The following is a 72,089-nucleotide window of genomic DNA, read 5'->3' on the forward strand; positions in this document are numbered from 1 at the left end:
TATTGCCTGCCTGAATATTGTGTCAGCGTGTCTCAGGGCCAACTCACGGTAGCACGATACTGCTACACGGTGAATTACCTGTATGTAAGATTTTGCTATGTTTACGTTTAGCTCAATACTTGACACGGACTCAAGTACTGTACTTAAGTACACTTCTGAGGTACTTGTACTTCACTGGAGTATTTTAATTTTATGCTACTTTCTACTTAAACTTCACTACATTTATCTGAGAGCTTTAGTTAGTCTACAGATGGAGATTTTAAAAACCTATAATAATCATAAAATACACGGTATTGTTATATCAGAATCAGAAATACTTTATTGAAACTCTTTCGTTACAGCTGCTCAGTGTCACGTCACTGCACACAGGAATAGAAGTACTAAGCAAATCAAAATATAATACACTATAATACAGCTAAGATAAAATGAGTACAAAGTGGATATAAGTATAAGTATGTACGGTATAATACAATGTAATAATATAATAGTGCAATAATGAGTACTGTCAAGTTAAGTGTAGCTTAATAAGATTATTATGAGACGCTGGATATTGCACAGCAGTAATAGAAGTATGAATAAATATCAATAAATAGGGAATATTAAACTGAAAACAGAGTATATTGCACAGTAGGTTCTGACCTGCCTACAGTTTGGAGTGGCCTAGTGAGGCTGTGTTACTGGTTGCTGTGGTTTTCGCTTGGTGTGCTGTGGGTTGTTGGGTCGCTGGGTGGCCACCTGTGCCCATTTGGACCTTTAGTGGAGGCTTTTTGTGTCTTGTGGTTTTTAATTAATGTGTATTTTCAATAAAGGCTATATATATATATATATATATATATATATATATATATATATATATATATATAGTGTTGTACCATGCAGTGGTGTGCAGAAGTGTTTGCCCTTTCCTGAGTTCTTATTTTTCTGCATGTCTGTAAATCCTATTGAGATGCTGTGGCATGACCTTAAAAAGGCAGTTCATGCTCGAAAACCCTCCAATGTGGCTGAATTACAACAATTCTGCAAAGATGAGTGGGCCAAACTTCCTCCACAGCGCTGTAAAAGACTCATTGCAAGTTATCGCAAACGCTTGATTGCAGTTGTTGCTGCTAAGGGTGGAGCAACCAGTTATTAGGTTTAGGGGGCAATCACTTTTTCACACAGGGCCATGTAGGTTTGGATTTTGTTTACTTGTGTTATCTTTGACTAATATTTAAATTTATTTGATGATCTAAAACATTTAAGTGTGACAAAATGAGAAATCAGGAAGGGGGCAAACACCGCTGAATATCTGTGTGGTGAATATTGTCTTGCCTCTGACACCGGGTTAACAAAGGTGGTGGCAGTTTTACGATACCTTTAAATCTTTAACAACCAACGTTTATTACAGTACACTACTTGAGTCGGTTTAATTTGTTACATTGCACCACTTTTTAGCAATATATCCACTTGCATTTACTCCGGCCGCCACAGGGTGGCGCTCAGGGGCGTAAATATAGACAGTGCAAGCAGTGTGGTTGCACTGGGGCCCGTGGGGTGGGGGTGGTTGGGGGGGCCCATAGAGAGAGCAGGACCCCCAACAACGTGTTGGGCGGAAGCAGAGAACAGACCTTTGCGAGCGATTCAGATTGCCACCTTGGAAATACACCGGAGTTTATTTATAGTTTTTACAGTGTATGTAGAATAAGCATATAATTATGTTTTAGATGAGATGGGTTAGCCTTTTCGAGGGCATACATAGCACATGGCGCCAATTTTAATTTAACGTGAGTTCTTCATTGAACACAGGCAGATTTCTGAGGTGGCAATCTGAATCGCTCGCAAAGGCCTGTTCTCTGCTTCCGCCCAACACATTGTTGGGGGGTCCTGCTCTCTCTATGGGCCCCCCCAACCACCCCATGGGCTGGGCATGAAAACGAACAAATTGCGCTTTTGAACAGAGCAGAAATATTTTTTTTGTTTCATATTATATCATACAAATTAAATTTAAATATACTGTATGTCATAGAGTCGTGTAGTTATGTATTACCCATACTATTTCTTTAGTAGTGTTATTTTTGTTATGCAACTAGGATAGTTATTCGTCATCAGTATGACAGAATATTTCAATGTATTGCGGTTGAAGAATCGTGCATATTTATTTATTGCAACATATTTATTTCCGGCTCCCTTCAAAGAGCCGTCACTACAGTCCAGTAGGTGGCGATAATGCGCACGTAAACTGGTTTGCCAATAGAACGCGAAGAAGAAGAAAAAAAAAAAGAAAAAAAGAAGAAAAAGAAGAAAAAAAGAAGAAGAAGAAGAAGAAAAAAGAAAAGTTGGCGGGCTAAATGAACTGAAGTTTCTGGAAACAGAAAACAGATTTGACATATTATTCACGAGCAAATGAATTAACGGACAACTGCTACGGTAACACTCGAGGTAAACACGAAGAGTTTAAGGACAAGTCCTAACGGGACTCTGGAGCTGATTTTTGACGCTAACGGCGGCCCCAATCAACTCACCTGTCGTACCTGTTAGCTTAACTGACGTTACAACGAGCTAGCTGGGAGGTGGAGACCTGGGTCAGACCTGCTCGACGCGCTGGATGATTCAAAACACCTGGCTTAAGGTAAGACGTTAATGTTTCCTGTTGGTTTAATATGCAGTTTGTCCATTTTATGATCAATTTCTTTGCTGATCCATAAGCACGAGGGGACTGACAGTGGTGGAAAGTAACCAAGCACATTTACTCGAGCAGTTAATGTTACTGTACTAAAGTACCGATTTATGTAACTTTTATACTTCTGTTACTGTATTTCAGAGCGAAATATTGTACATTTAACACATGCTCATGATTAAATATGCTGCATTGTAATAGATTAAAGGCCCCAACATACCCATACTGAAAACACAGGTGTTCCTACTCAGGTTGGAGTTGTGGGAAATATATAATTAAATAACTATGTTTTGATCACTATAACATATATACGTGTGTACAAATTATCTTGTATGCAAAAAAAAAAAAATCATCTTTCAGGACCTTGAAGGCTCCATAATTTAACACTTTGAAAGGGGCCATTTTGTACTTTTCATTCTCTTTATACATCCACACTTTACTGTTTTGACACTTGAAGTACATCTTGCTCGTAATACTCAAGTAGAATTTCAAATGCAGGACTTTTAGAGTATTTTTACACTGCGGTATTGTTACTTTTACTTAAGTAAAAGATCTGAGTACTTCCTCCACCAGTGGAAATGGATGTGTATAGTCAGTGTGTTCATGTTTGATAGAGGGGGGGGGGGCAGTGTGGATGGAAAACAGCATCTGGAGTTATCAGATGAAAATATAAACTAGAGTGATGAATTTTTACAAATTATTTTAAACTGAATTAATCAGAAACTTCTGTATTGATCTATACAGGTGCTTAGGAGTAAAACTTTGTCTGTGTGTTTTATATGTGGGGTGTTCGTTGTTGTTTTTGGCAAACAGTATTAATTAAATATAAGTTTATTGGTGATGAGGTCGGCTCGCAGGCTTGTGTTTTTAATCTGCAGTTGATGACAGCTTCAGCTTATATATAGTTTTTGGTCACAGTTTCGATCATTGATTACTTGTTTAAGACGTTTATCTCCCATAAAAACACATAACATTCTCTGATTCCAGCTTCTCAAATGTGACTCTTTTCGGCTTTTCTCTGTTTTTATATCACTGCAAACTGAACTTAGTGTGTTCGACTGCTGGTCGGACAAAACGAGACATTTGAAGACGTCCCCTTAGGCTCTGGGGAAATTATGATGGGCGGTTTTTCACTATGTTCAGACATTTTTATAGTCTAAACCATTAATCAACTAATAAAAAAAAACAACAACAACATGACTAATAGATAATTAAATCATTGTTTCTTGCAATCCTGTGATTTATGAGATTAAATAGGCAGGCACATTGTCAAGAAATGAATTATAGTATTTAATATCAGTGTTATAAATCCAGATGACTCATTTGAATTACTGTTGACATGAGTTCTTTTTAAAGACTGTGATTTTGAGGCAAGCTTTTGAGAGACGGTGTTAAAGTACACTGTTGTTTTTGTTATACTTGTGTTATAAGTTTTTATATTAATTAGATCTCAAGGTGACTGCTGTGTTATACAGTGTGCTTCTGAAAAAGATTAGTTTGTTTTAGAGGTACAGACTTGAATCTTGGAGCGTGTTAAATCTGGGGTTATATCTCTGCATGATGTGTCCAGACAGTAAGGACGTCCCGATCAAGTTTTTTGGCCTTGGTCCTGATCCGAGCCCTTTAACACTGAGTATCTGCCAAAATGTATGAACTAAATTATTGATCTGATATGAAAGAAAGATTAACTCCTGAAATGTTTTTATTACAAAATGTACTACATCATATTCTTATATTAATACAGACAAACACTAAGTATTATTAATCATTTTATATATTATTCTGGTGTTTGCTGTTAAAGTAGATGGTATTATATTACTCTTATGTACTTTATTTTGCTGCTACTAATTACATCACTGTCACTACACTTGAGACAGTACTGCAGTATTAGTTTAAATACTGGTTGTGAGTACTGTGTGTATGTGTACTGTTTGCCTTGTAATTTTGAGTTTACTTGCTCTTGTATAGTTTCTAGTTTTATTTCTATTCTTATTTTACACACAATTTATTTTTCTCTGTGCTCATTTTTGTCTTTGTGCTGCTGCAACACGTGAATTTCCCCTCTGGAGATCAATAAAGGCTCATCTTAGGGTATAAAGACATACTAATCTTAGTTTCACGCTTGCAAAACTCACATTCTGCCCATCAACGTTGTCTTTTAATGAGTGAGTCTAACATCACAGTTGTGATTTCTCGCCACCGTTATCCAGGTGGCGAGCTTTAGTTGCTGTAATATTCAGCAGATCTGCATGAGCAGGTCGAGCTGCCATTTTTGTTTTTGAAGTTGCTTCTGCAGAGTAAAAAGTAATTTTGAGTTTGTGAGACGGAGCGACGAGGATTATTAAACACGAGGGGAGGAATCGGTATCAGGCTGAAGAAAGACATCAGTGTCTGGTTTGTCTGTATTCTACCTTCCTTCAATAACACCTCCTGCTGTCTCTGCCTCAGACGATCACTCTCGATGACTTGTGGTGATATTTAAAGCAACTTCTGTGCGTCTATAAATGGAAAAATATGAGACGGATGATTATTTTTCTCTCTTGGCTCCAAAGTTCAAGCTGTCTGGAGCGTCACTGTGAGCGACAGGTAATCAAAGTGAGCGGTGGCCATTAGTAAGCTGATAATGGAGGATAATAGCAGTAATCATGGTGCTTATTTTAAAGGGATACTAATCCTACGTTACATCAGGGCTGGATGATGATGCGCCGGGTCGGACCGAGGCTACATGCTCTGATTACAGTCTGCAGCTATAAAGTTCTAAAAATAACAAATCATATAGTTGTCTTTATAGTTTTTAACCAATTTACAGCAAATTATGACCAGAGTTTGGCCCCCGAGTGGCAACTACAGGGTCAACTATGGTCCCAGGTAGATGATAACTATTGATTTTGTTGAACCCTAACGTTTCCTCTAGCACCACCATCAGACCAAAATTCCCTTTTACCAATCATTTCGTCCATGCTAAGATATCGCCAACACTATTGGTCGTAATGTCATAATTTGCCGCAGTTTGCTTTGTTGGAACAATTTCTTTACAAACAACATTTTATTCATCTGCACAGTGCCTCTGTGCAGTGACGGGTTCCCAGTCTTTAAAATACTGAGATTGATTAAGCTCAGACGCTAACGAATCTCTTATCAAATTTTTTTCTCTCCTCACTCTATTAATTATTTATTTATTTATTTATTAGCAAATAACAATGGAAAACATAAAGGAAGCAGCTTCTCATTTGTGGCCTGCTGTCGCTGGCTAAAATAACAGATTAGATCAGCTGTAGCTAATTAACATTAATTCTGTAACGGCTAAAATAAAAAATTTGCAACAATTTCATCGATTTTGAAAGACGATCGGCAACAATTTTTGTAATCGATTAATCGTTTAGGTAATTTTTCTGGCGAAAACGCCAACATGCAGGTTTTCAAATGTGAGAATTTGCTGCTTTTCTTGGTCTTGCATTATAGTAAATTAATATGTTGGGATTTGGACTGTTGGTCAGACAAAACGCGACATTTGATGATGTCACCCTGCGCTCTAGGAAACCGCGATATGCGTTTATCACTGTTTACGATTAGCGGATAAATTGAGAAAATATTCGGCATATTAATCGATAACAAACATCATTCTGTAACACCACTGTACAGCTGCAAGTCGACTGTGTTTTTGTAGTTCAACGGGGTCCAACTCTTTTACTCCTGACGAAGGCTTGATGCCAAAACGCGTCAGAGTTTGTTTTAAGGTCTAACGTGACGGTGCCGTGACAATAAAGGCATTTTAATTGTTTGCAAAGAGAGTGCCTTGGAGTTTTCTTGTGATTTTATTTATTTATTTATTTTTAAGGGACCAACAGAGGGGTGACTCTGAAATGATCAGCTCATCGCCTCACGTTAATCGTGATTAATTTCATATCAACATTTTTAATCTGATCAGTTTCATAGTTCATAGAATCAGGAGCTTCAGTATTTGGAGTCAGTAGCTGGTGACGCTCCGGAGGCTTCAGCTGAACGCATTTAATGAACATATCATATATTCTGCTGCTCATCTCATTTTCAGGTTGTAGCTGCAGGTAGGCCTGTCATGATAATTACTTTATCGACTCATCGAGGTCAGCAGAAACGATCGAGGATCGAGGTTTTGTCCATATATTGTACGATATTCACCATGGGCAGGGCTCAGGCAGCTTAAAAGTTCATTGCGCTTTGAAAGGGTATACTTGCATTATTACGCTTTTTTTTTTTTTTTTAAATGATCATTATATCAGAGGCATAAAATTGTCTTAAAATGACAACGTCGTTTATCGCAATTTTTTTCTGGGACAATATTATCGTCCAACAAAAGTAGTTATCGTGACAGGCCTGTGAACGTGAATCAGGCTGCCACTAAAAACTGCGTCTGCCGTCTCAGCCAACAAACGGTGATTAGACATATTTGAGTTGGAGTTACTTTAGCGTTTAGTTACTTGCAGATAAACTAATAAGATTCGGTAAGGGATTGAAGAGGATTCACATTCAGTACTGGATTTGAATTTGATAAAAATGCTGTCGAACACCATCCCTATCTCCAGCTATAGCACATGTTGCCAGATAAGGTCGGTCAGCGTGATTTACAAGACTTCAGGAAGCTGCACACAGTCACTGTCGCTCGACAACAAATAGTTCCAGTAACTCCCCCCTAAAACCACAATCGGTGAGCTTTAGAGGTGGTTGTACTGTAGTTTTGAACTTTGGACAGAGCCAGGCTAGCTGTTTCCCCCTGCTTCCAGTCTTTATGCTAGGCTAGGCTAACCATGTCATGACTAGCAAATTTAAGCTCTCAGAACTAGGGTTGTGCAATCTGACATTGCTCATGATATGATAATATCGGTATGTATATATATATATATATATGATTATTTATTGGAATTGTTGCCTTTTTTTATTTGACAGTGACGGTTGAGACACTGCAGTGACCACAGTCTGTCGAATGTAATTCTGTAAATAGCTTCCATAAATGTTCACGTTTTCTTCGCTTGAGCGTTCCTGGCATAACTGTAAGACGGTGCGGTGCTTTCTGTTCCTCCAACATTAACAACGGGGTGACTGTTGTGTCGACAGTGATTGGCCAGTGAGAAGAGATAATTTTGATGTTTCAGGGAAAATGGCAGCGTGATTACAGTGTTTCAATTCAAATGTATTTATATAGCGCCAATACATAACAAAAGTTCTCATTGCACTTTTCGAATGAGAGAGAGAGAATAGTAAAATGTGGTGGTAATAAGAATAATAATGACAATAATAGTGATAAGACTAATAATAACTGTAGCAGCAGCTGTTGAGCAGGAACACAGGGGCAGCAGGTGACCCACAACCACAGATCCAGACTCTGCAGCTCCGGAGGCAGAAATACCTGCTGAAAGTGTTTTTTAAATACGTCTAAGAAATGATTTTAAATCTAAAATTATTTGTTATAGGCAGACATGTTGTTCCCTGAGCTGTACAGACGAACCCGTCTCTGGTACAAGGTCTTAACTTTCACAGGCGTCCAATAAATGATTTTTTACTGAATGTTGTCGCAGTAGGTGAAATTGAAAACTGGAGCTGCCCCTTTAAATGGAAAAGTCAGTCAAAGAAAAAGAGGGAAATTACAGTTTCCTGCAAAGAGAATAAATCAGTTTTATAAGTGCAGCGTACAATTTTAGCTCAAAATGGGAGAATAAAAAATGCCCTTCTCACTTCTGATGAATACATGAGTGATGGGCTGCTGCTGCACTGAGTCTTCACCACAAAGACAACAGAGAGAGTTTTAATTGAACTGTATTTCTACTGTGTGTCTGTGTGTATTTTTCCAATACTGTGAAAAATCAGAGGAAACTGAATATCTTTGGCTTTTGGACTGTTGGTCAGACAAAACGAGACATTTAAAGACGTCCTGTTGGGCTCCGAGAAGTTGTGATTGGCATTTATTTCACTATTTTTTATTTTTTTTATTTCATGCCATAACCTAAAAACACATGTTATCGTAGAACATGTCATTTAGGGCTGCAACTAACCGATTATTTTAAATTTATCAATTCATCTGCTGATTATTATATTCTCAATTTAATCATGTAAAAAAAAAAAAAAAAAATAAAAAATAGTGAAAACAATGTCCATCACAATTTCTCAGAGCATGAATTGATCGGCATCAAATTTCTTATTTTGTCCAAACCCCAAATATATTCAGTTTGCAATGACAAACAGGGAGAAGCAGAAAACGATAACAATGGAAGAGCAGGAACTAGTGAATATTTGGTATTTTTGCTTGGAAAAAACCCCACCAAAACCACGGGCACCAATACGTCTGGCGAGGGCTCCCAGACGGGGGTGTCCACATACTTTTAGCCATATAGTGCGTTTTGTTATGCAGTTTCATCAGACACTTGTCATGATGTTCGTTTCACATATCTCCTGTCTCACTCCTGTTTGCGGCCGTGACAGCTAGAGGAGATTAACTGTAATTATAATTTAGAGCAGGCAGGAAGTGGAGATACAATCCGAATAAGTAAATAACTGACTCACTGCTCCGAACGTGAAGCCGCAGCTGCTGAATGTTAATTCACAAACCTGACGGGTAAAACTACGAGCAGAGTGGGATCAGTATTCTGTCAAAATATCGACGTTACAGCAGGAGAAATTTGTACTCGTGTAAAGCTGCTGAATGCATCTTCTGCAAAAATGTTTTGCTTTTCACATCCAATTTTTTCTAAGTGACTCACACTAGGCCTGAACGAATTATAACAAATATCTAAATGTGATCTTTCTTACTAATATTGTGATCATGTACGATAAACTCCAGGAGCCAGATGTGTAAACTATATATGTACACAGAAACAATGCATACACCATTTTCCCGCACATAAACTGGTATTTATAAAAGACTAGATTTCCTAGAGATCTGCCAGTTATATGATAAAGAGATAAAATATAAGGTGAGAGACGTAACCTTATAATTAAACATTTACGTTTAAACTTAATTTTAAAATATTGTGAGTGCTGCATTTTATTCTTTTTTTATTTACATTATTTCTGCATCAATTATCTTTTAACTATATCCTCAATTGTGAAGCACTTTGTAACGTCTGTTTCAATATGAGCTCTATAAATTAGACAAGTCAGTTTTATTTATAAAACGACACCCTCTGTCGTTAGACCCTCGATTCGGATAAGGAGAAACTCTGTATTATGTTTAATAATGATGATATCACAGCCAATCAAACTGCACTCCTCACTGATAGAGTGGTGTTTCGTTCTTGACTCTTGGATTTAACATTAAATAGCTGCAGATGATTTAATTTAACCAGTGACCAGTTATTATAGGGGGCGACATCAACAGTCACCAACTAAACCTTTTACACATTGTTAATAATGTAGTTTAAAGCGAAGACTATGTGACGTATGAAAGATGAAATCACACATTCTTCCTCTTTATAAATTAAAAATACATCCTTTTTCAGTTGAACACACTTTCACACCTGGATTTAACTGACATTACTGTTACAGTTTGTGACTGTGACCCTTCTCTACTTCTGTTACTGTTACACTACACTTTACTATTAAGTCATCGCGTAAATGTGGCCACAGTGGCTGTTATTTAGCAAAAGTCACCCCGTTTCGCTTTAATGTTTATATGGTAAAAAGCTAATGTCAGCAAACAAGGGACAGTTCATCATAAAAATACATATTTTTCCTCTTACCTGTAGTGCTGTTTATCCATCTAGATTGTTTTGGTGTGAGTTGCCGAGTTTTGGAGATATCGGCCGTAGAGATGTCTGCGGTTTTTCAAAATATAATGGGACTACATGGCGCTCGGCTTGAGGAGCTCAAAGCGCCAAAAAATACTTAAAAAAAAAACTAAACAGCAACATCTCTTTCCAGAAATCATGACCCGGTTACTCAAGATAATCCACAGACCTTGTTGTGAGCAGTTTCATGTAGGAACTATTTTAGTTAGCAGTCAGAAAATCTCTGGAAAGAGACGTTGCTGTTGAGTTTTGTTTTTTTTAAGTATTTTTTTGGCACTTTGAGCTCCACAAGCTGAGCGCCATGTAGTCCCATTATATTCAAAAAAACGCAGACATCTCTAAGGCCGATATCTCCAAAACTCTGCAACTCACACCAAAACAATCTAGATAGATAAATAGCGCTACAGGTGAGAGGAAAAATATGTATTTTTGATTTTTGGGGTGAACTGTCCCTTTTTCAAGCTAGATTTAGCAGCGTAACCGACATTACTGAAGTCAGTTTGTGACGTTTTTCTACTGTGGTCACACCGGCCGTTGTTCAGAAAAAAGTTGTGTAGCTTAGTTTTACGTTGTAGCCTAATTTATATCACAGCTGAAAATTGTGTTTTTGCTTTCAAAGTGCGATTTCAATATCAAAACACTTGTTTTGGTTTGAACTCTTTCCGTAGCTGCACACAAAAAACCAAAGTCATCACATTTCAGTGTGATAGTTTTCTGGGGCAGCAAAAGTAGATTACACATGTAACTTGTAGATATTAGTAATTGTACACGTATACTAGTACAGTATGTACTATATATATATATATATATATATACACACACACACACACACACACACACACACACACACACACACACACACACACACACACAAACAATGTAGGCTGTGGACTATGTGAAGCTGGGAAACAGTTTAAACAAAACTGAACAAAACTAAAAGACTGCGGTTTTAAACTTCAACCTTTTATTATTCCTCATTGAACAATCAGAAAGCAGAAAACAGTGTAATTTAAACAGACACAATATATTCATATATATTGTGTCTGCAAAATAATTGCGGACAGTAAGTTTTTAAAATACCTCCATTTTAAATGTCTCTCTCTAAATTTGAGATAATCCCGGTCGGGGCAGCGAGGCTGACGGGTGAACAATGAGTCGTTACCGTGGCGGGAGCAAACGGTGAACTCTGAGGAGCTCACGGAGCGATTTCTCAGACAACATCTTCGTGTTTTAAAGCAAGGGTGAAATTACTCGTTGTGTAAAAGCTGCATGATAACCAGTTATTACCCACGCAGCTTAGCTCCGCTTCGCACTCTGCAGAATGGAGTCTAATCAGGAGCTCATTCAGAGACGGGCCGGACACACACCGACACACACCGACGTTTTTGTTGCATTAGTCACTTTCTCTGTTTCCATGGCAGACCGAGCGGTCGGGACACACTTTCGTTAAAAGGCTGACAGCACTTCATTTTTTTTTCCAGCAAGTCCACTTTTCTCAGTTTGACCCCAATTCAGTTAATAAGCAGCCTCTTCACCAGGCAACTTCTGCACACCTCAACTTTTTTACGCAGGAAGTATTTTGTTCTTGCAAGTTTTGTTTATTTGGATCCGCAGCAGTTGTTACTGTGGCAAGAACTACTTCTCCTGGTGTCCATATTAAAAGAAAATGCAGTATAATCAAACACAAAGAATACATTATATAATATTATCATTGCACCACAACACAAAGAAATTATATCAAAACCAAACCTGACGTACAAAACATGAAATAGGACAATTTATCAGTAAATAATCGGTCCATTTGATCATCCATACTGTGTAATGTTGCAAATGTGTGCACCAACACATCTGATACTGTAGTTTAGGGTTCATTTGCAGGGTTGTTAGCTGCAGTCAGACACCCAAAAGATGCATGTATGGTGTCCAAGTGGGGCCAGAAAACGTTAAAAGCTGAAGAAGAAACTCAAAAATTAAACTGCACAAAAAATGAGATCCAAAAAAATGTTAATCGTTTCTTCAGATTACTTGTTTGTCTGTAAAACTGTCTGCTCAGAGTAATTTGCTCTCATTACTTTTTCTTTTTTTGTGTTTATTTGTAGGGATGAAGAACACTGTTTTACCTCCACTGAGATACATGGATATATTTAAGGTTCTGGCTGGTAAAAGCAGCATTTTAAAGGAGCTACATGAATAAAAATTGACTGCTAATTGAATTATCAACACGTTTATTTATCCCAGAAATATACTTACTTACTTACAGTCTGCAGACAGATATTGGTGTTTCGGTTCAGCGATCATATTTATGAGAGTTGAGCTGCAGACAGCATTAGGGCTTGGTATCAAACATCAGTACCTAATTTCATTCAAATTTTTGCAAGTTTTAGACTATTTTATTTAGACATAGTTCTTGTACGTCTGTTTGTGTTTAGACAACATTTAACATTTGAGAAATTTGGCTTCTTCTGTTAAATTAAAGTGTTTTTATAAACAATATATCCCTTTTTAAAGTGTAATTTTCATATCATACAGGCATAAATTTCAGGCAATACCCAGCCCTAGCGAGAATTAAACTAATGACCTACTGTGTTGTCAGAAAATGAAACACACACTAAACAAACATTGGTGTCAAGGACATGATCACATGATTTTGGCTACAGAAAGGAGTCCCTGCTAGTATCTGTTATCACACAATACAACGTTAACTGTGGTTTAATAAATAATGACTGTGATGGATTACCTATCTGCATAGAAATGAAGTCTAAGTTTAAACAGGAATAAACTGAAATCAGTGCCTCCCTGGAAAGAAGAATCAGTCTAAAAACCGCTGGGATGGTTTTGGAAAATGGTTAGCAGTGATGTGACGTGTAAGTGTTTGTAGTTAATAGGGGGGGGAAACCCCGGGGGTGCAGCGTTGTGGTCTGTTCAATCGTAACTGTCAGTTGTCAGTCACTCTGCCTCCTCGGGGAGCCACGAGTCGCCTCTTGAAAGCAGGCGTCAGATTTCCATTTAAACTCGTGTTCACAAACAGTCGCTGTGGTGTTTTCAGAGGCAGAGCAGAGAATAGTTCTGACTCATTCAGATCGCTCGGTGAGGATCCGGTATAATGGCTCCGGCGCCATTAGGTCGAGAGAGAGAGTTCAGGCTCACAGCTCGGTGTTCTGTCAGTCATTATAATAACTGTCTCTTGTGTCCTTTTCAAACGCCTCTTTACTTTGTCCCTTTGCGGTTTAGCCCTCGCAGCTTCTCAAAACACACGCGTACTTCTATCTTTGTGAGGACCGGCCAAAATGTCCGGCCAACGTGTTCCATACATACATACATACATACGTACACACACACACACACAGTCGAGAGTTTCTGAAGTTTTCATCATACCTTATTTTGTTTGGTTTCCGTCCTCTGTTTCCCCAAAAACTGGGCACCAAACCGGTTTGAGGTGTACAGTGGGCTTATCGGAGCTCGTTGGATTGGAAACGCTGAACCAGACATTGAAGTTAAAACCAGAAAACCAAAACAAAGAGCTGAAAGACTCTGAAACCGGGAACCACAGAGTCGGGCAATAATTCTGTGGTTTTGGTCTCTACAAGTGGCCCCTTCCACATTACATATAGTCAGTCATTTGATCCAATGTTAATATAAAATATTGATTACAGCGGCTTTAACCAGGTGATGTCTGAATCTTTTTGATAGAGCTCTTGATAAAGGAAAACCTTCCTGGTTTTCTGAGTTTGACTTAATAAAACTTAACTTTAAAAAACAAAACTTTTAAGACTTGTTTTCGGTGAGTTTCATAAACTTTGGGCCCGTGAAATGTTTCATACACAAGCCTCCAGTATTTTTAGAGCAAGTGCGTTGTGTCTGACAACATAATGAAGAGAAGCTTTCAGCGGGCGGCCGCCACACAAACAGCTGCTGAGGTTTAATTAAATGGTTAAACCGCCTCTGCTCAGTCCCACAGCTACTCTGCGTCGGCTTTACTGGAATAATTTAACAGATAAACATCCCAACTGGTTGCATATGTTTATTTGTCAGCTTGGATTTGTCTGAAAGACAAAAGAGTCGTGAGAAAATAGATTCATGGTAGATTTGAATATTTACAGCACTAATTTAGTTGTCACAGCTTGTCATCAAGCTGGCAGCGTGACATTGTGAATGTTTGGAAACAGTTAACCTCCTTTTTTTTTTTTTTTTTTTTTTTATATATATATATTTTATAATAAATTGATTAATTGTTTAGTCTGTGACATCTCAGGAAAAAAAGGCCCATTGCAGGTTCCCAGAGGCCAAAGTGACATCTTCAGATGTCTTGTTTTGTCTGACTAACAGTCCAAAACCCAAAGATATTCAGTTTACAATGATATAAAACGGAGAAATAATTCACATTTGAGAAGCTGGAATCAGCAAGTGCAGCATTTTTGCTTGACAAATGACGATTTATAGATTTTCAGCACTGTCAGCCTTTTTGAGTGGAAGCTGTGAAGGGAAAATGAACAAAAAAGCATAAAATTGAATATCATCCACTGCAGCTGCTGTTTTTCTCTGTATCTCCAGCCTGTTGCCTTCTGACGCCCCGCTGTTAATCGTCATTCTTCACACTAGAGCCTGAGATGATGTTATTAGAAGAGAAAAGTGATAGATTTTGGGGGTGGCGGGGGTGTCCCAGCATGCCTTTTGTTCCAGTGGTTTATGAAACTGTGATGAGAGCAGGAGCTGCCGGGAAAAGTATTAAAGGGAATTTGGACGTCTAGCAGCGGCGACGGACCGTAAAACCCGACACTGGCGGGCACTTTAGTTTCCTCACGGGGAGAAATCCAAACTTGTGAAATGAAAGCTTCACGGGAACATCAAACATCCAGAATAGACGGGTGTTACGTATGCCTCTGGAGGCAGAAAGTGAATGCTGAATAGGAAAGAAATGTTCATCTAGCTGGTCTCTGGTTTATTTCTCGTCTTTGTGTCTCGAGGGAGCGTTTCCTCTGTCGGGAGAGATGGCAGCAGCATGGAGACAAAGTTTCTGGAGTACAAGGAAAAAGTAGTCGGACGAGGAAAAGAGCTCCAGTGCAGAGAAATAAACTGATGTTTAACGCTGAAGAGTGCAGTCGAAGGTTTTCTGGTTGCAGCACTGTGTGCAGCAGTGTGTGTGAATGAAGGGCGTTAGCTCAGCTAAACGACACACTGATGGGAAACACTGAGGGATGTTGGTGTTCGAGGGGAGCCCGTCAGGTTCACGAGGCAGCAAAGTATGAAATTACGTTTTGCCTGATTTCGTATTTTCATTTCTTTGGTTACTCCGTTAAATTAAAGTGCTGGTCGCTGCCTGTCCAGGAGGAAAGAAGCACAATGCTGCATTTGTCTAGTTATTGCCTGTTGGACAGTATCAGGGGACTCTGTACGTTCAATTTGTGTTTATTTTTTTTGCATGTCGCACTATATTAACACGCTACGTTGAAGGAACTAATGGAAGAGTCTGCAGCCATGCTAGCTGCTCTATGAGTCTGTACTCAGGCTCAGCGGTGCTTTGAGCTAAATGCTAACATGCTGATGTTTAGCAGGTATCATGTTTACCATGTTCACCCTCTTAGTTTAACGTTTTAGCATGCTAACATTTGCTAAGTAAACACAAAGTACAGCTGAGGCTGATGGGAATGACATTAGTTTAGCAGGTATTTGGTCATAAACCAAAGTATTGGACAAATTAAAATTTGATGATGGCACTAGATGAAAAGTTAGAGGATCACGAAAGTTATTACAATCCATCCTAAAAGGGGAACATGAATGTCTGAAGTAAATTTCAAGGCAATCCATCCAATAATTGTCGAGACATTTCACCCAAAACCACCTCATGGTGGCGCTAGATGAAAACGTCAGTGGATCACCAAAGTCAGTAGGATTCGTCCTCTGACAATCCATCAAATAGTTGTTAAGATATTCGTTTCAGTCTGGACCGGACCGACATCGCCATCCGTAGAGCCACGCCGCTAACATGGCTAATAAAAAGACATAAAAACCTGCAGATAAGAGAGGAGACACTGAGAGGTGTAAGGCGGACATCCTATCCCAGTGATCTCATACAAACATTTACGAAAGGCTAAATTCAGATCCTACTAAAACCTGGCCGCAGATTGTTTCTTATCTAAATGAGACAAAGTTAGATTTGAGTTCTTGTAACGTCCAGTCTTCTACACTTTGCCTGAAGTGCATGAATCATTAATCAATCAACTGATTGTTTTTTGCATGTTAAATGACAAAACAAAAACAAGTTTTTACTTTTTAATTTCTTGCTTCCAAGTCAGCAGTGTTGTAAAGAAGTCTGTGACAGTTGAGTGCCTTTTTGTTTTTGAGCAGCTCTCTTAAAGGAAACACTCTCTGGAAAAACTGTGGATTCTCACGCTATTATTCTTTATTTATAAGTGAGGAAAATATTCAAAACAATCAGAATACACCTCGGATACTTTGCTTGCCTGTATCATAATTACATGCATAGATGTACGATGTAATTTAAACAGCACCTCGACCGTGGTTCGCAATCGACAGTTACATTTTTTGTGCGTTTTAATTAATTATATGACGCATAGCAGGTATAAAACAAAGGCATTTACTTAAGTAACCGCTTCTTCAACAACGTTCAGAAAAAATTATGTGCACTTTTAGTTTTCTTACTGCTGACACATAAACAAGAAATGGAAAAATATTGTTTTTGTACTACTGACAGAAAATACGGGGGATCCCTCAAATGTTTGTGTGGAGTGTTTGAGGAATTTTGAAAATCCCAGGCAGTAAACAACCAAAACTATCCGTCTGGGGATGTCGTTTGATCCTGATTTAACTTTTCAAGAACTTCTGACATCAGAAAAAACTTTTTTTACCAGAGGAAAAGGAAGAAAAATAATTAAATAAATACCTCAGTTTGTAAAATTGAGGTCTAAAATACTGGTGGGGAAGTACTGAATAAATTAGTATAGTCAATTAGTTAATTAATTTTAATTTAGTAGTCAATTTTGAATATATTCCGTTTAAAAATACCCACCGTGTGTTCATATATTTTTTAATTGTAAAATCTAAACCCCTGTAGTTCCCAGACAAAATACTGAGGACATAAACTCAGTGTTGCACAAAGGGAACTACAGCCCTGTCCATATTAAATAACCATTTAATTTAATGTGTTTTTAAAAAGTATTAGTAGTTTTTATTATTGGGGGGTCAGAAATGCTCCTTTTCGTCTCAGCCGGCTGGCGAGGCGTGTCCCTGTCTGTGTTTGATTGACAGCTGCTGCCAGAGTGCCGGTGTTACACCGTAACGAACCTCAGGGTGCCGGTGTTACACCGTAGCGAATGAGACAAGGTAAACAAAGTTGCTCTGTAGCTACACGTCATGTGCAGACAGCCTGTTGTTGGTGGTGCTGAAGAGTAAGGACCACACCAGCATTTAACCAGACCCAAGTGACGTTTGTTTACATGCTGTTTTAATGCGCTGCAGCTAATTAGCAGTTGCGCTGCATTTTCCCCCGGTGAATGTTTGTTTGGCGGCTCGTTTAACAAGCTGCGGTGCAGGAGAAGACGTGCGTTCATGTTAGTTAAGGAGGAGACTTTAGCATGAAGCTAATGTGGTTGTTGCTCAGCGTCTGTAGTTCTTTTGTCCCGATCCGCGATAAAATCGCATGTCGTCCCATCCCAGGACATAACTGACGAACATCAGGCTAAAGACTGTCTTCAGGTTATTTGCTGTGGTGGGCTGTAACTGACATTATCGACTGATTTGGGAATTATTTTCTTGATTGTTTGATCCAAAACCCAAAATATTACTTTACTATCACATAAGAAAAGGAGCAGTTAATACTCACATTGGAGAAGCTGGAAAAAAAGATAATGTTTGGAATTTTTAACTAGAAAATTACTGTGACGATTAATTAATTCTGAAAATACTGCATTAATTGAGTCGTTGTTTCAGCTCTAATTCAGAATAAATGCATTTTAACAGCAGGGCGATGGTCGGCTTTTACTGTGAAACCAGAAATTAGCGAAGGTGGTGAGCGATGCTTTTCCCGACATTGCAACATGCTGCTCCGACTACGGAGTCACTGAATACCCCCAAAACTTGTTTCTGCTGACCTCTAGTGGTTTCACTTTGTTGCAGTGATGTACAGGTGTACTCCAGGACCAGGTTCAACCAGAGAGTCCGGACCCTGAAGCAGTCAGAAGGTAAAGTTTTTAATAAATAATTTTGTCTAAATTTAGTAACTTTATTTATAACGCTCTATATCTCCTTCTCTCAGTTTAGTAATTGCACCTTCAAATTACCTTAATTGTACCCTCAAGTTAGTCATTTGTGCCCCTAAAATTAATTGCTTCATTTTTCCTTCATCACTTTCATTTCATCCGTCCCCTCGGCACTCTCACTGCGCAGCACACCGATTAGGTTATGATCTCGGGCAAAACAAAATGTTATATTTGACAGAACTTTAGATTTTACAGGCTAAAAGAAGCAAAATATACAACTGTTTGAAATCCAACCAGTCCATAGGGAGACGTTCAGTCCAGGGTTATAAGACTTAACTGTAGCATATTAATTCAGTAATATTGTGGGAACGATTTATGAAAACGTCCTAACACACTTGGTGCAAAATAATCTGCTTGATTTTAAGTGAATGAACTACACGTTTTACTAATGACTCCATCAGGCTTTTTGTTGTTTGCACCACGTTTAAGTCTTTTAGTCCAATTGAAATTAAATTGCATTTTGTGGTCTGGTGAAAGCAGCAGCTTCAGTCCTCCGTCTGTCTAAACGGGATGAGTTCAGGGCCCAACACGCAGTCACTGTAGTTTAGTGCGTAAAAAATACGCTTCGGTATAGCTCAAGTGAAGCGGCCTGTGTAGACGACCCTTTAAACAGCTTAAAGAGCATCTGATGTCATGCTGTAATATCGCAGTTTTCAGCTTTAAGAATGTGCTTTAACAGGAAACGCTGACTAAACTTAAAGACTCACGTTGTCTGGCATCTTTGTACAGAAAGACGAAACCTAACAAACAAACCGGCTTGTTGTGAACGCACCCTGAGACGATAAAATGACAAAGGCAGCCAGAGAATCACACGTTTGTAATGTTTTATTTCTGTAAACTAAAACACGCGACCGTCATTATTACCTCCAGAAAATCTCCTAAAACCTCGTCGGACCTGGACCTGAACTCTGCTGTAGTCCTCGTGTTTGATGAGCCAGGGTCACACTTCACTCATTGTTCTCTGATGGAGAAGTTCTTTTATTTCAAATCACAGAGTCCGTTATTGCTGCATCACAGATGTTTTCAGGCTTTGGATTTTAAAGGGTCACCCAATTTCCAAAACAGATTTTCTCACTATCCCCTGTTGTCTGCCTTGACCCTAATACAATGCAACTTCTTTCATGCTCCTTAGATAATTGAAATATAGCAAAAACTCAACTGCATCTTCTCTTTGCAGGAGCAGTAGTCTCTGAGTTGGGGCACCAGGGTCAGGACGCACAGATGTGAAATGATCCGACTGCGGAGACGTCTCACCAAAATGACAGAGGATCGAATAAATAAGGTATTTTATGTGGAGTAAATCAGACAGTTCTCATAATTAAATTTAAGCTGGCTAACGATTGACCATTATTTAGTATTTGATTTCTCTAGTATTATATAGTCAATGTTTGTTCATGACAAACATCTGAAAGTTAAAGTTGTAGCTCCACAACCTGCTGCTGTTTGTTAAATGGCAGCAGGTATGACACTGAATCAGCTGATAATCAGAGTTTACCCTCTTGTCGCTGCGTAACTAGCAGCATGCCGGGACGGCCAAATACATTGTCTCCACTACTAACTATTAAAAAGGCAAAAATATTTCTAAATTATCAGCACGGCTTGATACCAGAGGTAACACTTTAAAATCTTCCCGTTGCCTCTGGAATTAAAATATTTCATCAGTGAATACAAAAACCAGTAGACATCGGACTTAATTTGTATTTAAATCAGAACAGTTACCAGGAACAGCAATTTATAAAGTTCTGTTTGTTTACTGAAGATGTTCTCTCATCTATTTTTGACATGATTGTTTTTTGGGCACAGAAACAAGTTCCACATTATATTCCACTTTCATCCCGAAAAATGGAGGCCGTAGTGGAATCCACAGGGAGGTTTTGATCTGCTAAAATCAACAGTTACTTTGTTTTTGTGGTTTCAGTGAGAGATGAATCCACATCAGCTCCTTTCATCCTCTTCTCACGTTGACCAGATCTTTGCTGTGACCCTGGTGTCGGACCGTCAGCAGCTGGCGGCCGATTGGTCGACCCAATCCCACACGTGGACGGAGCCGTCCGAGCCCGCAGACAGAAGCGTCCGCGGCCGTTCTGGGTGCCAGACGTGGGAGGTGACGAAGACGCCGTCGTCGGACTGTGCTGAAACTGCGTGACCACGGTGCTCGAACAGCGGCTGAGCTTCCTGCGGCTCCGTCCTCCAGACCGCTGTGTTGTGGATCTGAACCGCTCCACTGAAACCTGCCAGAGGGAGGTGGGAAACAAATCTATTACACTTCATCTTGTAAGTTGGGCCAACACTCTCGTTTAGAAGCCAAAGAGCTGGTGCTCTTCCTCTTTGGCCACTGAGGTTGATGCATTCAAAAATATTCAGTGTGTCAGTCCCATATTCTTTCGTACTGTACAAATTGATAATTCAAGAGAGAATTTTCCATCAAATGGCTCGACTTAACCCCGAAACGACTGTTTAATGATGTCTTTCCAGTTTATTACAACTTGTTCTGGCCATCATTGTGCTCCAGCAGGTGAAGCAACACGATCAGGCAGGACGACTGTGATGGATGTTTACAATGGACGGTTTGGGTAATAATTTTACAGTTCACCTAAATTTGTTTTTAACTGCTCGTGTTTCTTGAGCTGTCAGACATCAGATTTATCGTATTAGTGGCGTTAGAGGGAAGGTCATAGGGGTTTATCATCGTCTGGGGAACACCTGCAGCAAATCTGACATGTTGTAGTTCGTCAATAAATAACTACAATTTTAAAGTTTTTTTTTTTCTTTATCTTGTAATCCATCAGTTGGACTGCAAGATATCAGAACTGTCATGAAGTTTGCTGCAGATGTTCTTGATGGATCCTTTTAAGTTTTATTGACTCTGTGACGTTTCCTCGAGCCAAACACATTTTTAGCTCCAGTAGTGGTGAATAATACAGAATACTGAGATGTAACAGGACGTCACAGATGTTTTGTTGATACTAGATGGCCTTTATAATATCAGTAATACATCCAGTTACTGTTACCGCCAACAATATTTTTGTGGTAATTTAATTTGTTCCTAATCAATGAGTAGATCTGCTTTATAAGTGTTGGATTTTAGCTTGATTAGCCAAAAACAGACATTCCCATCAGTTTTTTTTTTTTTTCTAAAAGGAATAGTTCAAATGCAACATCAATACCACTCATGTCTCATTTTCGTTCATGTTATATTTTCACAGCTTAAACAAACGAGATAACGTGTTTATTAGTGAGTTTTAGAGGTGCTGGTAGCCTAGCTGTTCCTTTATGCTAAGCTAACTGGCTGCAATTTTATATTTAAAGGGACAGACAGAGGAGTGGTATCAATTTTTCTCTAACTAAAGTGTATTTCTTTAAACAGCTGGATTCCTCCGTGCAGTAAACTCACCCGACACTGCGATACAGCCGTCCAGCTTCGGAGCCCACGACACTCTGACGTCGTCCAGGTCGCAGCGACGTGTCTGGACGTCCAGCTGAGCCTGACTCACAGCTCCTCCCAGGTTCCTCAGGTCTGAAATCGCCGCCCGTCCAGACGAGGAGAGTCTGACGAGCCTGCAGCTGGACGGACCCGCGGAGGCGTCCGTCCACCAGAGGACGGATTCACCTGAAGACGCAGGTGGAGGTGAAAGCTGAGGAGCGGCAGACGTCCGAGTGTCGGCGATGTAAACGTTCCCGCTACAGCAGCCGGCGAGGAAGACTGCGTCGCTCACAAAATGTAAGGAACTGAGAGGATCTGCTGAGTCGGTCTCTGTTGGGACGAAAGAACTCGTATTATAAATGGTCCTACAACTAGAAGAGCAGCTGAGGAAATCAAATATTAAATATCTACAGCTGCTCTGCCAACTGGTCCGCACATTCCTGTCGCATCTGATCAGCATTAATATACCAGACTACATGAAGGCTTTTAATAAACCGTTTGTCCTTCCTCTACCTAAACAGTGTTTATTTTCTGTGACCAACTGACTGGACTCTCCTCCATAAACACTGGCTGCAACCCAAGTATATGCTAATGTCCCAGTATACAAGAAATCCACCTGCTTTACCGTTTTACATAAACAGAGCTGCAACTAACGATGAATCGCTTAGTCTACGACACACAAAAACATGCCCATCACAACTTTGCAGAGGTGAAGGTGACGTCTTTAAATGTCCTGTTTTAGGCATGGGATGATATTATCCCGATAATCATCAAAATATGTTTAAAACATACTGTAGTAATTTTACCTTACATTTTGTTAACAAATATTTGTATTGCATCACAGATAGGACACAACTTTAGTGAAAACCAAACCATCTTAAAGGTTAAATTTGAAAAAATAGCAACATTGTGTGAATCTATTCTCTTACATGATATTTTCCTGTATTTTTTACTTCTCTACCATGATGTCAAACGGTACAGACAAGTCCAACTGTACTACTTTGAACCCGTTTTAGTAAAAAAAAATAAACCTGAACATGGTGGCACTTTTCTGTCAAACAGTACTCCTAGCCTTGTGGCCTAGAGAGTGAGACGCCAAATCAATCAGGAAATCAATATAGACTGTACGTTAGTGAGCTACACAGCCTTTTCCCCCCCGAAGTCACTCGTGAGGATATTCACCATTAACCCGATTCACTTTACAGAGAGAATTAGCAAATCTTCTCATTCGAGAGGCTGGAATCTGAGAATATGCGGCACTGTGTCATGATTTTCTATTAGTCGACTAATTGTTCCATCTGTACACATTATGATACGTATGTTAATTTTGTTTCCCCAACATCCACAATTAGTTTTCATTTTTTTGCAGCTTCTGTTTCCTTTGTGCAATGCATTATGGGACAACAGTGTATGCATACTGACTGTTTTGAGCACACTTTCAGTATAAAGCACATATAGACTTAACACTGCAGACTGATTCTAAGCAGGTTTTGAGACAACTATAATTTAACAGAGTGAAGTTGTTTCATTTCACCTTGCTGATTGATAAGCTTTATAACTGAGCGTGAAGATCAACTACAGTTATTAGAAGCGTTACCTAGTTTATATAAAGTCTGTCCCGAGGTCAGCTGAGTCAGCCGGACGTCGCTGCTCTGAGCTCCATGAAGAACTTGTGGCTGTGACGAGAGTCGAGCTGCGATCCTGCTGCCTCCCTCTGAAACACTCCTCCTCCCCTCAATACTTCCTGTTCTCCTGATCACATCTGTCGACAAGACGCAGCAGGTAACCAATCACATTGCGAGGAAGAAAAAAAAAAACCACGATACCAAAAACACATTTTAGAATCAACTTCATTCACTTGTAAAAACACAAAGAAAGAGGAAAGAAGACGGCCGGTGCTGTCTGGGGTCTGACTGGACAAGTGACAAATGTCCAAATCCGAATGATAAAAACATTTATTTATGGCGACTTCGAACTTTTAAATAGGTGAACTGTTTTCTATCAGTCGTCCTTTTGTTTATATTAAAGCTGTTGAACGAGTTTGTGAAATAATGGGAGTTTTTCCTGATCTGAATCGAGGGTCTAAGGACAGAGGGTGTCGTGTGCTGCACAGATTGTAAAGCCCCTCGAGGCAGATTTGTGATATTGGGCTACATAAATAAAATTGACTTGACGTGGTTTGTATGTGCTGGTGTAAGCAGTGTAAGAAATGTGTGTATTTAATTTGTTTATATGCGCGCTCCTCTGCTCTGGGGGGGGGGAAAGGTTGTTTCATGTCAAGAGTTTTCTTAGGAACTACTTCTTCGGTACAAAGGGACTTCCAAAGAACTGACACGAGCTCTGTGAATTATTCAGAATAACCAGGAAGTTGTTTGTGGGAAGAAGACGCTGCTGTTTAATTTTTTAAATGTCATTTTTCAATCCAAAAACTAAATTTTTATTCAACCTCTCTTGCTGACAAGAAATAAAACCGACTTTTCAAAATCTGACGTCTGTTCTCCTCACTGAAGTCTCTGGACGTGTCCTGAATTATCCAGCCACAGAGGACCTGAGTTAGTAAAAATGTTGATGAACTCGTCCGAGTCTCCTTCAGTTATTACCGCGCACTCACCGCAGCCTGAAAGGAATACCTGCAGACACTACTCAGGGCTGACAGAGGTACCAACTTGTTTTGGGTTTTAAAAAAAACAACTAAAGTTTAATCTATATTTTTATTCACAGGTAATATTTTCCAGAACTGAACATCTAAGACAGTAAAGCTCTTCGTATTAAAATACAACAATTATCTATCAGAAAGTTTAAAGTATCTGTTGAGGAAACTAAAAAAGAATTTAAGTAGGATCAGTGCATTAATGATAAATAGAAATGCTACCATTACTACAGAAAGCACGAACTTCATTTTATTTTACTTCCTCTGACCAAAACTATCTGCGCGACTGGAAACAACGAGGGTTACGTGAGAAATGATGATGGCTGTTTTGTATTCTGGAAACGGCCCTTCAAGTTTAAAAGACTACTCGTACTCGTGTTTAATCTGCTGAAACTCACCGCTGTCGTCTCCTCCGAGGTCCCACACCTGCAGGTCTGAGCTCAGCCCATCGTTGGTAACAACACACCTGCCAACGCAACAACAGGACATTACTGAAATTCACTTCAATATTCAAATAAAGTCAAATAAACCTGCTTCGATCAGCTGTACAGAAGCACTTTAACTGATTAACATGATCATCGCCTGCCAGCCATTCCTGCGTCTCTCTCGTTGCATTTGCTTGTTATTTTCTCGATAAATTGATTATTCGTTTGGTCTATAATATGTCAGAAAATAGTTTACGGTCATAAAAAAAAAAAAAAAAAGGAATCGGCAAATCTTCACATTAGAGAGATTTTTGGGGCATTTTGGTTTGAAAAATGACTAAAATGATTCATCCACTATCTGATTAATTTTCTGTCGATCAACTAATTGGATTTATTAACTCCGTGTTTTAGAGAGTCAGTAATATATTGTGTATTTACAGTTTATAATGTGACAAAACAAAAGTTACGAAGTGCTTTGAAAAAAAAAACCGGCATAAACTGCTACCGACTTTCCACAATTTACTTTTTTTCTTTAATTTTGTGGTTATATGTCTATATTTTGTATTGTTTTATATTATATATTTACTCTCTTTTCTAATATATTTTTTGGATATTTTGTAATAATATATTTTGTTTGTAAAAGTTATTGTGACAGCTATATAAATAAGGAAAAACTCAATGAAATCAGGACAGTAATCGGCACAAGTACAACAATAAAAAGGTAAACGAGAAATAATTGGATGACCCAACTACTTAATAAGGTTGTTCATCTATTAATCAAACTGTACACTTATGTATGTTACTACACAACAATTATGACAAACTATTTAAAAGAAATTACTAAAGAAATGGGACTTCAAGCCCTTGAAAATGTGGTTTCAAATCTTAAGAATTTCTATATAATAAATATGAAAATCATCATTAGGTTTTATTTATTAAAAGATTTAAACACTGTATACTCATTTCCAACCGATTCTCGCCCTCTGATGGGAGAGCACAGAGGGAAATTATATTATTTAAATAAAATAACCTCAACTGTTCGAACTCTGACCACATCACTCACAGTTAGAGGCTGATTGGGAAAATTGGTTTCTGCGACTTTAGACATCAGTCAGTTGTGTTATTCTGTCATATGCCAAACATTGATCAAGACCAGATTGATTTCAGATTGGTTTTTGAGAAAGACACAGAGACTCCATCTATCCACAGCGAGCCCGTGATTCACTGCAGAAGCTGAGATAACGTTTCACCACTTTTCTAACACGCAAACCGCTAATTACGACGCGTTTTCCTCATCGAAACAAAACACCACGCTACTTGCATCCCATGCGACGTCCCTGCAGGACAAATGCATCTGCAAATTTGTGAGAGACGGTCTTTCGTGAAACTGCCACCATTTGTAAGCGTTTTTGTCGAGGTTTGTCTACGCTGAGATGGAAGTTGGAATAAATACTTTGAGTTTTTGGCCCTTGGTTAGAAAATTCAATAATAATTTAACTGGATTCATGTTTTTTGAACGTGTGTTTAATCCATTTATTTTAACTTCACTGAAGTAAAGCTCATGAATGAAGTTTTCTGCAGAAGAAGAAACTTTAAGTTCTTTCCAGGCGATCCAGACACTCACCTGGTTCCCGGGACGTGTCTGAGGCAGCGAACAGGACCGTCTGTCAATCCACCGTTGACAACTTTGAAATCCCGTTCTGCACAGAGACCCTGAACACAACAGAGGCTGAAAGTGACATTTGGATGTTGTGTTTATAAAAAAAAAAATATATACCCCCCAAAGTTTGGACTGCTTTGATATTTGTTACCTTATTTTCATCCGCGAAGAGTTTCAGAGGCAAACGCAGCTCCAAAATCTCATTTTTAGACGAAGTGTATCCTGCGACACACACGGCTGTAAACATAAACGATGATTAAAAAAAAAAAAAAAAAGAAGTTTACTTTGAGTTCTGCACCGCTTGCCAACCATTAAAAAGCATCGATATTGGAGGTCTGTCTTTGTTTTGTCACTGAAAAGCTGCACTCAACAGCACATCTCTTAATGTGTAAGGTTGTAAAACATAATCAATGGTATCCTGTTGATGTTTTGTGTGAATGTTTGTCGCTCAGTTTAGTGGATGAGATATATATACACAGATAATGATTGTTATAATGGAATATATGAACTCACTCTTCCCTGACGTCCACTCGATGACCTGGGTGGGATGTTCCAGCTGATACACATGAAGATCTTTGTACCTGAAGACAGCAGACAGGTGATGATGATGACTGAACAGATCAACAAGTTCACATCAGCTCAGGGGCCCAAATCACATCATCATCAAACATAATTCTTTAATTTCTAGGCTGTAAACGTAGCAGCCTATGATATGCTGCTGGAGTTTGTGAACACAGACGGAATGATTACGAAAGAAGAAAGACAGGGGAGCCATTACAGCTAACCTGAAGACAGCCACAGGTGCTGATAATTACATGTGGATGTATTTTACTCCACAGCTTCACTTCGCCACTCTCCACAATGTAAAATCATACAACATTACAATAATATTTCTATAGATATGCGTCAGTGTTAGGTTACTCATTAGTGAAGTTTATGTTCACATTTTTTGTTCTTCAAACCACCACTATTTATACTTTGACACCAGACTCCTTAAAATTTTTTTTAACTATTTAATACTTTCTATCTCAGGACTAAGCACATATACCTTAGCTAAAAAATGACTTATTTTTAATCAATAGAGTACACTCTTCAATTCGGCATGAATATAGTTCACACACTATATGTTTCTGAAAGAGAAATCACACACTGTTGCACTGAGGTTAAGCGATGGCATGCCGCGATTTTCAAATGAGAAAATGTCTGAGTTAACGAAGATAATCACTTCTTAAACTTGACCTTTAAGCGAAATGGGGGTTCCTAAGTGTAGTAAGGGCAAGCCGAATTGAAAAATGGTTGAATTAGATGCAGGAAATGTCTTGTGATATTATATAAAAGGTATGTACACCTGGGAGTTAAGTACGGGGAAATAAAGATACGGATTTTTAAGCGGAGTTCACTTTGCAAGACTTGCTAGCAGCGTTGCTGAATCAATGAAGCTTCTGGCTAGTAGCTAACATAAACTTTTAAACGTTTAAACAAAGAGAAAACATTTCTCACGTTTTCAGGGACTCGATAAACCAGTCGTCTAAAATATCATGAAAGTCAGTTTCCTCCATCTCGGCCGCCACCTCACGTTACTGCGGCCATGAGTCTGTTGTTGCTTTACTTCCTCCACGTCTCATTCTGCAGTTTCTTGGTGGTTCATTCAACTGGCTGACAAAGTTACACCGCCCCCTGCTGGACAGACGCCACTACTGCTTTCTACTGCTGGGCTCAGTCTACTCCATAGACTGTATGTCAATGGTGTACACTCAGACAGTGGCAGAATGTAACTAAGTACATTTATTTAAGTACTGTGATTAAGTAAAAAAAATTGGTTCTTGTACTTTACTTGAGTATTTCCATTTTATGCTACTTTCTACTTCTGCTCCGCTACATCTCAGAGGGAAATATTGTACGTTTTATTTCACTAAATTTATTTGACAGCTGTAGTTATTGTGCAGATTCAGATTTTTAATACAAAATATACATTTTAAAACTAATAACTAATTTAAAACTAGAAATTATGATGTATTATTTATTAGGTATTTTTAATTTTATTTTATACTTATACCCACTTGGTACTTAATTTATTTTCTGACCTGTTTTTTTATAGTTTTTATAGTGTATTGTATTATATTTTTTTGCTAGTACTTTCTCCTGTGTGCACTGACTTAAAGGTTTCCCTACGGGGATCAATAAAGTATTTCTGATTCTGATTCTGATATTATTATGGATTAAACTACCCCGCAGTATATAAAGTAATTAAAATTAGCTCCACCTTTACCAGCTGCAACATTAAAGTGATGAACACATTAATGCATCAATAATTATTATCCAATAATATATATATTTTAAGTATATTTTGATGCTAATACTTCTGTACTTTTACTTGCAAACAAATGAACAGCGGTGGAAGAAGTATTCAGATCTTTTACTTAAGGAAAGTAGCAACACCACCATGTGGAAATACTCTGTTACAAGTAAAAGTCCTGCATTCAAAATTTTACTTAAGTAAAAGTACAAAAGTATGAATGACCCATTTCAGAAAAATGTGTATTATATTACTGGATTATAATATATACCGTATGTAAGCATCGCTAATGTTGTAGCTGGTGAAGGTGGAGCTAATTTTAATTACTTTATGTGCTGCTGGGTAGCTTAATCCATAATAATACATCATAACTTATTAGTTGATTGTTGTTGAATATTAGTTATATTTTCTATTAATCTGAATCTGTAAAAAGTAACTATAGTAGTCAAATAAATAGTGAAAAGTGCAGTATGTAGTGGAGTAGAAGCATAAAGTAGCATAAAATGGAAATACTCCAGTAAAGTACAAGTACCTCAAAAGTGTACTTAAGTACAGTACTTGAGTAAATGTACTTAGTTACTTTCCATCGCTGCTTAAAGGTAAGTTAGGTCCGGGTTAGAGACAACCTTATCGCCTGTAGGTTTAAGATGAACACACGTTTCTGGTTTGAACACAAGATAAATAAATAAAGCAGGGTATAAACTGGAGTTTTCTGACTTATTTAATATTGATCGGCTGGGGCTGCACTTCGCTGCGTAGGCTACATACTACAGAAACAAAAGGACGGCGCGTTTATCCTTTCAGTAACAGTTGATCTGAATGCTGGTGGTGAATGAAGTGAACCTGATATCTGCCTAAAAGGAAATCAGTCTGAAAGCTGCTGGTATGATTTTTAAAATGACCTTGATGTTTCTGGGTTTCCTCCCGGACAGACAGGTTGACTCTGGCAGCTGGTGACAACAGCCGGCACTTCATCCTCCCCACGACGTGCGGAGCTCCATCACTCCGGCTGTTGTTTTCCTCCTCCTCCTCCTCCTCCTCCTCCTCCTCCTCCCCAGCAGCCCTGTCGTTCTGTTCTTCCTGCTGTCTGACAGGAGAGAGACTGAGTCACACTTCTGTCACTCGTCTTCCTCTCTCAGTCCATCTTCTTCTCAGAGACAGACACACAGAATCCAGCTCTGAGTCGGTTTGGACTCATGCAAACATGAACATGAAGTGTTGCAGCAACTGTTTTTTCCTCTAATACATTAAATCACCTCATCAGGAACGGGTTTAAAATGTTTCAGGAGGAGTTAAAAAAGGAGTTCTTGGTGGGAAATCACCAGTAGCGCTGATGAGTCCACTTCTCTGGCTTCAGCATCTTTAGTTATTGATGCTCCGCTCTGACTGCTGCACATACACACACAACTTAAAGCTGCTGAAGGCAACTTCTATAAAGATCACTTTTTGTTAAAGGTGGGGGTATGCGATTCTGGAGAAATCCAATATCATGACAAATACCATGATACAGAGCGAACAATGACACAGCAAGTAATGTAACTAACTAACGTTAGCTGGGTTGTGGGTTAGCAAACTGTCCCTACAGTTGCTGCTGCAAAGCTAAAAGCCAGAGGGGACGAGACGGTTTCCCAGAGCCAGCACAGCAGCTCCAGTACTTTGTGATATTACTTGTGTAAAAGTGGAAATGTCCTGATTGTGGTACTAAAGGAAAGATCAGGAGGTCACCACAAACACGAGGATTCACCCCCCTGAGGACCATGAATGTCCAGAGTAAATTAAGCCTATCAGGCCAGTAAATATCAGGATACTTTAATCTGGACTGAAGTGTTGGACATCTGCAGGCTCTGCTGCTAAAGTGGCAAAAAAGCCTCTGTACAACCTGAGGTGCATACCCGATATTATTGGTCGGATGCAGAGTTCATTCGATACTTTTGCACTCAGAAATTATAAAGGGAGGCCACAGAACATCAGATTTTCAGGCTGAAAAGCCTGAAAATGTCAGTGTATTTTAAGCTTCATCAGTGCAGAGACTTAACTGAACACTGCCTGTTGAAATACAGCACCGTCCAGTGAGAGAGTCAATAAGCACACTGAAGGCTACCAGATTACAGACACACAAACACAAGTTAACAGATATAAATCACTAGCACTCATCTCTCGCCGGGCCAACAGAGCAAACAGTGTGTTTTATATCAACTGTCAAAGATCTGACAGTCTCCTTCCCACTGCTGTTGTTTCACACTCGCAGCAGGAAAGCCTGTTTTCCTCCGATATGATAATTGTGGGACTATCTGTCAGACGAGCCAGCGCTCTCCCCTGCTGAGCGTCAGCAGGATCCCAGCAGGTACTAATCATTTCTGACAAAAAAAAGAAACGAGAACAAACAGTATGCAGGCTGCCTGCGGCGAGAGGCTGAAGTGTGTTTTAGCAGTATTTGTTTACAGAGATATAAAAATATCTCACGCTGACTTTCTGCACAGTGTTTTTCTACTGATGTCTTCAGTGACGTGGTGACTGGAAAATAATAATAAATTACACTTAATCAATTACTTTTCCCGAAAGCCCCAACTACAATAACTTTACTCAACTTTCATAATAATACTGTAGCTCAGTGGTGGAATGTAACAAAGCACATTTACTCAAGTATTGTACTTAAGTGCAACTGTGAGGTACTTGTACTTTACCTGAGTATTTTCTTCTCATGCCACTTTGTACTTCTACTCCGCTACATCTGAGTGGGAAAATAATTGTACTTTTTAACTTCACTACAGCTTTAGTTACTAGATACTTTACAAATTAAGATTTTGGCATTACAATATATGAAAATGTGTTGGGAGTTGATGTGCTGGGGAGTAGAAAAGAAGAAGTTTCTGAACACTGAAGTGTGGTTTTACTGCATATACAGCAGAACAGGGGTGGAAGAAGTACTCAGATCAACAATATCGCAGTGTCGAAATACTCTCTTACAAGTTAAAGTCCTGCATTCAAAATTTTAGTAAACATGCAAACAACTACAAACACATTTGCACATTTACACACACACACTGCACATTATTTATATTATTTATTATTGTATTTTGTATTGTAGTACCATTTTACTGCTTAATCTATTGTTTTTTATAGCTAATGTTGCTGCAATATCGAGGAGTCGAAACCCAAGAATTTTACTCTCGTATAATGAGATGTAACAACAAAGGAATCTTGAATGTCTTGAATCTAAAAGTACATAAGTATTAGCATCAAAATACACTTAAAGTACCAGAAGTAAAAGTATGTATTATGCAGAATGGCCCATCAGAATCATGTATATTAAAGTATTGGTTTATAATCATTGATTGATTAATGTACATATCACTTTAATGTTGCAGCTAATTTTAATTACTTTATATACTGTAGGCTAGCTTAAGTTATAATAATATACCATATTCTATTTGTTGGTTATATTTGGAATTAATACTCTGAATCTGTAAAGTAACAAGTAACTACATGTATCAAATAAATATATAAATATTATAAATAAATATTTCCCTCTGAAATGTAGTGGAGTAGAAGTATAAAGTAACATAAAACTGTAAAGTACTTGAGTAAATTACTTTCCACCACTGCAGCAGAAACAACGGGTGCAGGAGTTTTGGTGCACGTAATACATCGCCGGTGTGTGTCGCCTGTTAACGTTCATGAGTCGTGATCAAATTTGTTGCCTGACGCAAGAAACAGAAAAATCTGTAAATAAAGCACAGTACAGGTGACTACGGAGAGCCGGAGGGGACAGAACAGAGGTTTGACTGTCCCACTGATCAACACACATCGGCTGCGATCAATAGTTTTATAGTTTGCCGACCAAATACTCAAAAACAACATGACCATTTTTTTTAAATACTTAAAGATTAGATTAGCAAATACTGCACACTAAATATACATATTTATTGTTTTATTATATATTATACTATATTTATTATTCAGCATATAATATACTATACTTTTTAATATTTTATATTCTATGCTGTATTGCTATACTATACTATATATTATGTTATACTATATATATATATAACTATATGTTATACTGTGCTGTATTATGTTAATATGGTATGTTTTATTACATAATGTACTACATCATATTTCTATATTAAAACAGACAAACACTAAGTATAATTGCTTAACCATTTTATATACTTCTAATTATTTACTTTTCTCTGTTTATCTTATATTATCTTATCTTAAAATTAATACTTGTATGTCATTTTTGAAAATTATCCAGCTTAGCGTAGACACAGTCAAAAAACATCTGTATCACGTTTACTTGTGTTTAATAATTAATTAATTAATTAATAAACACTGTCAAATTGAGCCGACTTGACCAGTAGCAGATTGAATACTGAAAAATATCAAATCTGTCTATAAAGGTTTTTACTGCAATATATACATTATTCATATATAACAGCCATTATGTGCTCTGCTCTGACAATACACAATACAATAATAGGAAACTTATATAGAATATATTGATTTTATCCTGTTTTTATACTGTCGCTTATCCTCTGTATATACTGGAATCTATGGAAACAAATATAAAGAGGCTGTAAAGAAGTTTGAAAATAATTGATTAGGTTTTGACTTTGTGGGGTTATTGCCAAATTTAGTGTTAAAGGATAAGTCTGGTGATATTTTATATTTTTCTTCATGTAAACAAATCCCAACAATGAATGTGTCTACTAACAAAACAAGTGATGTGTGTGTGTGTATCACAGCCTGACGTGTCTTCTTCCTCTGAGCCGCAGAGCGCCATTGTTGTCCAGAAACTATTAAAAACACATCAGTGAGCCGCTCTGTTGCACTGGCTGACATGTTCCTTCATCACCACGAAACACACACTGTAGTTTATTCTGACTCAGCCCCACACACACCGTCCTGCTGCCCCAAACACTCACTAGAGCACCAAATGTGGATTCATCCGCCGCTGAAAATAGTCCCCAACAAATGCACTATTTCCTCCTGTTAGTTTGATCAAAACTACAGCTGTTTTAGGAAATTACAGAGCCTTTTTTTAAAACATGAAACTATATATTTGTGAGCTGAGAGCCAGGAAGTATTGAGAGACTTTTCATGGGATTTGTTGACAATAAGAAAAATATAGAATGACATCAGACTTATCCTTCAAAATTTAGATTTAGTAATAGTTTTATATTAGGATTAAAACAGAGAAAAACGTGCTTCTGTAGAACAGTGAGGTTGTGAAATGCTGCAGTACATTTTGAAATATTCTCAGTAACACAGAGGATCAGTGGTTCACCTCAAACCTTCACCACCAGCGGCTGTGAAAACAAGAAAACCACCAAGTGATTTATGAGGTTTTTAATCTACCTCAGTGTTACTGACCCTCAGCAGAGAGCCAGGGAACGCAGCTCTCTCCCACTCATCACTTCCTGAATAATTACACAGCTGCTGTTACTCCTTATGGCTTTGTTTGTGTTTGCAGCTAAACAGCAAGCTTTTATTACAGTAAACTGTGACTTGACATCAGAACAGAAGTGAATTAAATGAGTTCACATCAGAGTGTCATCACCGCAAACAGTTACTGAATATCAACGGGGCAGAAAACTGCAGTTTCGTCAAATCAAAACATCAAACCAGCTTTCCTGTGACTTTAATTTAACTAATCATGAATAACAGGGCGAGTCGAGGTGATTGATGCCCGGTTTAACAGCAGGACTGTTTGCTACTTATTGATAAAATACAGACCGTTAGCGTGGAAAATGAAATAAAACCTGGCCACAGACGACATTAGCTGAAGTATAATATGAAAGAATTAAGAGATGCAAAACAAAGGAACCAGGATTTGAACTTGCACAGTTACAGGTACATCAAATCTGCTCCGACTGGCTGAGTCACTGATTCATTATCTGTGTATATATACAGCGCACATTTCACGTTCATATAAAAAGTCAGGCTGGGAAATATATATCGGTTTTAATATCAGATTTTGTTAGAAATTATATCCATAGTTGTACAATGGAAATATAAAATATTTATTCCCTAATATGTTTCAGATCTTTTACACACAGATTTTTGAATTTGTGTTTCATCATTAAAGTTGCTCTAATCTATATTTTTATATTAACACTGGATCACATATAAAAATTCTGGTGATCCATTTTCTAATCTGATCTAAATTGTTGTGACTTAAAAAAAGTTTTGCCCGGATAATCTCTCTAAGTTACTCCCCCCCCCTTTCATCTGTGAAAAAAAAAAAGTTTTGGCAGATGAAAAACATTTTTTTTGTCAGGATCATTTTCTAAGTGTTTGTTGTTGTAATACTCATTTCGGCCACAAGAGGCGGGAGTTCACCACTACACCACGTTTTAAATAGGACTAAAAGCATTCATGTTTTCTTCCAGGTAAGTTTTAACTTCTCCATGCACTCTAAACACAAGGTACATATATTGTGTGTTAGCAAGTTATGCAACATTGCTGTCATGTCTTTCTTTTGGCTAGAAATATATTTTAATTGGTGCTTCGCCTGGAAGAAAACATGAATGCTTTTAGTCCTGTTTAGAGCATGGGGTAGTGGTGAACTCCCGCCTCTTGTGGCTGAAATGAGTATTACAACAACCAACACAACAAAAAAATAATAAATTCACCGGCCAAAACTTTTTCTCGAACCTGTTTCACAGATTTTTTTTTTTTTAAAGGAATTTAGAGAGATTATCCTGGCAAAACCTTCTTTTGTACCTGTTCTTAAGTCATAAACACTGGAGAGAAAACTATTTAGATCAGACTCATAAAATGGATCACCTGAATTTTTTTTTCTCACTTGTCTCTCAGGGGCTTCCGTACATATGACTACTTTAATGTGAAAAGAGTCGCCTGTAGTGATGAACCCTCGATTCTGTAGTTTCTCTACAAATCTTTAAATCATCTTTCAGCTCATTGTTTTGGTCTTACGGCCCACATCTTCACTGTTGTCGCGTACTTTACTTTGTTTCACTCTCATCAGCCTTGTTTCCAGCTGTTTTCATCAAACAAGCTCTGATAAAGCCACTGTACACTACCTGCTCAGCAGCAAACAACAGACAGACACATTTAGAGACTAGCTGGTGAACATAGTGGAGCATTTAGCAGCTAAAAGAGCCAGATATTTCCCTCAGGAGCTGGTGGAGACCAAAACAGAGCTAAAAGAGAGAGAATATCGGCCTTACATTCGTCAGGTGGACACAACCACCACTTCTGAATGCTAATGTTGTTGTGTATCTGCTGGATGTGGAAGTAAGCTGCTGGTTGCTAACACGTTCACCATATCATCTTAAAAGGCGATGATACAGAATGTCATTGTTGCGTTTACAGCTTTTTCACTGCCCCCGAGTGGCCAAAAAAAATAATTTATTGCAGGCTGACTAATGAATTTCTCAGAAAAATACTGTAATTATTTTTTAAAAAGGAGCAGATTGGTTGAAACAGATTTTACAACGGATTAATCTAAAAGTTGTGTTACTGCAGCAAGAAGACAATGACCACTGCAGTTTGTAGTAATCAAGCAACAAGCACAGCTCAGAAAACGATTCCAGTGATACAAAAGGAAGAGAAACTTGTGGAGAAAACATGAATGAGCTTCAATAAGTAATCTAAAAAGAAACGTCAACAGTTAAGCTACAGAGCTGCGAATTGAATTTTAAAATCCAAAATTCTCTGTTTAATCAATATGATGGGACAAATTATTAATATGAATATATGACATCAGAATGGCCATACACTCTCTTGTGTTGCTGCAGATGCATTTCCTACATTTACTGCAGAACTCTGAACTGCTCTGTTTCCTGGCGGTTCAGCATTTTAACCATTTATAACTGTCTGACATTTAAAAGAAAATTATATTATGTGCATATTACTGTGTGTTTGCAAAAACAGGAAACTCACAAATGAATCCTCATAATCTGCCTTTCTTAGAGCTATTGTATGGTTCCTCTTCAGTTACACAGATATCATCATGTTTCATAGATTAATTGTAAATCAAACGTATATGTTTAACCGTTTAACACTTAAGTGCTGTGATGATTTCAGGGTCTCATGAGGCTGAAAATCAAACTGGAGTGTATACAGGAGATAATAAAGATGTTAAAAATAACATTGTGTAGTGTTAAAAGCAGATACCGCCGTAATGAAGCTGTCAGTTGTTTCTCATAAATATTGGGCCAAAGTTTCCTACTTTAAGATCCTTTTCATTGCATATTTTTCTGTCTGAAGGTGGATTTTGCGTCTTTCTGACGTCTCTGGAAGGCTGCTCAAGTCAAGTGGACAGATGGATAGAGTAAAAGACAGAAATCAGCCAAACAGATGAACAGACGAAAAGAGAAAAGATAAGCAGCAGAAGTTTCTCTGTCAGTAACATTTCTGTTACCCAGAATGAGTTTTTAGTAGCCGCCTTGCAGCAGCGAGGAGTGAATCAGTCCTGGTGTTTGCCACAGACCCATCTGAGCTGAGGTTGGTCCCTGAGGTCCGCTGGCTCTAACGTGGAGAACCAGCTGCACTGGCAGGCGTACGCCCGTAAACCTCTCCTCTTCTTCAGCTTGGCTCCGAGCTTCTGACGGTCTGGCATGTTGTTCCTACACAGAGAGACAGAATGTAATGAAAGTTTAATAATTACTGAGGATATGACCTTGGTGTTCTCTGCTCCTTAGTGCTCCTACCGGGCAGCCGCAAATTGATTTTTCAATTTAACAATGTTTGTCGAGGGGTAATTCATCTGCTGTGAGGAGAAATATCTGTGGTGTGGAGATGAAAGAGACAATAAAAAAGTAGAAAAGGAAACTTCTCCTTTCATAGCCTTTTAGCTATGAACAGATGCACACATTATATAACTGTTTCATGATACAAAATACAGCACTTAAAGCTGCATTAATCAAAACTAACCATTATTAAACGACTATAATAGGGCTGAAACTAATGATGATTTTCATTGTCGATTAATCTACTGATTCATTTCTCAAATAATCAAGACATTGTTTTGTCTATAAAATACCACAAAACATTAAAAAATGTCCACCATTTCCCAGATGCCAAGGTGACGTCTTCAAATGTCTTGGATTTGGTTCAGCCATTCATGCTCCCCTCAGGATGACTTCTAATAACTTTGGTGATCTCTGACTTTTCATCTAGCGCCATCATCAGGTCAAAATGTTAATTTGTCCAGTGACCAAATACCTGCAAAACTAATGACATTCCCATCAGCCTCAGCTGTGCTTTGTGTTTACTACTAATTAGCAAATATTAGCATGCTAACATGCTAAACTAACATGGTGAACATGGTACCCGCTAAACACCACAGTGCCTAAGTACAGACTCACAGAGCTGCTAGCATGGCTGTAGACTCTCAGTCTGATTGTATATCATCATTTGTTTAGAATCCTTAGTTTATTATGTGTATTTATTTACATAATATTATAAAAATAACAACATAAAATGATTATATCATCGCAATTTTATTCAAGTTAATAATAGTGAATTATTGCTGAGCCCTAGATTCATCCACAGAAATGACCGTGATCTTTAGTAAATTAAAATATATGCTAGTGGAAGGCAAATGAGCAAGCACATCACAACTGCTTTCCATCTGGTTTGGTGCTGTTTGAGTGTACTGTGCTGCTGCTTTCTGCTGAAAATAAAAGCAAACTTCACTTCATTCTTTTATAGTTAAAAAGGTAAAAAAAAAAAAAGCTCCTTTCTTGAGCACTGAGCAGCTACATATTAATTCAGGTTGTCACACCTACACCATCAAGTATAAGAGCAATTATAAATTCACATACTCAATTTACAATTGCTTTTATGAAACTATTATGCACACTCACTTTTGATATTAAATTACAGGCTAAAACGCCTGTACTTCTATCAGTGTTAAAACTGTCGGGTAAGCCTCATAATAAAATTAAATAATAAAACAAATGAGTGGGAAGCTTCAGTAATGGATGTACACTTTGCATTCGGAAGGTGACAGAGAATATAAAACATAATTTTCTTTAATGAACAAATTAATATAAACTGCTAAATCTATTTAATCAGACAAAAATAATAAAACCTAATCAGTTAACAGAGGTCAAGTGAAATTTAATTACAGCGCAGCAATTTCCGAGGGTATTTATGTCAGTCATTGAAGGGAAGAACTGGACATTAAAACATTAAAATAACATTTATGTCAACAACACAGCTGCAGTGAAGTACAGCATTCCCTAATTTTGAAACATACATCTCGCCCATCATCAATCTGTTCTTAATCATTTCGCCTTTTGCAGCTGGTTGGTCAGAGCTCTGCTGCTTCTTGGGTGATAACACTGCAGTGAAGACATGAAGGACAAACTCATCATCCTGAGTGGTCCTGAGTGTTTCGGAGCGCTCTGAACTTAACAAACTCACACTAAAAGTAAATTACACACTTGGAAGAAAAAGTTCTGCTTAGTGCTGAAATGTCGATGGTCTTAATATATATGTTTTATGCTGGTGTGTGACTTATTGACAGGTTTCTGTAATATGATTACAGGCACTAAAAGACTGTTACAGATTGCTTCCTACACACAGTTTTGACTTTTCTATGGTTTTCTTTTCTGTCTCTATTTATTTTTTTAGTAACGCAGTGAATCACCCCACGTTTTACCTCGTGTCTACTGGATTCAGCGGTTACCTTCTGGTTGCGCTTCGGCTCAGTCGTTTTCATGTCTTACTTTGAAAACGTGTTTCCAGCTCTTTTAGATGTGGTAACAGATGCTTTGGGGCTGAACTTTTTGTTGGCTCCAAGTTTCTCTCTCTCTCTCGCTCTCGTTTTAAAGGGGAACTGCAGAGATTTTACACATCAAAGTGTGTTTCCAGGTGTTGGGGAGTTCTACTGCACATGTGAAAAAAGTAGTACAAAGCCTTTAGTGGCTCCAGAGGGAGCTGTGCGAAGTCTGATAAATGTCTTCAAGTGATCCAATTTAATCAGGGTCGGTTGGGGCTGAAGAGTAAGTTTGAAAATGAAAAGAATCTGGAGGTGTGGAGTGAGAAAGAAGTGAGCTCACCAGACCTCTGTAGCCTGCTGCTCATCTCTGCTGCAGGCTACATTAGGCGCTACTAGCATAACACACCCGAATCTCTGTTATATGTTAATGTTATAGTGTGCAATGCGGAGCAAATTGTTTGTCATTAACCTGTATTTATTATATTTTGTCAGACAATGGGATCATTAAATTATTTGAACAGCACTGCAGTGCAGGCCTATGTGGCCGTGACAAAAATCACTATTTTATACTTTATACAAGTGAATTTCACGCTTCAGAGTTGCAAGCTGCTTCGGCAAAAATAGACTCGGCGCGGAAAGACAGCAGAGTGGAGAAAAGAGCTGTGAATGAGGAGCCAAGGTCCTGAAGCCGGTGGACACTGGTTGTTAGACAGACTCATCAGAAACCAGTGCACAGGCAGACATCCAACTAACACCATGCAGCAGCTCACAGCAAAAGCCATCAAAACCATCTTTCTATGAATCATCATGAAGCATTACCTGAGCTGATTCCTCTGCTGATTAAACTGACTCTGTGGGGCGGCTGAGTGATCGCAGCCAGCGTGCAACACTAATCAAATGATGACTAATCTACAGTAAGTACAGTCAGTTTTTTTTTGTTTTTTTTTTTTACAAATAGTTTTTAATTGCATCTTCATTAATGTCTTTCTAAATGCAGAATTATTCATTTGTGTTATTCCAGAGACATCCCGCACCCTCCTCGTGTTGTAGGCACTTTATTACTATGTTTTCTAACTGCAAATAAACAAAACTAACATGGAGGACAAAAGACTGAGTCCCAGTGTTCAGTCAAACTCTCGTCCCGCCTACACACACCTCCATCACCCGAGCGTTTCTTTGTTTTCCACTGTGGCCTGTCAGTTGACGTTACTGTAACAAACGACACTGTGTCACCAGGAACTAGTCTTTGTCCCTCCTGCTGCTGCACGTGACCATTATCACTGTAATTTTAATATGAAATGAAAGTCATTTTGCCACCTGTGTAGTGTCACCACATGATGGTTTTATGCTGTGCCAGGAATTAAATTATGGAAGCCTAATTTCTCACTTTTCCTTAACTGAATGGAAATGTGAGGCTGGATATTGAACCTTACTGATTACTCTAACGCACCACTGATCCAGCTATTATCCGCTTCATTAAAGCTTTTCTATTTGTTTTCTAAAACTCTGGTAGCTCCTCTATGCTGAACATGAGCTGATGCATTTTTTGTTTCCCTACTGGAATAAACAGAAATATAAGAACTGCGTCATCAACAAGAGCGGTGATAAACATCACAGCTGAACAGACAAAGACAAGAGCGCCACCTACAGAAACTCCAACCCGAAGGAGGACGCCACACTCTCGCCCACGCTGTGTTGATTGGCAGGTGGTGTTTGCTAAGTGCAGAGCAGAAACACAACAGGGATGGGTGCTGAGCAATAAGGAAGAAAAACAAATGCAGCAGTAGTGACACACAGCTCAGGGGGCAACTATGGTACTTAAAAGCCCTTAGTGCCAGATTGCTGCAGATTTCATCACAATTGTACTCCTTCTCTGAGTCATAACTCAGTCAAATATGAACACACTGACAAAATACACATATTTTTAGACGCAGAGTGTCGTATACTTTCCAAGGATGTTATCATCTCCAATAAACGTACGTAAATCTGCTTAGAAAACACGCTCCTTGTAATTCCAAAACTCCCTCACCACGTTTTTTCCGTTGTCTTCAGTATCAGAGTAATCCAGTGACAGTTGTCTGTACATCTATGAATACATACTGCAATTGCAGATGCAGAATTGTTCCCACTGGGTAAAAAAAGGTAACAGCTCTTATGTTGTTTGTTGGAAATGTGGAAGAAAAAAACAAACAAACCTGAATGTGAAAAAAAGTCTTTTCTAATGTAATGTGCATGTAAGTTTGAAATGGCTTAATGAGGTTTGAACAAAACTCACTTTCCTCTAAGGGTAACATTGAAATTTTCACCTTTAAAACTGTGATTTTGTAGTTTTCTAAAGAGTGCACTGTAAATATATGTTTCTACACCTCCTCATTTGTTTTAGATGCAATGTTTTAGTGGATTTAAAGCAAAGAAATAACTGTGTGAAGAAGAAGCGAGTAGTAAACAAGGTCTGCGTTACAGCTCGATACTGCCACCTTCTGACCAAACTGAAAAACATCTCCCAAAGCCAGCCACTTCTGACAAACTTCTCTCACAAACTGAGCTTGAGCTTGATTTCTGACCCTGTGACGTACGCCTTGTGGTGTGTGATGCATATATGTTTGATATATTGTGTTATATTTTAGTGTGAAGTACTGAGAGGTTTTTGTGCACAGGCACTAAAAGGCTGTTACAGATTTCTGCACTTAGTATATGACTTGTGTGTATTTTCTGTTTAAAATACGATCCAGGAAGTCCCTGTAGCGGCTTCCTTAACCAACCTCGCAGCCGCGGTGAGGGTCAGAGGTGGGTCCTGGGATCGAACATTTGTGACGCGCTTGAAGTCTGTACTTTACAAATGTTCTGAGATCCAACATGCGTTTTGGAGGTTTATTGCACATGAGCCATCAAAGCACGGCAGACAGAGGATGGACATGAAAACCAGATGCATAAAACAGGTAACATAGATGGACAAAAACAGGAAAATCAGGCGGTCAACAAAAATTATGGCTACCCGTCCCTGACTCTCAACAACCCGGCCTCAGGTAAGTGCTCACCTTTCACCAGACATACGTGCACGCGCACCTGCTCCCGTGAGCTCCGCCCCCTCAGCACCAGATCAACCCACACACATGCAGTAAACACACAGTGCACCCATGTTCTGTCTCCTACAGTCCCTTATCAGACGCCAAAACACTGCACAGTGGTATAGTACACAGTATACTACTATAAGACACGATTTTACAACTCTGGAACGTTATCAGATACGTCACGAGGTAAACAGAACAAAAATACAGCATTAATGTTACAAAGTAAACTGCCAGGACTGGCCAATACAGCACCTTTCTAGATGATGCTGCATTATGATGCTGAGCCAGGTTAGCAGGGTTTCAGACCGAAAACAGCCCTCTGCATCGACAGAGCCTTGTTCAAATGACTGTCTGTCTAAACACGGACTACCACGCAGCAGCTGGCAACAAAATAAAAAATTGACAACCACAGCAAACAAACAAAAGCATTATCTAGGAAGAAACAGAGCGAGGAAGAACCCCGCAGTTCCTGGAGGAGAGATGTTACCTGAGCAGACCTCTTTATCTCTGCTCACTGGCTGTGTGTGGGTGAATGGAGCCAGTGTACAATACAAACAATTACACAATATCTAATCTACAGTTAGAGAACTGTCCGGAGCTCTCATTGAAAAGCCATTGTTTTTGAAAATGCTCTAATCTTTGCTTTTTTCTGTGTAAATAACAGGATCATTTTACTTCTTCAGGAACAAAACAAAGAAAAGAATGTATTTTTGGTTGAATTGGTCACAACTAAACAGTAAAAATTGGTAAAAAGGTTGGGATTTAAATTCGCTGCATGTGAAATAACATAAAAAAAGTAAAATGTAATGACCTGACGAAGAAAGTGGTGGAGGAATAAGTCGACTGTGTGGAGTTTCCCCTCTTAACATGTTCTGTATTTTACCTTGTTGTAAAGTGAGAACTGCACTGCAGCGAGTCTGCGGACTCACCTGAGGAACAGGTAATCACAGGACGAGTCCCACTCACAGTCATCAAACATCAGCACCCGGAAGTCACAGGATATACACCTCAACTGGTCACATGATCTGTTGATACAGTAATTATTATTTACAATAGTATATTTATTAAGTTCTAGGCAAAAAATACAATTAAGCACTAGTAATTATTCATCAGTACGTCATCAATACATTAAAAGTGCTACCTTGGTATAACTGATTTAAACAAATAAAAGTATGTTGGGGATAACTTGGTGCCTTTGAGATCAGTTAAGTCTCTAAATAATCCGTACCAGAGTCCTGTATCTTTATAAACCAAAAACAGTCGAGACATGACAGACGCTCGCAGTATGAAATTATTTTTTCACACCTCTTGGATGTGGCTGTTCCTACACCATTTGTGACAGAGCTCCCGCCAACGAAAACAGGACAGCACCTGGATGCATAACAAACAGTGCAGATCGTCTCCAAGCGCACGTAAAAAACATTGTCCAAATTTAAGAGAAACAAAAGGGCCAACAGAACAACATGAACACTGGCATTTGTCACAGCAGAACCTGGGAAACATTATTAGAAATATGAAACCTAGTCCCCACAAAACTTTCAAAATGGCTGAGTGCATTTTCTCCCTCTGCTTATACCCTGTAATTATTATTCCCACCTGTGTTTTTTTATTCAGAATTAACTCATTTGCTTACTTCCTCCCTCCAGACTGAGACGACGGCTTCCTCTCCACTTGTGTTTCTTTAGGAAACTGTTCAGTCTGAAATGAAAGACAAAAGAGCAAATTACAGACTGTCGCAACATGGTACAAAATACGTTCTTACAGAAAATCTGGTGTCATTTAATTAAAACCTGAATTAAACCCTCTGATGTGTGTAGTCTATAGCCTAATACAACATTCATATGGATTTAATCACATTTGCAAATCCAGGTGTCTGTCTATGGTTCTAATTTGTTTTTCATAATACAGGTAAAGACTTGAGATGAGGCAGCTGCATGATAATAATGTTTGGCAGGGAAGCCAGGAGGTGAAAAGTAAATTAATTCACTTGCTCGTGTGCTGTGCAAAGGTACAACTTTGTGATATTGGGACTTTGGGTGAGTATTTCTATTTCACTAAATTTTATTCACTAATTTACTACATTTCAGGGGTAAATATTGTTTTTTTTTTAGCCCACTACATTTACTTTGATGGCAGAACTAGTTTATTTGCAGAATAAGCTTTTACATGCTGAATGATGGGGAAAGTTAAAGGTTCCCTGTGGAGTTTTAGACCTGTAGTAGCGCTATGAAGGTGGTTTTCTATGAGTTGGTCCCTGTTTTGTAAATCTTGTGCGGGGGATGCAGTACAGTAATGCTGCAATGCACCAGCAAAGACAGGGGAGAAGAAGACTGCAAGCTAGTAAACATGGGTGTGAACGATGCTGGACTGTAAAATACTTCAGCTTTTGCAAAAGTTTTATAAGCAAAATGCACCCGACGTGTTTGTTAGACATCAAGGATACAAACAACGTGTTTTGGTGAGTAACACTGAATGTAAACATAACTTTTGTTTATTTACAAGAAAACTCCACAGTACACCTTTAATAAAAAAAATGTTGCATTGTTGGAGTTCAAACAAGCCAACAGTACTGTATATTTGGAGTATTTGGACCAAGTACAACGTTAAAATACTATCATTATTATTACTACAGATCAGGGTTTCTTTTTTCACTAAAGATATAAGAGATTGGTTTACAGAAGGAGTACCTAAATTATTAATACTTCACAACAGTTTAGTGCTAACAGTGTTTGAGTTTTTTCTGCAGCAACAGCACCCAAACCAAATTTTGCACCAAGTGATAAGTGTTTCCTTTGTTTTTTTGAATACTTTAACACTCAGGGAAGGTATATGCGCACAGGTGCACCTATATACACAGGTGTGCTGACACAACACTATCTTTTAAGGTAAAATTTATCTTAGAAATAACATTTGTGGTTGAAAGGCTGTCATGTCCATGATAGCAGTGTGCATGTTCACCTTTAGTTGAGGGGAATCGCTGTAGTCTTCCTCCAGTAATTCCTCCAGAAGGGCGTCAATATCCTCAGTGACGCTGCTCATCGGCTGTTTAGATTTTGTGGCGCTAAATCAGAGGAAACAAAATCTTTGCGTTGTAGTCGCTGTATGGCGAGATAGTGACAAACATCAATGAATACTTTTGACAGTAAACACAGGGGCAGTTTACATTCATCAATTTAAACTTTACACATACGGGATATTTTATAGGCTGATTCCAGTATTTTTAGACTCAATGTTTGCTTTTAGTTTAATAAATGAATTAAGGATTCAGTATTTTTCCACCATTTTAGTCCTGGTAGTTTGGAGAAGGGAGCATTTAGAGCCTCATGTAGGGAAATTAAATATGAAAAATCTGAATAGTAAGAAAACATTAGACAACTTTATTTAGCTGAATTTTTGAGTGTAGGGCACGACTCGTCCTGACCTTAGTATTTCTAAAATCCTGGCTACAGCCCTGGTTTTTGCTGACTAAAGCTGCTTTCAGAAAATATTTACCTACACAATTTAACTTAGAAGCTACTGCATTGTATAAATTTATCAATATATGATTACAATGTAAATATAAAACTTCCTGACAGTTAAGAGGCATGTGTAAAATAGCAGTTATATCCCTTACAGCCACAGCTATCAAGATATCCAAAAGTGACCAAAATCCCAAAAGATATCTAGTCTCACAATATTCTATTGATATGTACATTATAGTACGGAACTAGAGCTGCTGTTATTGTAAACACAAGCTAACTTTATTGACATTCTGCATCTTTACTTAGCTTGTAACATAATTAGCTGACATTTAAGCCATTTAAGCCCTAGAACTTAATTTACAACTCACATTAGACGTTATCAACACACAGAGACGTTTAGTTAAGTAATGTGAAAAGGTGCAGACACATTGTACATCCCACGTTAGCTTATTGCTGACATTAGCTAGCCAAATTAGCATTGTTTACCTGTGCTTTTTCTGTCCTACATTGTCTTTCCCGCATTTTCCAGCCTCGCTCGAGCCCACGCGAGCTGAAGACGCGACAGAAACGTTGCTACAAAACTTTTTTTCAACTTCATCCAGCAGTTCGTCCAGGTCGTCGTCCTCCATGTTTAGGTTTTCTGTCTGCCCTGCTAGCTTTGGGACTGATATCCCAGCTAGCACACGAGCCAACCACAAGCACGTTCAGAGCGTTCGTCGTTGCTAAGTAACAGGAGAACAGAGCGGAAGCGGAGCGACAATGCCTTCAAAATAAATGTCGAAAGACGAATGTAGCTTCCTCCGACTTTGTCATAAATTTGATTTGATTTAAATTCAGATGTGAAAGCAGCACAGACAGGCTAAGAATGTATGGAAATGTATGTTTCAATTAAATGAAATAATATAAAATGAAATAAGCATTCACAAGCTACATGCATTATATACATTACAATAACTACTACATAAAAGAATTGTGCAAATATATATGTGTAATATATATATATGTCCATTATTTAATATAATTAAAAGGCTTCTGTAAATTATGATGCATTCATTGTAATACTAAAACATATGTAGTTCAATCGTAATATAAAATAGTTGGACTCAACCAGTGGTGGACTAAGTAACTAAGTAAGTACATCAAGTACTGTACTTAAGCATGATTTTGAGGTACTTGCATTTTACTTGACTATTTCCATTTTCTGCTACTTTATACTTCTACTCCACTACATCTCAGAGTGCTAATATTGTACTTTTTACTCCACTACATTTATTTGATAACTTTAGTTACTAGTTACTTTCCAGATTAAAAATATAATCAACAAAGAAATTATGTTATAATTAAATCACTTAGACGTTATTGATTCTAGCTACCCAGTAGTATATAAAGTAATTTATATAAAACATACATAAATAAATTTAAATTAACCCCACATTTACCAGCTGCAATATTAAAGTGATGTACACATTAATGCATCAATAATTAGAATCCAATACTATAACATATATTATTCTGAAATGGGCCATTCTGCAAAATGAGTACTTACTTCAGGTACTTTAAGTATATTTTGATGCTACTTTTGTACTTTCACTCAAGTAAAATGTGGAATGCAGCACGTTTACTTGTGACACAGTATTTGTACACTGTGATATTACTACTTTTACTGGAGTAAAAGGTCTGAGTGCTTCTTCCACCACTGGACTCAGCACCACATTCCAGATTATGGTGGTGCCTATTACTATTTACTAAAATCTTATTTTGAAAATGTGAAAGGAAGTAGGCTACAGTTATTTGATTATTCCGTTGCGCATCCCGCACAACGCCATGTTAGCATAATAAGTAACAGCACTAACGTAGAAGCTTTGGTTAAACAAAGAAGAAGGTAAACTAAAGCAGTTTGATATAAAATCAAAACAATAAAAGGAAATCACGTTGTCGGCAGGATTCGAACCTGCGCGGGGAGACCCCAATGGATTTCTAGTCCATCGCCTTAACCACTCGGCCACGACAACTGAATGAGATGATTGGTTCCATGAAAGATTATTAAAGGTCTTTCATTCATATTCATATTATATGATGTTTCTAGATAAATATTAGCCTATTGCTGCATTCATGTGCATGTTGCATTTTACTGCAATATGTAGGTTTAGGTTTGTGCTAATTTAAACTACTTTATATACTGTATAATTAAAAAAAAAAAAAAAAAAAAAAATATATATATATATATATATATATATATATATATATATATATATATATATATATATATATATATATATATATATATATATAATAATACAGGACACTTGATGAGGACAATCAGCAGGGACAAGGTATCAACCAATGGCATCATTAACATAACAAAAACCCATAAATAAAATGGGTAGTTTTAGGTACTGTTAATTTGAATCAATAATGTATATTTTTCATAATAGTTCAACAAATGGATAGCCAGCCAGCCAGCCGCTTTTGACTGTCACTACGTCACACTCAGAAAAGTGTATCAATTCTACAGATTCATCAATTCACATTAACCAACAATTTATCAGCAGAAGCAGCTGATCTGGCTCGTTCAGGTCCTTTTGGATTCACAGCTGCAACTTGTTTGATGATATTTGTTGCAACACATCTGAAGCTTGAAATGCTGGTTTGGCTCAGGATGATATTCTGAAATTGAACAGTTTTGTCACAAATGCTTCAGAGTAGATCATTAAATAATGTGAGAAAATGATTGTACTGCAACAGCATCAGGTTTTAACTGAGGCTTCATTGTAAATGAGGAGCCAGCGTTCAGATTCGCAGCGCTGCTCCTCTTCCTGGAATGAGTCAAAGCTTGATAACACCTCCCTCTTCTTCCTGCTCTCAAACACAGCGAGCTCCACTCTGTCCATGTATTTGCTTGTTCCCTCCCCTTCAGATCTACAGTTTGAAGATGGGTGTAGCCAACATGTGGTGAAGTGCAGGAGCTGACAGGCCCCATTCACTGCACAAACACATGCTGTTTAGATCAGAGCTCAAACTCGTTTCAGTTCTCAGAAAGTGAAACTCAGACAGTCGTTGCCACTGAGAGGTGAAATGGCGCAGAAAGGAGTTCAGCTGGAGCGGGAAACTATTTCTTGTTCGATCTGTCTGGATCTCCTGAAGGATCCGGTGACTACTCCCTGTGGACACAACTACTGCATGCACTGTATTAAACGCTTCTGGGATGAAGAGGATGAGAAGCAAATCCACAGCTGCCCTCAGTGCAGGCAGACCTTCACACCGAGGCCTGTCCTGGTGAAAAACACCATGTTAGCAGTTTTAGTGGAGGAACTGAAGAAGACTGGACTCCAAGCTGCTCCTGATGATCACTGCTATGCTGGACCTGAAGATGTGGCCTGTGATTTCTGCTCTGGGAGAAAGCTGAAAGCCCTCAAGTCCTGTCTGGTCTGTCTGGTCTCTTACTGTGAGAAACACCTCCAGCCTCATTACGATGTGGCTCCATTAAAGAAACACAAGCTGGTGGACCCCTCCAAGAAGCTCCAGGAGAACATCTGCTCTCGTCATGATGAGGTGATGAAGATGTTCTGCCGCACTGACCAGCAGTGTATCTGTTATCTCTGCCCTGTGGAGGAACATAAAGGCCACAACACAGTCTCGGCTGCAGCAGAAAGGACCAAGAAGCAGAGAGAGCTCGAGGTGAGTCGACAAAACATCCAGCAGAGAATCCAGGACAGAGAGAAAGATGTGAAGCTGCTTCAGCAGGAGGTGGAGGCGATCAATCGCTCTGCTGATAAAGCAGTGGAGGACAGTGAGAAGATCTTCACTGAGCTGATCCGTCTCATGGAGAAAAGAAGCTCTGATGTGAAGCAGCAGGTCAGATCCCAGCAGGAAACTGAAGTGAGTCGAGCCAAAGAGCTTCAGGAGAAGCTGGAGCAGGAGATCACTGAGCTGAAGAAGAAAGATGCTGAGCTGGAGCAGCTCTCACGCACAGAGGATCACACCCAGTTTCTACACAGCTACCCCTCACTGTCACAACTCAGTGAATCCACAGACTCATCCAGCATCGATATCCGTCCTCTGAGCTACTTTGAGGATGTGACAGCGGCTGTGTCAGAGGTCAGAGATAAACTACAGGACGTTCTGAGTGAGAAATGGACCAACATCTCACTGACGGTGACTGAAGTGGATGTTTTACTGTCAAATTCACAAGCAGAGCCCAAGACCAGAGCTGGATTCTTAAAATATTCACGTGAAATCACACTGGATCCAAACACAGCACACACACTTCTGTTATTATCTGAGGGGAACAGAAAAGCAACAACAACAAGCCAACAACAGTCTTATTCTAGTCACCCAGACAGATTCACTGCATGTTGTCAGGTCCTGAGTAGAGAGAGTCTGACTGGACGTTGTTACTGGGAGGTGGAGTGGAGAGGGGGAGGAGTTGATGTAGCAGTCGCATACAAGAATATCAGCAGAGCAGGGAGCTGGAATGAATGTGGATTTGGATTTAATGACAAATCTTGGTCATTACATTGTGACACAAAGAGATATGCGTTTTATTACAGCAGTGTCAAAACTCCCGTCTCAGGTCCTCAGTCCTCCAGAGTAGGAGTGTACCTGGATCACAGTGCAGGTATTCTGTCCTTCTACAGCATCTCTGAAACCATGACTCTCCTCCACAGAGTCCAGACCACATTCACTCAGCCGCTCTATGCTGGACTTCGGCTTTATTACGGTGATGGAGACACTGCTGAGTTCTGTAAACTCAAATAGACAGAAGTCATTTAAGGGACAGTGGGTTAAATTCTGTGTTTCTTTTCTTAAAATAGTTTTGTTTCCATCATTGTTGCTGAGCGCTGATTGTTGTGTCATTTATAAACTGCGCAGAGATCAGCTGTCAATCAAACATTATGGGCGGTACTTCATCATACATGTTCTCATTTGTTGTTCTGTAAATGTTTTGAGTTTCTTTAGGTGGCGCTCCTTCCTGTCTGTTTAGCCATGGAGGCTTCACTGCTCATGATGAATTTTGTTGAACTGCTGACATGATATTTCTCTGCATGACAATGTAAACATGATCATACAGTAATCAGTAAGGAGATCATTGATTATCTTCTTCTACACAGCTGAGATTCTGGTCAAACAAAGTGAATCTGTGCATGAAATCACTGAACAAGAGTCACTGAACAGACTTTACTGATGGGATGTGTGAACGAACTGAAGGTTTACATGATGAATAAACAAACGTGAACAAAGTGTTTTCTTCTTGTCTTCATTCCAGGGTCTCATTCAAAGCTGATGGAGAAAATGTGACACTAATATGAGAGTATAGCTGAGGCAGTTTCCCTCCTGAGACACCACAAAGTACAGTGTTCATGTTTAGAGCAGAAACAGCTTCGTCACAGAGAAATGAGCAGAGTTTTCTGTCACCTGTTGCTTTTTACAACCAACATTTTGTTTGAGCACTCAGCCAAGAAAGAGGATTTATTACACAGACTTGAAAAAATGGAAATAATGAGAATTCATTTGGTCAAGTTTGGGTGTGAAGAAGTTTTGTTGAGTCCTGACACACATGAGACAACAGATATTGTGTATGTATTCATCATTTCATTGATTGTTGTGTTTATTTAGATGAAAATGAAACTTCAGAGTGAGGCTGCCATCTTGGTTCAGTGTTCAGCTCTGTCACCTCACAGCCAGACTTGATTCAAACTTGTTGTGACTCATTTTGTCCAGAGTGTAATCTGTCAGACAAACAAAAATAACAGAACATTAGCAGAATGTACAAATATACATAAAACACAAGATTATAAGGAAGACACCCTTATACAGGCAGCCTTGCCACTAACCTCAACATTTAAGATGTGTATAAATCACAATGTGGGAATTAGCTGCAATACTGGAATGTTCCACAAGTTGGAGCTCCAACACAAGCCACTTCATTATTGCTCTAATCCACACCCTAAATTTACAAACATGGTGCTTTAAACTACTATGTTGCACTCAATAATGCTCCAAAGAACAGACAACAGAAATAGTAACTACTACATCTGCAGTTAAACTGCAAATGAGGGCAGTGCTTATGTGCTAGTGCCCACTACAATGCTTATTAGCATTAGCTTGAGCTTGAAACCACACTCGCTAAATTGGTTAACATCATTCAACAGTTTGAAGGTTCCAAAGCAACATTAACACTTGAGCCAACGTAAAACAGAAACTCCACTATGATCAAGCTAGGGCTGCTGGGAAAGGATAACAGGGAGTTTTCTACAATGGTATACACAGATATTGTAGGTGTAAATTTCTGCTTGCCTTCCCTGTTTTACAGGGAGTATTATTTTGAAAGAGTCCTGCTGCACTCAAATGATGATTCTGTGTCTTAGGCATTTTCTTAGCCTACATACAGTGAAGTGTGAAACTGAGCGGAAGTAAATAAAGTACAGGCTATGTTGAGCTAAACCAGATTTACCAGAAAACGCAACTGGCACTGACATACATATTATTGGTGATGGCGGTTTCCCATCTTGTGCGTGGTTCACTAAGTTCTGTTCATACAGCTCATGCAGTTATAATAATAATATAATAATAAAACTTTATTTATAGAGCACTTATCAAAACAAAGTACAAAGTGCTTCACGACAAGAGAAATAAAATACCACAGTGAATGACGAAATATAAAGAAATAAAATACACAAAAACAATAAAATAAACAGCCAGTTCAGGTAAAATCAGGATCTGCTTTCAGATAAAAATGTGTTTTGAGAAGAGACTTAACAAAGACACTGACTCAGACAGCCTAATGTCTTCTTCTTCTTATTATTAATAATATTAATAATTATTATTGCTAAGAAAGTTTGACAGCACAGGTGTCTTTAATCTTGGTCTCATTTTGAACAAAAGTCAAAGGTAGGTCTCTCTGAGGTCACCAATAAAGACACATCAATATCAGGAGGATTTGGATCCATCCATTTGATGCCTCCTTTTGGGGCGGAAGTAGATTTAAAACCAAAAAACAGTAGAATGTAAAAGTCACTCGTCTGTTCAATGTGACCTTTAAGCACAAGTGATTTCATTTAGTTAAAGGGGAACTCCACCACTTGTACACATGAAGTTCAGATATTCGTCATGATTCGTCAGACTATGAAAAAGATGCTGCAAGTTGCATTATGGGAAATGTAGTGTCCAGTTGTTGTTTTTTTTAGCTTGATCCATACTAAACTAAAAGTCAGGATATCTCAACTTCTTCTGCTTCAATTGCAAAAAAATCTGTCTCTTGTGAATCCCAAAACTTTATGAAAGTGCAACACTACAGTACCCCTTAAAATCTGCAAGTATTTTACAGCTAAACGCTGTGTCTGTTTCACTGTCTCTGAAATAAACTTTAAACTTCGAGAGGTTCAAAATTTTTTTATTATGGTCCAGCTTTTTTGATGAAACTTGATGAAACAGGATGGAAAGAGACACAAATCCAAATCCATTTAACTAGTTTTCTCAAACATGAATATTACACAAGTATTAATGCAGCAGCAGCAGCAGCAGCAGAGCTGTTAAAGTCTAGAATATGATCATCATGACGATCACATTATGTTAAAAACATTGCGAGACAACCTCAAGATTCAAACACTTGAAATTATAATCCTTAAGATTTTTAATACATCAACCTCCATTTTTAATACATCAACCTCCATTTTGACTTCAAATCTTCACTGTATACATGAAATGGACATAACACACACCACAAGTTTCCTCACTTACTTACATTATTTCTCCTTATGTCTTTATTTTTTGGAAGAAAATGTCCTGTTTCCTGAGTTGTTATTTAAGTTCTGTTATGTTTGCAGTTTTCAGAATGAAGTTCTGGCTTGAAATTAAAAAAACATTTTTGCAGAATAGAAACACATTAGATGGAGTTCCCCTACACACCATCATTTCTGTGACATACAACCTGCATTTCTTTTTATAACAACCTAAAACAAACAGTAGAGCAGATGTCAACTCTGTCTTAACTTAATCATAAACTTAATCACAAACAAAGGTGAGTAACGTAATCCTGAATATAGAGATAATTTGTCAAACATGCCTGAACCAGATGCTGGTGCTCCAGTGTGACTTTTACTGGCAGTGAATGTCGCATACAGCTCCTTTAAGATAAATGCACCAGGCCACTGATATTTGTATCACGGGACCAAGAAAATGCCATAACTTTTCCTCAACTTACTCTTCTCAATTCAAAACTGATCTCAGAGTCATGAGATCCATTTCTCACCACAAACTCTCTTTTCTTGGCTCATTATTTCTGGAAATTTCAACATGCTAAGAACCCAAAATCTTACAACACACATTACTACAAACAAACTTTTCAATCATTCTTTTTGGAGGTCATAGGCAAATTGTCCTCAATTTACTCTGCATCCTCCTCTGTCTATTCTTTTGTATAACATTATTCACTTTTTCAGCTGAAACAAAACAAAAATCTACATACAAGTCTCAAACTGTGTCAAACAACATAAAACATTGTTTACTATATTTGTGCTTTATCTTTCTTGTACCACAAAGAAAAAAATAGTATATTAAAATATGTTGCAGTGATCTGCTGTTTAAAGATACAAAATAACATCCATACAGTACATACACACACTGTCACTAGTCCACGTACACACACACAGTACATACATAGTGGCTTCTCATCATTTTTAAAGAAGTGCTACCTTGTAAAAAAGTCCAGACAGTAATAATGTGACTGTCTCTCTGGACTTGCCCAGATTTAAAATAAAGTTCAGACAAAATGTAAATATCACAGAGCAGAGGCGCGTGTGAGTATGTCACTCAGTTTCAGTTTTTTGTTTTAAAAAGGGCCCTAGTTTCAGTTCTCACTGCTGCTAAAAGTGTCCCCAGTTGGAGTTTTCCACCTCCACATGTGATGAAAAAGATACAAACGTATTTTTAGGACTCTGACCGCACTGGTATTTACAAGTGACTGAGTGAGGTGAATCTGGAGACGCATTTCTTACACGTGGCTTGAATCAGATTTTCAGATTCTGACTCCAGTTTCCATCTGGTTTTCTGCTGTTCAAATATGAAATAGACAAACATCTGATCTGATATGAGCTGACCCTTTAAACATAGCCTTTCTAACAACATTGCATTCATGTCTAATAGTAGATCAATTTATAAAATAAAGCGTTGAAAGTGTTTCAGCAATAAAACGCACAATAACTCACTTCAATACACTCCTCACAACAAGTTGCTGTTCATCTTCACCCATTGACACTCACACACCGATAGCAGTGAGCTACCAGGCCTGACCATCGGGGGGGGGGTTCAGTGTTTTGCCCAAGGACACTTCCACACATGGACAGGAGGAGCTGGGGATCGAACTGCCAATCTGTCTGTACCTGCTGAGCCACAGTTTGTTGGTGTCGGCGTCCAGCCACGTGTCCAGTTTCGCCGCCTGACAGTCCGGAGAGGAAGAACCCGTTCTGTGTCCACATTTGTTGTAGCTTCCGAAGAGTTTTCTACGAGTTGGTCCTCAGCTGAAGTTTTAAGGGTAAGGGCATCATTTAATAGAAGTCTGTCATTGTGATTAAGGGTTGTCTAATTAAACCTGACGCTTCTGTTGCTTATTCTTCAGTGTTCCAGTCACGAGGCTGGAGGTGATTTTGTAGATAAAAACTTGAAGGTGAGCTCTCCTGCTCATGCTGTCCAAATTGGATTTTTTTCATCTGTTTTTCATATGAAAATGTTCACTCCGCTATTTCACACATTGAATTACAAGTGGCACCAACTGAGGACAAGTAATAGATAATGAAGAAGCTATTTTGTGGAGTTCGTCAGGTAGCCTCCTGACAGTAGGATGTTTCAGCACATGCTTTGTCTTTAAACACAGACATGCTTCATTGTGGGAGACAATTTAGGACCCAAAGTATATATCAACATTAAGTCCTTTTTTTCAAGCGGTTTGAGCGGTGCGTCCAAGAACGTTTCTTTGACTGTTGCCTTGTTTTTGCCTCTGATGGTATTCCTCAAACTAACCTGTGGAGGAGACACAGGACAATACATTTAGATAAGGGATGAAAAAGACTTGTGGTACAACAAACTGATCATTAAGTGAACCCATGTAAACTGGGGTGTTACAGAAGCTGTGTTACATTAAACCATGTAAATGCTGTTGTGGAAACTTTTCTCAAGCATGTGAGAGTGTGTGTGTGTGTGTGTGTGTGTGTGTAAGCATATTCCATTACTTACATAGCTGATTCTGAATATTACAAGTGCAAACATCAGCACTGCAGTGGCGATAATAACCATGTAAGCATCTGTCAGCAGATTTTCTGTTGAACTCTCAGGACAATCTGGAAATGAAAATAGAAATCAAAGTTACTCCAGTTTGAGCCTGCATGAACCGCATCACACACTGAGCCGCTCAGGCCATGATCTCAATGGTGTTCAGATCTTATTTAGGACATTCTGCTTGCATTCACCAGGAGGACCCCACGGCATGGTTCAATAAAGGCTTTAGTATCGGATGAGTTCAGGCACATTTAGCGTTGCAAAACCAGCAGAAAACGTCCTAGTCTGGAAAACATCCCATGAGAATCAACTGAGCCCAGCAGCTTAAAAGCAAATGAATCAGCAAACTAGATGATGATGTTGTATTGGAGTTCATCCTGAGTGCGGACTTGCTTTCTCTTTACTCCCAAACCTCATGAACAACTCCTTAAATTAGGCGTTGTACATCTAAAATGATGCACAGACGATTTCTCACCTCTTAGACTAAGTTTTGGTTGGATAGATACGGATTAATTTCACAATTTCTGAACAGCAGCAATGCCTTTTGCAGTCGATTTTTCAGCAAAGGAGGGCAGTGACGATAGTTAAAGCCAGGATAGTAAAGCCAGGTTATTTTGGTCTGTGTCCACTGATTTAATGGGCATAGACCATTAAATGAATGGGCATCGTTCGCTAAATTACAGAGGAGACTTAAGACAAAGTTTCTCTAATGACAACTGCTAGTTGTATCCACTGCAGTGAGTGGGAAAACTTCAAACATCTCTCAAGGAAATATTGTCTAACCATTTTTAACCACTAGTGGCGTGGCTCTATGGATGGCAGTGTCCGTCAGTCGGTCCACCAGTTTGCTCCAGAATGAAATATCTTAACAACTATTGGATGGATTGCCATAAAATACATATAAAAACATAATCCCCACAATCAATCCTACTGAGTTTGGTGATCCCCTAAATTTTCCTCTAGCGCCACCGTGAGGTTCACATTTGAGGTTGAGAGTGAAATATTTTGACAACTATGTTGTCATGAAATGTGGTTCAGACAGTCATGCCCCCATCCCCCTTCAGGATGAATTCTAATCCTCTGACTTTTCATCTGCCATCATGATCAATACATTACCAAATACCTGCAGAGCTAATAATCACAGCTCAGCTAATTAGCTAATGTTAGCACTAAGACGCAAAACTGTGATTGATTGTTAGCACGCAGACATTAGCATTTAGCACAAAGCCTCACAGGGCTGCTAGCATGGCTGCAGACTCTTGTTTTCCTACAAGAGGCTAAAAACTTAATTCTGCTTCTTCTCAAGTGGCTTTTGGTGGGATTTTTGAAAATCAGTGCTCCATTAGGAGGTTATTAGTGTTTAAAAAGCAGGTGTGCTTGACAGGCGATTCACCCTATCACACCCAGGCTCCATCCCTGGAGCCAAAGATCCATCTTTTTCTACAGTAGATGCAAATATGATGGTCGACTGAGTCTGGAAGTTCCCTGATTCAAATTTAAAAGTACCGGTAATTAATATATGGAGTCTTTCACTTTTCACAGTATCAAATGTTTTTTTTTCTCCGTCGAAAAACTGGGAAAGTTTGGAAAATCTGCTCGTTGAACCTGAGTGAGAAATGATCTCAGATCTGCGAACACAAGACAAAACCCCCACGACCCAGAACCCGAGCTTTGACTTGTACCTGTCAGAGTGAGGCGGACCTGCCCCTCCCGGTTCTGTTCTCCCACAGGTGCCGCCAGGTGACAGATGTACATGCCGCCGTCACCGCACGTCACGTTGGGCAGGAAGATGCTGCTGGACTCGGTCAGCAGCTCCACCTCTCGCTCCACGCCGGTGTACCATCGCGTCGTGGCGTTGCGGAAGTCGTGGGACAAAAGGCCGCTGAGAGAAGGCGACGGAGGCTCTCCGACCTGTGATGTCATCAGTACAGTGTGAGATTTATATACAACTAATGGATCAGAACCACATTCAACATGAACACCATGACTGTAACTGTAGATCCAAACACTACTCATTCATTCTGTCTAGTACTATTCCATTACTATAAGTACTATTTCCATTGGTATTACTACTGCAACTGTCACTACTATTAATCACAGCCAGGAAAAAACTATTATAGTACTGCTTACATATCTCTACTAGTACTAGTACTTTTATAATAAAGTACATTTTGCTGCTGATACTTGCAGGTATATTACTGGTTATTGTGTTTTTTACATTGTTTTACTTTTAACTCTAACTTTTAACTAAGAAAATGATCTGAATACTTCATCCATTACTGTTACTAAAGTACAGTGGGGGAAAGTAACAAAGTACATTTACTCAAGTACTGTACTTAAATACAAATTTGACTTACTTTACTTGAGTATTTCCATTTCATGCTACCTTATACTTCTACTCCACTTTATCTCAGAGACAAATGCTGTACTGTTTTACTTCACTACATTGATTTGACACTTATAGTTACTTTTTACATAACAAAAACACATGATATATGATGCAGTACCAACAACATTAAACAACATTAAAATGCTCTTACATGTATTCATTAGTGATACAAACAGATTAATATAATATTCTATATTAATGTGACACTGTGAAAGGAGCCATTCTGCAGAATACTTTTACTTTTCATTCTTTCGGTAACCTACATTTTGCTGATAATACTTCTGTACTTGTATTTAAGTAACTTGTAATGAGTATTTTTACATTTCTTCTTAAGTAAACGATCTGAGTAGCCTCCTTCTACCACCTCTGCTAAAGTAATGCCACTGTAACTGCTGCTTTTACTCGAACAACAGCCACAACTGCTAGTACTATAAAGAGTAAAACTACTGTTATTATACTTATTATACAATTTATTACATATGCTGTACTTTTATAAGGAGAGGGAAACAGAAAGTAAACGTAGCCCTCATTTGAATCCAAAGCAGCCAATTAGAAGTAGACACGTTTCCTTCCTGGAGCTTTGTATTCACAGTGAAAATGCACGATTTCTGTCTAAAGTCAGTAGTGAAACGTGAAATAATTTACCTTGTACCATCTCAGTGCCATGTACTGCACACCAGGTTTGTATTCTGCGGTGCACTGAACAGTACAATCCGCACCAATGACAGATTTAACCTCCAACACGTCCTCTCTGACAGCCAAGCCAAAAGCAAGGCGCACACCTGAGGAAACACCATGAATAATAAACATGCAACACAGGAGCTTTCACAGTGGCACAAAAGCGTGACAATAATAAAAAATCACGTAAAAATGCAGTCAGGGAAAGTAGCCTAGTGATTTCTGAAAAGTGCATTGCATCTGACTTTAAATACTTACACAGTGACAACAGCAGAGCGACGTTCAGTAAACCTGGAGACACCATGATGATGATGATGATGATGTTCAGATGGAGAAGAAGGCTGAGCAGCTTTATGAGACGAGAGTTTATAAACTAGCCTACTATATATCCACTCGAAAGTAAAAGGGAACTGAGTTTACTGGAAACGCCTCTGGGGAGTGGCAGATTATTTGCTGCATTGTCAATTGCAGACTCTGTAATTTTCCAGCGATAGTAATCACAATGGGGATTAGCATCGCGGCCAATAAAATCAGAATGAAAGCACATCCATTTATCTCGTTTATCATTGTTGGTGAGTATACTGTCGTTTGACTGATTCTTGTGATTCTTATGTTTTGTGGCGCATCTTAAATCTCGTTTTAACACTGTCTGTCGCAGACAGGTCCCGTTACCTGTAATAACAGTCGACTGTTACGCCAAACTGCATTTAAACGTTAGCCGAATTGAAGACCGGATCATGTAGATTGCACAAAACATGTTAAAGTATTTCTTAACCTGCTAAATACACGGGCGGCAAGGTAGAATACGTTAAATTGAGATTTTTTTGAATGCAGTTTAGAGAGAGCGGATTAGCGTGTTTCTAGTGTGAATTGGAAAACACATAGTAGAGTGCCTGTCTAGAAATGTTATTTGTGTTTTGTTTACTATTTAGTTATATATGTTTATGGTTTATGACCACTGTTGAGCTTTAGTTTAGCTAATGTTAGCATAAAAATGCTGTTTCATCATCAGCATGTCGTCCTGCCAGGTGGAGATGCTGCACCAACGCTTTACTAACCATTTAATACGTTATTACTCAAGTAACATGTTTGTATTTGGGATACGTCAAGGTAATGCTAACAATTTAACCATGCAATTATATTAAATAATAATAAATAACATCGCTGAGAGTGAAAGCAGCATGCGGGATTTCCCCGTGGTTTCTCTGCTAGAGGAGGAGGTGGTTTCCAGTGTAAAGGAGGAAACATATTATAAATCAAATCAGGTTAGGAAATCCCCACCATGAGTTACGTTAGTGGTTAAAGTGCATTATTTGGAGTTGCCGTTATTACATATGCAATGTAAGGCTTTCCAGACCTCAGGAGAAAAATAAAGAAACCCCAACAAAAACAAGCCAGCAAGTTTTTTTATGAGCACTGGATTTTACAGTGGTGTGCAAAAGTGTTTGCCCCCTTCCTGATTTCTTTTTTTTTTTTTTTTTTTTTTGCATGTTTGTCACACTTAAATGTTTCAGATCATCAAACAAATTTAAATATTAGTCAAAGATAACACAAGCAAACAAAATCCAAACCTACATGGCCCTGTGTGAAAAAGTGATTGCCCCCTAAACCTAATCAGAATCAGAAATACTTTATTGATCCCCGAAGGGAAACTCTTTATTACAGCAGCTCGCCTTTACGTCAGCGCACACAGGAGAAAGTACTAGTAAAAAATATAATACAATACACTATAAAAACACTATAAAAACAGGTCAGAAAATAAATTAAGTACCAGGTGGGTATAAGTATAAAATAAAATAAGTGTGAGGTACCAAGTGGGTTTACCGGTAGATGATGATAATACAGTATAATAATACAATGTAGTAATATAAGTGATAAGCAGAGGTGCATGTACTGTCAAGTTAAGTGTAGCTTATTGAGATTATTAAGATATTGCACAGCAGTAATGGAGGTATATAATATCAATATCAATAAATAGGAAAAACTAAAATAGGAAAACTAAATATTGCACGGGAGTAATAAACAGAATATTGCCCAATTATTTAAAGTATTGCAGTGATGTTAATGATCAATGTCCAGTTTAGTGAGTCGGGTCATACAGACTGACTTAGAGGGAGGAGTTAAAGAGTCTGATGGCCACAGGCAGGAATGACTTCCTGTGGTGCTTTGTGGTGCATTGTGGGGGGATGAGTCTTCCGCTGAAGGTGCTCCTTTGTTTGACCAGCACGTCATGGAGCGGGTGGGAGACGCTGTCCAAGATGGCGTGTAGTTTGGCCAGCATCCTCCTCTCTGACACCACCGCCAGAGAGTTCAGCTCCACCCCCACAATTTCACCGGCCTTACGGATCAGTTTGTTGAGTCTGTTAGCGTCCGCTACCCTCAACCTGCTGCCCCAGCATGCAACAGCAAACAGGATAGCACCGGCCACCACAGACTCATAAAACATCCTCAGCATTGTCCGGCAGATGTTGAAGGACCTCAGCCTCCTCAGAAAATAGAGGCGGCTCTGGCCCTTCCTGTAAACAGCCTGAGTGTTCTTAGCCCAGTCCAGTTTATTGTCCATGTGTACTCCCAGGTACTTGTAATCCTCCACAATGTCCACACTGACCCCCTGGATGGAAACCGGGGTCGCTGGTGCCTTGGCCCTCCGTAGATCCACAACCAGCTCCTTAGACTTTGTCGCATTGAGCTGCAGATGGTTCTGCTCACACCATGAGACAAAGTTCCCCACCACATAACTGGTTGGGCCACCCTTAGCAGCAACAACTGCAATCTTGCGATAACTTGCAATGAGTCTTTTACAGCGCTGTGGAGGAGTTTTGGCCCACTCATCTTTGCAGAATTGTTGTAATTCAGCCACATTGGAGGTTTTCGAGCATGAACTGCCTTTTTAAGGTCATGCCACAGCATCTCAATAGGATTCAGGTCTGGACTTTGACTAGGCCACTCCAAAGTCTGTCAGCCTCACTAGAATGCTGTATCAAATTCACATCTGAATCCATATAAGGTTCGGCTATTATGCAACAGATGTTGAATAAACATTCGCAAACAGTTTAATCAACTTATCTCCACTAGGCCACTCCAAAGTCTTCATTTTGTTCTTCTTCAGCCATTCAGAGACCCCATAACAACATCCAAAGAACTGCAGGCCTCATTTGCCTCAGTTAAGGTCAGTGTTCATGACTCCACCATCAGAAAGAGACCAGGCAAAAATGGCCTGCATGGCAGAGTTCCAAGACGAAAACCACTACTGAGCAAAAAGAACATTAAGGCTCGTCTCATTTTTGCCAGAAAACATCTTGATGATCCCCAAGACTTTTGGGAAAATACTCTGGACTGACGAGACAAAAGTTGAACTTTTTGGAAGGTGTGTGTCCCATTACATCTGGCGTAAAAGTAACACCGCATTTCAGAAAAAGAACATCATACCAACAGTAAAATATGGTGGGGGTAGTGTGATGGTCTGGGGCTGTTTTGGTGCTTCAGGACCTGGAAGACTTGCTGTGATAAATGGAACCATGAATTCTGCTGTCTACCAAAAAACTCCTGAAGGAGAATGTCCGGCCATCTGTTCGTGACCTCAAGCTGAAGCGAACTTGGGTTCTGCAGCAGGACAATGATCCAAAACACACCAGCAGGTCCACCTCTGAATGGCTGAAGAAGAACAAAATAAAGACTTTGGAGTGGCCTAGTCAAAGTCCTGACCTGAATCCTATTGAGATGCTGTGGCATGACCTTAAAAAGGCAGTTCATGCTCGAAAACCCCTCAATGTGGCTGAATTACAACAATTCTGCAAAGATGAGTGGGCCAAAACTCCTCCACAGCGCGGTAAAAGACTCACTGCAAGTTATCGCAAACACTTAACTGCAGTTGTTGCTGCTAAGGGTGGCCCAACCAGTTATTAGGTTTAGGGGGCAATCACTTTTTCACACAGGGCCATGTAGGTTTGGATTTTATTTTCCCTTAATAATAACAACCTTCATTTAAAAACTGCATTTTGTGTTAATACTTGTGTTATCTTTGACTAATATTTAAATTTGTTTGATGATCTGAAACATTTAAGTGTGACAAACATGCAAAAAAAAATAAGAAATCAGGAAGGCAAACACGTTTGCACACCACTGTAGGTGCAAATTTACCTTGTTTATTTGAGCCTTTCAGGTTTTGTCTTCCCTCATCGCTCTTGTCAGGATGTTAAAATAATAAATATCCTAGATGGAAAAGATGAAAGCAGGTTTTGGATCACAGGGATTTAAATCTGATGTTTTGACCAAATGGAGACAAAAGAGCCCAATATATTTCTTCTTTGTATTTAGCAGCTGCTGTGAGGGGCAACTCAGAGGTGATGGAGAGCAACTCTTCTTTTTCCTGCTGTGAAAAGCCTTCAATTAGGTTCACTCAACAATGTGTAACCACGTGGACCATCAATAACAAGGTAAAAATAACCGTGCATGCATAAAGACAATGCAACAAGTACAGTCATACAAAGAGAAACTCAAGAGTTTATATTCAATCTGTGAGGTTTCTGTGCTTTAACTATTATTCAAGCAGAGACAAACAAGCCCAAAGAAGCATCTACAGGTAAAAAAAACAAACTATTTCAATAAAACTGCAAACTGCCATTTCATTTTACATGGGCTAAATTTATGTCATGATTAAAATTCAAATGAAAAAGTGCAGTTTGCAGTTATATTTATCTTTTTTTTTAATCAAGGTTATAAAACAGGTTGTCTTCCAAAAGGAAAAATGCAATGTCTATTTCACTTTAAGTATCATTATAATTATGTCATGGCCATACTTGAGAGCTGCCTGAATTATTTTTCACAGGAGCTTTCATTCTTATTTTTTAGCCATGCTAGCTGCGTGGCCCTATGGATGGCAGTGTCAGTCCGTTCACCACTTTGGTCCAGGCTGAAATAACTCAACAATTATTGGACGGATTGCCATGATATTTGGTCATTTATGTTCCCCTCAAGATTTTTCATCTATCTGGTTAAAATTTTAATTTGTCCAATACTTTGTTTCATGACCAAATACCTGCCAAACTGACATTCCCATCAGCCTCAGCTGTACTTAGTATTTCATGGTAATTAGCAAATGTTAGCATGCTAACACGCTAAACTAAGATTGTAAACATGGTAAACATTTTACCTGCTAAACATCAGCGTGTTAGCATTGTCATTGTGAGCATGTTGCCATGCTAGCATTAGCACAGCTGTTTACTCTCAGGCTGTGTCCAAAATTACTCCATATGCAGTTCACTACATTTGCTTTCTGCCATTTTATTTGAGTGTCCGAAGTCTGCGTGAGAAATAAACGCAGTATAGAGTGCAAACTATCCAACAGTTTGATACAATCCAGTAACTGGTAACTAAAGTTATTAAATAAATGTAGAGGAGTAAAAAGTACAATATTTGCTGCTGAACTGTAGTGGAGTGAAGTATAAAGTAGCAGAAAATGGAAATACTCAAGTAAAAGATCGACAGAGGGAGTGATTTCAGACACAGCTTTAGTATCGTTATTTTAGCAGTGCAAAATAAAAACTGGATTTTTTTAAAAAGCCTCTATGTGTTGTATTAAAAACAAACAGTGTGGCAGACAGCTCTGCACCCCGTTACCCAACCCCACCTCTACACTGACACACACTTTTTTATATTATTGTCAAACCCAGAAATTCTATATCTGCCATGCAGAGCATTAAAAAAGCTGACTTCATTCAGACTGTAGACAGCCGCAACTTGGATTGGATGTTCTACATTTGGGTGGAAGAGCTGATTTGGTCCATTCAGGTCACTATGTTTTAAAGGTGCCCTGTGGAGCTTTCTTGTAACCAATCAAGCATTATCTTTACATTCAGTGTTACTCTCACCCTTGAGGTCTAACAAATGTTTTCAATATTTTTCCTTCCTTATAACACATTTGCAAAGAGGATTTAAATAATAAAATAAAAATCTAAAAATCCAACATGTTTACTTGCTTGCAGTCTTCTTCTTCCCTGCTTTACTGGCAGACTGCAGCATATTTTGGCGTGTTACCGCCACCTGCAGGTCAGTGGAAATAGAGTGACACCATTGGCAGGATTTTGTGTCCTTGTGCAGGTGCACAAGATAAACAAAACAAGGACCCATTCATAGAAAAACAAAGCGCTCCAAAGCGCTACTAGCGGAAAAAAAAAAAACTCTGCAGGGAACCTTTAAACAAGCTGCAATTTGGATCGGTGCAACCGAATTTACTCTGTCAAATGTTTGTCTCACTTCAACGGCTCATTCCCTGTTCACAAAGTGATTTGTGTTTGTGGTGTTTCGTACTTGCAGAACTTCGCCCACTCCAGCCCTTTGTCCACGCTGTGCAGACCTCCATGCAAGAAGATTGAAGCTGGACTGATGATGATGGATAAATGTGCTCCTGTAAACGCTACCACTGTGTGCACTGATGTAGGTCGCTCCCCCGCTTTCATATTTAAGTCAACTTTGACCTGATTTGTAAATGTATACTATCAGTGTTTCCAAACCCAGTACTATTCTGTATCCTGTTGCCACGCCTGTCAAGCTTTCCGTTCCCACATATGCCGTTTAAAATGATACCGGTTGCAGATGTATCATTGCAATTCTTATTAATTTTTGAAAACAATGGGTCCTTGATTTCAGACAGAGGTAGACAAAAGCAGGTTTCTTTTTTCCCATTTGTGTCGCTGGCAGATGTTATCCGCTATAGCTAGCTAATAAAGCTAACGTTAGCTCCATGGGTTAGGTGAAAACGGCGTCTCCGGCTGACTTTTTAATGTTCCCAGCTGAAAGGTTTTGAAATGAGCATCCTACAAAAGCCGTCCTAAATATGTACTTCATGGCTAGTTGGCTACATACATGATATCATGCTAAAAAACAATGAAGCTAATGCTAACAGCTCCCTGGTAAAAAGTAGCATCGTCACCAGTTGATGATCCGTGTTGAAGACATGGAAATAAACAAACAACATTGTTCTTGTATTGCAGTGTAGAGCTAGTTAGTTCTCGTATTGTAGGATATTATAAGTGTGATAAGAAGTGATTTAAGCTCAGACTGTTACTTTGTTAAATCATGACCCTGTTTAGCTGCTTAGCTTACATACTTCACTTTTAATGTTACAAGAGAAAAAGCTTTTAAGATGAGGACTAATCGATGTGTTTGGCCAACATAACGTTATCAGGTTACGTTGCTGGGGTTGCTGGACTGTAACCTCCCCAAATCTAATAAAGAGCAGGTCAGCGCTGCTAACGTTAGCATAAACTCTGACAGCATCCAGGACCGGCTTCCAGACAGTGGATAAATACCACACTGTGGATGTGCTAGTCTTAAACAGGGTTTTTTTATGTTACCTGCAACCACACAAACTAATGTAGTTAGTTAATGATATGCTAACTCTTGGCCCTAAGTAGCACAGGCAGTAAGCTAGTTAGCCAGACATGCTAACGATTGCAGCTTACATTAGAGCATTAATCCATTCCTTGCACTCATGCTGTTGTGTTTTTTTGGTTTTGGAAAGGTGTTTATTATAAGGGCATCAACTAGTTAACATGAAATACTGATTGTTATTATATTTTTTACAAACTAAATCAAATAAAAATGGCTGTCAAAAAGTTAGGTCAGAGCATTGGAAACTAACAAAATTGACTTGTAATTTGATTTAATTTTATGTGAAACAGGAGGATTTGTATTTATATTATTAGATAGCAGTTTCAAGTCCTCCACAGTGTTTCTTTTAATCTGCTTTACTTACTAAATGGTTGGACAATTAACTGAGTCAGGGAAATGTGGTTAGTTAAGTGTTCAAAAAATAATATATGATTTATTATGATTGCCTCAGTATGTGAGCTCATCATATTTGGCAAATTTTATCCAGCCAACAACTCTTAAATGAAAACAATAAAGCAGAAAAAGAATCTGAAGAAACTCTTTGGTTCAGGTCTAATTTTCACTCACCTATTTACAGGAGATGAAAGTGACTATGGAGAAAAGGGTCCACTACTACGGCCAGCCTTGCTCAGGTTCTCTTTTGGCTCCAGGAAATCAGGGTGGGTCCCGTTTTATGTACCAGCATGCTGATTTCTGACAGTGTATTTAAACTTTGAGAAAAATCAGAAACACAACTCAAAACACATTCATCAATTAGGCCCATCAAAAGATTTTCTGCAAACTCACTGTTAATGTTTTTAAAGTCAGCTGTGTCAACGTCTGAAAACATAAACAGTGATTTGGGGGGCTGGATTGGGTGCTACAAAAGATCAGGGTACCTTTTTTATAGTAAAATATTAACTTATGATGGAGAAAAAAAAGTAGCTTTGAGATTTATAATGAAGACAAAATATAATTTCTATGTTATTTGTATTTAACTTTTTTGTTGTTTGTAGGAGAACAACTTTACTACTATTAGATTTTTACCACTAGTGGGGCAACAAGACTAATTGTGTGTTCAGACAGAACACAAAGTGAATTTTAGAGGCGGCGCAATCGCATACAAAGTCAATGGAAAGACTCAATCAGACACAAGTTCGCCTGGGGCGGTGTAAATTGATGCAAAGACGTATCGCATGAAAATGTTTAAAAATTCCCGTTTATCTCCGAGCTTTATTAATCTGATTCATAAACGTACAGAGACGAGAGGAAAGGAAAACAGAAAGGAGTTTCTGGGGAGGTCTGAGTTTAGTCAGAGGCCGAGATGAACACAAGCACCCAAACAGACTCCCATAGATACTGTTTTTAGTCCGTTGCTAGCTAGTTTAGCTAACGTACAGTTGGTTCATTGGCTGTTTCAGCCGAATAAACAAAAAGGGTCCAGCAGTCACATTTGCGTCAATGATTCAAGGCAAAAATACACTTTGCTTCCTGTCTGAACACATCTTAAGAGTCTACAGCCATGTCACAATGACAATGCTAACATTTTGTGATAACATAGCATGTTGCTGTTAAGCTAATAATGTTTGCCATTGTTCCATATCTTAGTTTAGTATGCTAACATTTTATAATTAGCACAAAGTAAATGATAAATGTATCGTTATATATAAACTTATACATTTGACCTGATGGTGGCGCTATATGAAAACACAATCACAATAGTTATTAAGATTCATTCATTAAAATTTCATGACAGTCTAATAGTGGTTGAGATATTTCAGTCTGGACCAAAGTGGTGGACCGACCGACAGATATTGGTGCTAAGCGTGGCTAAAACTTGTGACCAGAGGAAAGGCCACGTTGTTACCTAAAGGGTTTATCCCAAGCCCCCAGGACGCGCGCAGGGCTTTGAAGCTAATTTGACATAGCGGCCAAACAGTTGAATTACAACTTCTGGATCCGTCACGTGATGCACACTGGCCCCAAAATACTTTTTTTCCATAGACTTACATTGTGAAATAAGCGGCTGTAAAATGGTGGATAAATTTTTTTGAGCGTCATAACCCCCGCAAAATGACCTGTTTCACCATCAGAATTTGATCCAATAACATTTGGAAAGTCTAGAAGAGCTGCACAATTAAATTATTTTATCCCCATTCAAGTTAGCGGAGGGTTAAGCCGGAAGTTAGCCAGCTTGGCCGTCGGAGTCTCTAGTGTGTTTGCTCTACGGGCCGCACGATGCGGAAGATCCGGGTAATTTTATACCGGGATGTCGAACTTTTTTGGCTTCACGCACCACTGAGCAGCTTTCATAGAAATGAACGGGGTCCCGCCTCCGACGCTGTATCCAGCTCTCTTTATACATCCATGGTTTATCCCCTGTACAGCAGCCATTTTAGATCAGGCTCAGCTCTACGGCGTCAGACTCAACTTTCATCAGTCTACCAACAGTCCAACATCATTCCAACATTAGAATATAATATTAATATACCTACAGCTATCATGTTAACATGATACTGTTTAGTATTTAATGTTTTAAGTGTTTAAATATGGACACATCAGTTGTAGGGCTGGGTTTAAAAAATAAATTTTTCCGAATCAAATCGATCTTCAGTTGAATTATCCGATATCGATTAATAAAATCTCAGATCGATCTTTTAATATATGCGTTTTCCCGTGGATGTGTGAAGCTTTAATCCCGTTAGGGCTTGTGTCCATGTAGCCTAGCGTTGAGAAGCGCTTGAGTGAAGAACTTGTGCGATGAGAAAAACGCTGTGCGTAGGTTTTGGCTCTGTGACAAGCAGATTGACATTAGCTAGGTAGCTTAAAAGAGAAGAAAAAAAAAAACACCCAGGTCAGAAAGTGGTGTTTTTCGATGTATGAGGCTGGGGTGTAGCCGGTTTCCCCGAGAAGCAGCGGGACCCCAGCCACCAGTGTTTATTGCTCCTCTCTGGCGCAAGTGCACCGAGTAAAGAGTTAAAAGAGTTTTTCTCCGGGATCAATAAAGTATATCTGATTCTGATTCTGATTCTGAGTTGGGCTCCGTGGATCAGAAGGCGCACCAAGGCTGCAATAATGAAATACTTGGGGAAACGTTACAGATTTGGCTGCTTTCACGTGTTGTGCTGCTAGCTTGACGAACTCTTTCTTTGAGCTAAAAACAGCACGTAGATGCGCCAAACGTAAGACGAAGAAAGTTCACAAGCAGCGCGTATAACCACGCGGTATTAAAGCGTGAATAATGTATCGCGGAGGTTTTGTGAGTCACGTGAAAATCTGCCATTCAGGTATACAGGTTCCCGGGCTCACCTGACTGAGTGAGCAGTCATCAAACAATCTATGTCTAATCTTTCTAACAATCTATCTTTTTCTCTTTTAACATGCACTTTGAGATTAATGCTATGTTAGCATCAACTGCGAACAGTTGAGGCTGAAATCAATTAGTTTGATGGGTGATATATGGGAAATTCTGACCTGTTGGTGAGGTAACTTTCTGATTTTTCTTGTTGCTGCAGGGTCCGTTGGTCTGGTACTAATGGCGTGTTGATCAGTGGTTGTTTGTGATGCAGATGATCTACTAAATCTTCTACTTCAAACCTCAAATGATCAAGTTCTGAGACCAGTTATCTTGTAATTTGATTTAATTTTATGTGAAACAGGAGGATTTGTATTTATATTATTAGATAGCAGTTTCAAGTCCTCCACAGTGTTTCTTTTAATCTGCTTTACTTACTAAATGGTTGGACAATTAACTGAGTCAGGAAAATGTGGTTAGTTAAGTGTTCAAAAAATAATATATGATTTATTATGATTGCCTCAGTATGTGAGCTCATCATATTTGGCAAATTTTATCCAGCCAACAACTCTTAAATGAAAACAATAAAGCAGAAAAAGAATCTGAAGAAACTCTTTGGTTCAGGTCTAATTTTCACTCACCTATTTACAGGAGATGAAAGTGACTATGGAGAAAAGGGTCCACTACTACGGCCAGCCTTGCTCAGGTTCTCTTTTGGCTCCAGGAAATCAGGGTGGGTCCCGTTTTATGTACCAGCATGCTGATTTCTGACACAGAAATAGAACAACTCAAAACACATTCATCAATTAGGCCCATCAAAAGATTTTCTGCAAACTCACTGTTAATGTTTTTAAAGTCAGCTGTGTCAACGTCTGAAAACATAAACAGTGATTTGGGGGGCTGGATTGGGTGCTACAAAAAGATCAGGGTACCTTTTTTATAGTAAAATATTAACTTATGATGTAAAAAAAAAAGAGATTTATAATGAAGACAAAATATAATTTCTATGTTATTTGCATTTAAGTTTTTTGTTGTTTGTTGGAGAACAACTTTACTACTATTAGATTTTTACCACTAGTGGGGCAACAAGACTAATTGTGTGTCCAGACAGAACACAAAGTGAATTTTAGAGGCGGCGCAATCGCATACAAAGTCAATGGAAAGACTGAATCAGACACAAGTTCGCCTGGGGCGGTGTAAATTGATGCAAAGACGTATCGCATGAAAATGTTTAAAAATTCCCGTTTATCTCGAGCTTTATTAATCTGATTCATAAGCGTACAGAGGCGAGAGGAAAGGAAAACAGAAAGGAGTTTCTGGGGAGGTCTGAGTTTAGTCAGAGGCCGAGATGAACACAAGCACCCAAACAGACTCCCATAGATACTGTTTTTAGTCCGTTGCTAGCTAGTTTAGCTAACGTACAGTTGGTTCATTGGCTGTTTCAGCCGAATAAACAAAAAGGGTCCAGCAGTCACATTTGCGTCAATGATTCAAGGCAAAAATACACTTTGCTTCCTGTCTGAACACATCTTAAGAGTCTACAGCCATGTCACAATGACAATGCTAACATTTTGTGATAACATAGCATGTTGCTGTTAAGCTAATAATGTTTGCCATTGTTCCATATCTTAGTTTAGTATGCTAACATTTTATAATTAGCACAAAGTAAATGATACATGTATCGTTATATATAAACTTATACATTT

At 38.7% G+C, this 72,089-nt stretch overlaps 4 protein-coding genes, 1 long non-coding RNA gene and 1 other non-coding gene across 8 annotated transcripts; 2 read left to right on the top strand and 4 right to left on the bottom strand.

Moving 5' to 3' along the window:
* The first annotated feature begins 1,899 nt into the window (after positions 1–1,899).
* On the top strand, positions 1,900–22,194 carry LOC122881171. The gene is made up of 5 exons (XR_006379119.1): positions 1,900–2,608; positions 18,547–18,611; positions 19,867–20,933; positions 21,205–21,262; positions 22,057–22,194. It is a non-coding gene; the product is annotated as an uncharacterized LOC122881171 (long non-coding RNA).
* wdr73 (WD repeat domain 73) lies at positions 19,500–28,503 on the bottom strand. Of its 2 annotated transcripts, XM_044206985.1 has the most exons (8): positions 28,349–28,503; positions 27,362–27,429; positions 27,000–27,085; positions 26,813–26,901; positions 25,162–25,229; positions 23,711–23,875; positions 22,084–22,443; positions 19,500–20,920 (listed from the first exon to the last, which is right to left on the bottom strand). In XM_044206985.1, the coding sequence occupies exons 1-8, from the start codon at positions 28,405–28,407 to the stop codon at positions 20,688–20,690; spliced, it is 1,128 nt and encodes a 375-aa protein (XP_044062920.1). In that variant the 5' UTR covers positions 28,408–28,503; the 3' UTR covers positions 19,500–20,687. The 2 variants fall into 2 exon arrangements, with proteins under 2 accessions (XP_044062920.1, XP_044062921.1); XM_044206986.1 differs by lacking the exon at positions 28,349–28,503 and having other exon boundaries at positions 26,813–26,917.
* An 8,303-nt stretch (positions 28,504–36,806) lies between these two features.
* Positions 36,807–47,112, bottom strand: cfap418 (cilia and flagella associated protein 418). Of its 2 annotated transcripts, XM_044206987.1 has the most exons (6): positions 46,865–47,112; positions 45,876–45,978; positions 44,551–44,615; positions 44,223–44,288; positions 43,847–43,942; positions 36,807–37,744 (listed from the first exon to the last, which is right to left on the bottom strand). In XM_044206987.1, the coding sequence occupies exons 1-6, from the start codon at positions 47,005–47,007 to the stop codon at positions 37,585–37,587; spliced, it is 633 nt and encodes a 210-aa protein (XP_044062922.1). In that variant the 5' UTR covers positions 47,008–47,112; the 3' UTR covers positions 36,807–37,584. The 2 variants fall into 2 exon arrangements, with proteins under 2 accessions (XP_044062922.1, XP_044062923.1); XM_044206988.1 differs by lacking the exon at positions 44,223–44,288.
* A 1,196-nt stretch (positions 47,113–48,308) lies between these two features.
* On the bottom strand, positions 48,309–48,390 carry trnas-aga. Its single transcript has one exon. It is a non-coding gene; the product is annotated as a tRNA-Ser (tRNA).
* Positions 48,391–49,352: 962 nt separating this feature from the next.
* LOC122881173 (tripartite motif-containing protein 16-like) lies at positions 49,353–51,621 on the top strand. The gene has a single exon (XM_044206989.1). It carries the CDS (start codon positions 49,454–49,456, stop codon positions 51,134–51,136), a length of 1,683 nt encoding a protein of 560 aa, XP_044062924.1. The 5' UTR covers positions 49,353–49,453; the 3' UTR covers positions 51,137–51,621.
* A 2,133-nt stretch (positions 51,622–53,754) lies between these two features.
* cd83 (CD83 molecule) lies at positions 53,755–60,117 on the bottom strand. Its single transcript, XM_044206992.1, has 5 exons — positions 59,976–60,117; positions 59,685–59,821; positions 58,333–58,561; positions 56,609–56,712; positions 53,755–56,395 (listed from the first exon to the last, which is right to left on the bottom strand). Exons 1-5 carry the CDS (start codon positions 60,019–60,021, stop codon positions 56,240–56,242), a joined length of 672 nt encoding a protein of 223 aa, XP_044062927.1. The 5' UTR covers positions 60,022–60,117; the 3' UTR covers positions 53,755–56,239.
* Between the last annotated feature and the right edge of the window lie 11,972 nt (positions 60,118–72,089).

Source organism: Siniperca chuatsi, linkage group LG9, assembly GCF_020085105.1.
Source record: "Siniperca chuatsi isolate FFG_IHB_CAS linkage group LG9, ASM2008510v1, whole genome shotgun sequence".
Lineage (NCBI taxonomy): Eukaryota > Metazoa > Chordata > Actinopteri > Centrarchiformes > Sinipercidae > Siniperca > Siniperca chuatsi.

What these genes read in the sequence shown, in the direction of transcription:
- cfap418 (XM_044206987.1), bottom strand. Translation starts at nt 47,007, where the DNA reads ATGGAGGACGACGACCTGGACGAACTGCTGGATGAAGTTGAAAAAAAG. An exon ending in GCGATTCCCCTCAACTAAAG is followed by an intron (nt 44,616 to 45,875) that starts GTGAACATGCAC and finishes CTTTCATTTCAG; the next exon opens with ACTGAACAGTTTCCTAAAGA. An exon ending in TGTGATTACCTGTTCCTCAG is followed by an intron (nt 37,745 to 43,846) that starts GTGAGTCCGCAG and finishes CTCTCTGTGTAG; the next exon opens with GAACAACATGCCAGACCGTC.
- LOC122881173 (XM_044206989.1), top strand. Translation starts at nt 49,454, where the DNA reads ATGGCGCAGAAAGGAGTTCAGCTGGAGCGGGAAACTATTTCTTGTTCG.
- wdr73 (XM_044206985.1), bottom strand. Translation starts at nt 28,407, where the DNA reads ATGGAGGAAACTGACTTTCATGATATTTTAGACGACTGGTTTATCGAG. An exon ending in CCTCGGAGGAGACGACAGCG is followed by an intron (nt 23,876 to 25,161) that starts GTGAGTTTCAGC and finishes TCTTGTCGACAG; the next exon opens with ATGTGATCAGGAGAACAGGA. An exon ending in ACAGACTTTATATAAACTAG is followed by an intron (nt 22,444 to 23,710) that starts GTAACGCTTCTA and finishes TCGTCCCAACAG; the next exon opens with AGACCGACTCAGCAGATCCT.
- cd83 (XM_044206992.1), bottom strand. Translation starts at nt 60,021, where the DNA reads ATGGTGTCTCCAGGTTTACTGAACGTCGCTCTGCTGTTGTCACTGT. An exon ending in TGGCACTGAGATGGTACAAG is followed by an intron (nt 58,562 to 59,684) that starts GTAAATTATTTC and finishes ATGACATCACAG; the next exon opens with GTCGGAGAGCCTCCGTCGCC. An exon ending in GGTCCGCCTCACTCTGACAG is followed by an intron (nt 56,713 to 58,332) that starts GTACAAGTCAAA and finishes TTTCATTTCCAG; the next exon opens with ATTGTCCTGAGAGTTCAACA.